The sequence below is a fragment of the Desmodus rotundus genome, chromosome 3 (genome assembly GCF_022682495.2).
Source record: "Desmodus rotundus isolate HL8 chromosome 3, HLdesRot8A.1, whole genome shotgun sequence".
NCBI classification, from domain to species: domain Eukaryota; kingdom Metazoa; phylum Chordata; class Mammalia; order Chiroptera; family Phyllostomidae; genus Desmodus; species Desmodus rotundus.
The window spans coordinates 13,415,887-13,470,747 of NC_071389.1; the positions used below are offsets into that span (position 1 = coordinate 13,415,887).

The 54,861-nt window shown below is 57.3% G+C and overlaps 1 protein-coding gene across 1 annotated transcript; it reads left to right on the top strand.

Moving 5' to 3' along the window:
- Positions 1-8,859: 8,859 nt before the first annotated feature.
- EPHA8 (EPH receptor A8) lies at positions 8,860-40,242 on the top strand. Its single transcript, XM_053920496.2, has 17 exons — positions 8,860-8,953; positions 14,030-14,094; positions 20,180-20,843; positions 27,719-27,874; positions 29,235-29,570; positions 32,794-32,918; positions 32,999-33,161; positions 34,364-34,457; positions 35,697-35,764; positions 36,604-36,768; positions 36,956-37,141; positions 37,419-37,480; positions 37,997-38,206; positions 39,070-39,219; positions 39,309-39,499; positions 39,767-39,940; positions 40,076-40,242. The coding sequence occupies exons 1-17, from the start codon at positions 8,860-8,862 to the stop codon at positions 40,188-40,190; spliced, it is 3,018 nt and encodes a 1,005-aa protein (XP_053776471.1). The 3' UTR covers positions 40,191-40,242.
- The last annotated feature ends 14,619 nt before the right edge of the window (positions 40,243-54,861 follow it).

Here is a 54,861-nt window from a genome sequence, read left to right on the forward strand (position 1 = left end):
ACCCTGGACCCCAGTCTCCCCATCCTTAGCCTAAGGGAACTGCTAGAACCATCTCCCGGGGCCCCCATCCTACCCTTCTGCGCTGCTCGCTGAGCCTGGGTGAGTGTGCACGCGTTTACAGGCTTGTGCACGGCCCGCACGCACACGTGTGATGAGCAGGAGCTGCTGACAAGCGCCCCAGGTGTATCTCGGGCCGTTAAAGCTCCGTGTTTAATGGCTGGGGCCACAGTGGTCACGGTTGTCATCGGGGATTTCACGGTCTCGTTTACATCTTTAGCTTCCTTCTTCGAAGACAACTTCATCATCTCCAGCCCCCCAGTCCCTCCACGGCCGTGGGGGGAGGAGGGAGGGCCAGAGCGCTGAGCTCCCACAGTGGGGCTCAAAGCTCTGATTGGGGAACAAGCTGACAGAAGAAGCCCAAGCCCAGACTGAGGGCTGGGACAGGCCTCAGGCAGGGTTTGTGGGCCCCAGCCACTACATGCAACCAGCAAGCTGCAGGTGAGGTGGGGCCAAGAGGCTGATCTGAAAAGTGTGGAGATGGGGATCCAGGGACAAGCAGGAGGTGAGACCCAGAAGGCAGGTGGTCAGGCCTGGGAAAGGTCAGGAGCTCCAGGAGTTGCAGACGTGGGGTGAATTCCTGGCCCCACTGGGCAGAGCAGCACCTCCCTGCCTCCACTGAGAAGCCACCCAGAGCTCTCAGGGGCCTGGAGACTGAGGGCTGCTGGGAGGGCTGGCCCCGGCTGGAGTATCACTGAGCAGGGCTGACACCCAGCCAACCCCGGAACAGCCCCCAGCAGCCGAGATATCACGGCAGGATGTGGTGGCAGTGCAGGTAGTCAGGATACTTGAATTCTTTGTTCATGCCAGCTCCTCACCTGTTGGCGCCCTGGAGCGTGCCATCCCCCTTTATAAAGCAGGTGACCATACGGCATCCCCAGTGGGGTGGGTGAGGTGGAGAAATAGGTACTCGCCACACTCTGCTCAGTGCCAGGAGGGGAGGAGGCGATACTACCCAACACTTAGCACACGCCCCACACTCCTGGAGTCTGTCCCAGAGAACTGTGAGGGTTGGGGGACAATCAAGGGGCATGTGTGAGGGCACTAGGGGGCACCCAACGCAGATGGCAGAACTTCAGTTTAAGGAAGGCTTCACGGAGGAGGTGATAACCAAGCTGAGGGCAGTGGAAGTAGAACTTAGCCCCCCCATCACCCCCCACCTCTGCACCCAGTAAGGGGGAGGGGAGGGTGCCAGCGGGAAGGAATAGCAGGTGCGAAGGCCGCACACAGAGAAGAGCATCAGGTGCAGCAGCCACAGAGAGAAACAGAAGACAGACCATGAAGGCCTTTGCTTCTCAGGCCAAGGGGCTGGGCTTCCTCCTGGGACAGCCGGGTCACTGCAGGGGGCAAGCAGGGTAGTGTTGTGCTTTAGAAAGCCCCCCTTGGCTGTGGGTGAAAGCGGGATTGGAGGTGGGGCACAGGAGGCCTGGGCAGAGGGAGGAGATAGAGTTAAAGACAGGATGGGGCGGACTCTGTGGGCCGCTCTGCTGGGGGAGACCGCAGTGAAGCTGAGCCCCTGCCCACCACTAGCTCCAGGCTGGGGCCCGGCTGTCTCCACCTCATCAGCACTCTCTCCACAGCCCCTGGCTGTCACCAGCAGCCCCAGGAAACATCCCCTCTGAGAGGCAGAGGAGAGGGCCTGATGGACCTGTCACCACAATGCCATCCCGCCCGCCAGCCCCCTCACCGGGTAATCTGCTTTCACCAGGAACACTGTCCTTCAGCTCTGAGCAGGAGGGCGGGTGCACAGGGCTGAGTGGCCAGCCGCCTTTCTTCCCCGAACAAATGACCTTGGGCCAGGCTGGAACAGCTTGGCTGGAATTCAAACAACTCGCCCCCGGCAGCCCAGGCTCTCAGTCCGTCTTCCACTCTCCTCCCAGGGAGTAAATCTGCATTTGGGGCAATTCCAAATTAAACTGGACTCTAGGGAGCTCCTTCTAGGTGACCCCGGGCCACCGATGAGTCTCGAGCTTCCAAGTTACACTCTTGTCTCTTCCCTGAAAATCCTGCCCGGCGGAGGGGGACCCGCAGAGTCTGAGTGTCAGACACCCTTGGGCTTGCGTCTCAGCTGGGCTGCTTCCTAGCTGGGTGGCCATGGGGAAATCACCGCTCTCTCTGGGCCTGTGACTCCTCTCCTCCTCCCCCCGCACGAGCAGGCCATCCCCACCCTTTGACCCTGCAGTAGCTTGGGCATCCCCGCCCCACTGCCGCGAAGTGATCTGTTCTAGGCCTGTGTGTGCCGTCAGACTATTGGTTCCTGAGGGCAGTTAATGTGCCCCGGTGCCCAGCGCCCAGCTCAGCACCCCCGCCCCCACCCTAACACTGCTGGGACAGCATGGGCTGCAGGTAAGCGTAGGGTTCTTCTTTGACCATGTGACAGAGAAGCAAAGGGGTCCACGAGTTGGGGTGGGGGTGGGGGGTGGTTGCCCCCATGGAGCACAGGGGTGGTGGCCCTCAGCTTGCAGTGCAGTGACGGAGGCGGCTCCATGAGCAAGATGGCCTAACACGGGACCGGGTTTCCTCTGTGCTGTCGTGTCCGAGAGGGACGGGCAGCAGCGTTGGTGGTAGCAGCTGGGAAGGCAGCAGCAGAGGTGCGGGTGGGAGTGGCCTCGGTGCTGGTCCTGAACCCGGCTCTGGCTCCTCCTATCAGACCGTCCTGTTGGTGGTGGAGCCCCCGCCCCTCCCGAAACACCCTCTGCTTCTGCGGTTTTAATGAAAATCAGACAGGGATCTGTACAGCTGCTCAGCATTTCAATACATTCAATATTGGATATTATCAAGTCACCCTCTGAAAACTTTTCCCTGCTCTGGAGAGGTGCCACCAGCATCCACCCACCCTCCAGTACCACCCACACACTCACACCCACAGCCAGTCATTGTCACTAGTCACTCTGTTACACACCCACCCGTACACCCTGTCTCTCTGTCCCTCCCTGCCTCCCCACTTCTCTGTCTGTCTGTCTCCTGCAAACCCAGAGCTGCTCCCATCTGTCAGAAGGCTGACGTGGGCTCCTCTCCTAACAAGGCAGAACGACGATAAGGTTATTTTTTCATATCAGGGATATTAATACTCCTCTTTCTGATAATGAGCCACAGCCTGATCCCTCCTGCTCTCTGAGGAAGGGCTTGGGGCTGCACAGGGAGAGTTGTGATGTAGGAGGGCCTACTACGTGCCAGGCACTGTTTTGATCGTCACCACCCTAAAGAACAGGAGGAGGCGGTATCCCCATCTTACAGACCAGGCCCTGAGGCTCAGAGAGGTCAGGTGATCTCCGCAAGACGCACAGCACACAGGCAGGGTTAGGTCTCAGATTTGAACCAGGTCTGCCTCTGAAGCCCAAGGTCTTTGCTGCTTTCCAACAAATCCAGAGATGTCCCCCCAGCCGCTGCCCAGAGGCCCCGTCACCCTGACACTCCAGAGGAGGCCCCACTCTATCCCACGGTCGGGCTGAGAAGTGAAGCCCAGCTCTGGCTCAGTAATGCAGCCAGGGGCCAGACAAGGCCCTGAAGATCCTGGACTTGCCAGAACCTCCCTGCCCACCCCCTGCTGCAGCCCAGTGGTGGCCCGTCCCTGGGGCCATGAGCTCCTTTACCTTTCCCCCCAGAAATCTGAGGGGCTCAAAGAAGGGCCAGCACACCCCCTGGCTAACCCACAGATCAATGGCCCACTGGGGCACCTGCTCGCTCCCTTACCTCTGGCCAGCCGGAGTCTCCGACTTTCCACTCATCCGAGCCCCCAGGGCTCTCCCCACTCCCAGCTGCCATGGGGGCTCTGGAACCACGGGCCTGAGTATGAACTCCAAGCAGGCCACTTTAGTAGCTGTGGCATCTTGGACAAATTATGTTGCCACATCTTATTCCCTCATTTATGAAGTGCAGATAAAAACAGAACTTACCTCAAAAGGCTGTGAGGAAGATTAATAAGGATAGTGGATATTCTGTCACATTACCCTAGATGTCGAGAGCCCTGGAGGCCTTCCCCCGACACTGGTCAGCGTCCCAAACAGGTAATGAGGTTTGTCTAGAATCACGCAGGCAGGCCGTGGCGAAGAGAAGCTAGCCCCGGTGCCAGGTCTGGGCCAGGACTTGGAGGGAGCCTGGGCCGAGGCAGAAGTCCTCACACGGAGGGCCGCCCGCGTGCAGGTGTCGAAGACTTGGTGCCCAGCCAGAGCAGAGGCTGTCCGTGCTCTCACAGGAAGGCAGGACCCATGTGTGGGTCGGATAATCACACGTGTGCAGGTGGGTGAGCCCAAACTGAGCCCAGGGTGCAGAGAGCGGGGAGGTGGTGACTGGCGAGGGTCCAGACCACCCGGACAGGGACTTACTTGTAGCTTGATAAGCCTTTGGATCTGTATCATGTGAGAACAGCGGAAGGCTCTGGAAATCAGGAGAGGGGAAGGCACAGACAAGAGCTGACCATGAGCCTTGGCACTGAACGGGCTTTCTGGCTGCAGTGTGCTGCGTGACCGAGGGGCCCTGAGAGTGTGCCGGAGGGCAGTGGCGGGGCCAGTGCAGGTGTCCCAGTGAGAGCTGACGGGGACTCAGACCAGCCTGGTGGCAGTGGCGAGGAGTGGATGCATGCAGGGTGTGATTTGGTGGTAAAATCCAAGGGCTTGGGATGTGCCAGACACACAGCTGAAGGAGAAGGAGGGACGGAGACCAAGTTCACATTCCTGACTTGCACGGCTGGGTGGAGGGCGGTGTCAAATGAGGACAAGGCATGGGACAGAGTCATGGAGTGTGGTCCAGGGCAGGTGGTGTGTAAGGGACCATGGAGGTGGTAATGGAAGAGGAGAGACTGAGAGAGAAAGATCCGTGAGGACAGATGATTCTTTCAGGAAGCTTGCTGGGAAGGGGAGGAGAAAGGGAGAGGGCAGCAGGCGAGGGAACGAGGGATAGAGGGGTGGCTGGTTCTATTCAGGACAGAAAAGACTGCAGCCAGACCTGTGAGGCCCGTGGCATCTCGTCACGTCTCCCGCCCGCTCTGCTGCTTGCCCGTGGTTCTGAACTGGGGAAGTGATTGATTCCGTGTAAACAGGAGGACACAATTAGTCTGTGCGTGCCTGGTCATTAATAAGCTTCTTATGTATTTATAACAACACTTCACTTACCCTCCAACCTGAGAACAAATATCCTGAGACCAGCCAGGAATAAGCAGAAGAGACCCCTGAGCAGCCACGATCATTGACACTAGACTCCCTTTCTTCACTCCTGGGGACGTTCCTCACCTAGAACCCACCCACTCTGACCTCACCTGCAACTCTAATAAACACGCAGGGTTTCCCAGTCCACCAGAGCTTAGAAGCCGCGCCTTAGGAGGCAGTGGGAGGCTGTCAGAGGCAGGAGCCCTACAGGAGAGAGGCGGCAGCTGGCAGCTTCAGAGTGGGGACAGACACAGTGACACTATGAACGCAGAGACCCCGGGGTCCTCCGGAGGACAAGGGCGGATAGGCCCACGCACCTGCATGGCCCGAAAGGCACCTCTGGCTCATACTGTCCCGTTAGCAGCGGTCTGAGCCCACTCAACACTGGGAGCGTTCCCACATCCAGATGCAATGATTCTGTGTTCCCAGAGAACCCCAAGAGCTAAATGACGTTCGGTATTTTCTGCTTAAAGAGAACTTTATATTAAAAAAAATATTTTAAATTGTAAATTTTACCTTACGTTTTTGGTGCTTACAGTTCCTGAAATATTCCCTTATGTGGAAGGGGGCCTTGTCATTGCCCATGTAATGGCCTGCCTCCCGTTAGACTGGAGTGAGTCCAGGACGGCGCCCGTGGGGTCCACCGTCTCGTCCCCGCGCCTGGTGCCACGCCACAGCGGGGCTCAATGCAGAGTTGTTGAATTAGTGAATTAACAAATTAATCTCATGTACCAGGCAACAGCCACTCGACAACTATATTATTTCATTTTAATGTCATCTATTTCTTTTTGCTTTTTAAAACGTGGCTACACGGGAAAAACTTGACTTGTCTATGTGGCACGCACTGTATTTCTAATTGGCAGGGCTGCCTCGGATGCTCCGGCCCTGCCTGGCGCTAGCAGTGAAGTGAGCGGTTTCAACGCATCCCTCTGGTCCCGGTGAATCTCTCCCATGCAACATAAGCTCCTTCCATACTCGTTTCTGGGGCTGCCTCCCCTCCAGCCTGGAAGGCTTCTAGGGCAGGGTCTATCGTATTGGCTGGGAACCCCAGCGCCGGCCCAGAGGAGTGCCAGCACCACGCTCCCTTCCTGCCGCTTAGAACTCAGGAAAACAGGAGGAGCAGGCCCACTACAGATGGGAAAATGGAGGCCCCGATCCAGGAAGCCATGGGGGCCTCGTGTTGGGAGCCCGGCTCTTGCGAAGATCTCCAATGGCGCCATCACCCAGCTGGAAAAGAAGGGGAGGTTTCCATACAAACTCAAGGGCTGCCCCACCCTCCCACTCTAGTCCCCTCGCAGAGTGAACCAAGCAGAGAGGGAGAGGGGGCTGGCGTTGGGGCTTTCTCTGTAGGCGCCTAGGCTCCGCTGAGACTAGCTTAGTAGGATAGCTTCAGACAACGCGGGGTCCAGAGCACGGTTAGGGTGGCTCAGGGATGAGTGGACTTCACCACTAGGCACTGTGCCCGCCCTGCACACTCACACACACCCATCTCTCCTGCCAGAACCACCTCTTTTACCAAAGTGGCCCCCTGCATGGTTTCCTCATCTGCAAAATGGTCAAAACCCAGGTGTGGTTGGCTCTACCTTTACCTGGGGGTACGGAACCCCAGGCCCCCACAAAGGGCTCCTCCTCCGACACATATTTCTGGGAGCCCTGGCCGGGGCAGGGGTTGCCCACGACTGCTTGTGACTGTGTGCTGACTGCATTTTTCTGCCTTGCCTTGCGCGTGCCCCCAAAGCCCCAGAAGTGAGGTGCCAGCCATGGCCTCTTCCCTCTGAGCAGACCTGGAGGACAGCCTGGAGTCCCGTGGGCCATGGCCACTCCACCCGCGGGTTTGCCCACACTGTGGTGCTGTTGCCATGTTTGCATTAGCTGCCGACTTTCAATATTAACAGACACCACATAAAAAGTCCGGATATACAACCTCTCCTGAAAATGCAGAAAACTGGGCTCACGTGCCCACGGCAATGTTGGCCGGAGCTGGGGACACTTTCCTGGCAGGTTTCGCTAGGGTCCTGCCGTCTTCTGCGGGCATTTGTGTTTGCCCCTCGGGTCTAGTCCAGTTTGCTCCCCCGCCCTTCACAGCAACCCCGAACGGCCTCTACCCTGTCTGCCTGAGCTCCTCTGCTAACGGGGCTTACTACATCTTGGAGGACCTGAGCTCTTGGGAAAGACTCCTAATCTGGGCAGTCTTCCCCCTTCTGTGACGGAGACGCACAGGGGAGAGTGAGCTTTAGAGCCCAGTGGATCTGGGTCTGAGCTCCTCTCCAGCATCTGACCAGCTGTATGATCTGGCAAATGATGGCCTTTCGTGCTTCAGTTTCTTTAGCTGCACTCCCCACAGGGCTGAGTGGTGCTTAAAGTAGAGCGAGTTTGGGAAGCTCCTAAAGCAGGGGCTGGCACAAGGCACACGCTCCCCAAATAGCCTTTATCGTGCTATGGAACTTCCTGCCACACGTCCAGCTCTGCCCCGTGAGCACAGGAGCTGGGAGTGCCGTCGGAGGGCCCTGAGCGATCCTCTGTGCCCGTCAGAAGTTAGGGGCAAGGTGAGGACCCCGTCCCAGTGGGCAGCCACACCTGAGGGCCAGCTCGGGGGGAGCTGGAGACCTCTTATCTTCTTCCGGGACAACGTGGGCCACCAGGGTCCACACCTGGAGAGATCCCCAGGTCCCTGCCCTCCCCACACAGCTTTCCCGGGATGAGATGCCTACTCCAGGGAATGGAACTGGAGGTGGGGAAAGTGAAGATGGGGAAAAAGCAGGAAGTGTTAATCACCTTCATCCATGAACAGCTGCCACCTGGCTGTGTGCCCGGCAGCAGGAGGGGCACTTTACCTGAGTCCTTGGATATAATTCTCACAACAGCCCCAGGACTTCAGTTCTATTGTCCTTGTTTTACAGACAAGGAAGCTGAGGCTCAGAGAGGTTAGGAAACTTGCCCAAGGCCACAGACAGAGTCAGGAAAATCCCGCTTGTCTGTCTGGTCCCAGAGCTTGTGCTCTTGACCATGGCTCTCTAAGATGAGGGTGGCCCCCTCGTGCCCAGTCCTGGGGTTGGGGGAGGGGAGAGAGCTTTTACCTAAAAGTTTGTCTTTAAGTGGTCTCTGAGCCTCTGTTCGTGAACTAGTGTGTGTGTGTCACCGTGCGAGGCACTTCGTGTGGGCAAATGAGTCTGAGCCATGTAAGAGTGAGTGTGCAGGTGGATGTCGCCCTTGTGTGTGCACACGGGGACTTCTCCCAGTGGGTCTGCATGTCCTGGTGTGGCCGGGGTCGTCCTGTGGCTCCGGGCACGCTGGCTCTGAGTCCACGTGCGAACATGGGGCGAAGAGAGCGCGCCACCCGCGAAGGTGAGGGCGGGTGAGTGCGAGCGTGCGCACGTGCATTGGTGGTGTCCGCCGGCCGGGTGTCAGCCTTGCGGGCTGCGTGCCCCCCACCCCTCGCCTCGGTGCTGATTGGCTCGGCGCCGTGACGGGTCGGCCCCCGCCCCGGGCGGCGGTGGCGGCGGCGGCGGGCGCGTGTGCCCGCGTGTACGCCGTGAGCCGGCGTGTGCGCCGGTGTGTGCGCCCGGCCGCTGGGTGTGCGGGAGAGCCAGGGAGCGCGCCGACGCGCGGGCGGCCGCGGCCGAGCCCGAGGGTGAGCGGCGCCCCCGCCCTCCCGGCCATGGCCCCCGCCCGGGGCCGCCTGCACCCCGCGCTCTGGGTCGTCACGGCCGTGGCGGCGGCGGCCACGAGCGTGTCCGCGGCGCGCGGCGAAGGTGAGCGGCGGCTGCGGGGCTGGGAGGGGGGGCGGGGGCGGCCGAGGGACCGGGGGGCGCGGCGCGCGCTGCCCGAGGCTCAACTTCCATTCCCTGGATCTTGAGCGCCAATGGGGCTGGATCCTTGGGCATGGGGGAACAGGGATTGCACCGGGGGAGACCCGGGGTCAAGGGACAGAGGGATGGAGAGGGGGACAAGACTGGGGGATGAGGGAGAGAGGCAGGGGGTACTGGAGGATAGGGCTGAGGGTTAGGAGCTGGGGACAGAGAACCGAAGATCGGACACTGGGGACAGGGACAGGATGGGAGACAGCAGCCGGGAGAAGAGATATAGAGCAGAGGGGACAGAGAACACAGGGGACGGGGTGGGGAGAGAGAACAGTGTGACAGAGGGCCACAGAGATGCAGGATGAGACTCAGAGGGCTGAAGGAGAAGGGGCAGGGACACGTTGAGAGATAGGGACCAATATCTGAGAAACGAGGACCAGAGAGAACAGGACAGGGTTTGGGGGAAGACAGAAATGAGGGGCAGGGCATGAGTCTTGGACGTGGCTGGGGTGCAGGGCTGGAGGACTGAGGGGGAAGGAGGGACAGAAGCTGGGGAGGGTTCGCTGGTAGGGAGGCAGCTTTGGTGGGCAGGGAGGGGCGGCTTTGGGAGGAAGGGCTAGTGAGGAGAGACCTGAGGGGTTAGTGGACGAACTGAGTCAAGCAAGGCTCAGGAGATCAGGGTCTTGTCCAGAGGCAAGATTGGGCCAGTCTGGTCACTTGGAGACACAGGGGAGGGAGGCCAGGTTGTGAACTGAACCAAAGGGTCTGGTAGATGACCTCCTGGTGATGGCAGGGGGCAAGGAAAGCTGGGGGGGGGGGACATCCATCAGGCTCCCCCAACACCTAGGCAGGGCCTCACACCTACACACACACAGGATGCTGCCCTGCGTTCTGCTTTCTGCCCCGCCCCCATCCTAGACCTCCTCTGCTGCCCAGAGGAGGCTGGACCTAGTGCGCTGCGCTGGCTCCTGGCTGATGTCCTGGGTCCAGAGCTGGTCTCACCCTGGCAGAATGAACTTCCAAATTCAGGGAGCTTCAGAGACAGTGTCTGTCATGCACACTCAGATACACCCCCCACACACACAGCTTACAGAGACACATCAGTACCCTCAAGCACGCACACAGACACACATCGGGATTCACACGCACAGACCCAGGCCTGTAGAGACTCACATGCGTGGACAGCCCCTCCGCCCACTGTCAGACGCACAGAAATGCAGGCAGCACAAGTGTGCACACACATACATGTACAGGGGCGTACACTTGAAAATACACACATTCGTGGGCGGACACCACATACAAGAAGGCCCTCAGACTTGCATTTGTGCCCACGGAAATGGGTGTGCACAGAATAAATGCAGACTGACTTAGGAAAACGCAGAGTCTCCAGTGCATGGGTCACACAGGGAGCAGGGACCACAGCACGGGAGCTGAACAGCCCGGCTGGGGTGGGTAGTGATGAGGTGCAGGTTCCTGGGACCCCAGGAGAGTCGGGAGGGGACAGCCAGCGACTCTCAGAGCTGTGGTCTCAGAAGCAGTTTTCCCAGGGGCGGGGACCGGGGAGGAGGCAGCCTCTTCACCCAGCAGGGCTCTGAAGGGACCCCTATCAAGGCTCCGGGCGTTGGGTGGTGCACTCTCAACTCCTTGATCCAACTCCTCAGGGAGGAGCCAGCACCCTCCAGAGTGCAGGCTGGCAAACGCCGGAGTTCCTCCGGGGAGGGGCCTTCGGGGAGGAGAGGCCAGTGGCCTGAGAGAAAGGAGTGTCCGCATTCTCTGTCCCGGGAGGAGCAGCGGGGTAGGAGGCGAGATCCATGCAGAGAGGGAGGCGGGGAAGTCCGAGCAGGAGATATGGGGGGACACATTGTCTGTGCCTGTGTGGTCAGTGCAGCAGGGTACCCATAGCTGGGTGGGGGAGCCGTGCATGGAGACCTCGGGAACAGGTTCCACGTGGGGCAACCAGGAGTCCCTTCCAGCTCAGCTGGTGAAGAACCAGGATCAGCCGGAAAGACATTGGGCCTTGAGGAGGGGGCTCTGTTCCCAGCTGGGGTCCCAAAGGTGACAGTGCCCCAGGCTGGTCAAGTGCCCCTGTGCCAGGTCCCTCCCTGGGCGGGGGTGGTGGGGTGGGCCCTGCACCTGCAGAGATGCCGGGCTGGCAGCCCTTTGTCACTCCGTGGTGGGGATTACCCACCACTTCGGGTGATCTCGGAAGCATCCACGTCCCAGCTGACATCCCTGGCCACCCCGAGTTCTCCAGCCTCACCATCATGCGCTGTGTCCTCAGGGAATGTAAATCAATTTAAGTATTAGTCTCAGCGAAATGGAATGGGGGAAGGTGACGGTGCTGGAGAAAAAAGAAATCTCATAATGCCTTCCACAGTCGAACAGGAAAGGCTTCAGAACTGTCTGTGCCTCTCAGAGCGGGAGATGGGTCCGTTCGATCCCCCAGAACGGCCGGGCGGGCCGGCCCAGGAGGGGGGGCGCCCGTGAACATCCCGCAGATGAGGAAACTGAGGCACAGGGGGGTTAAGTGATTTGCTTTCACTGAAGGCCTTAAGAGACCATCTGGTCCAACCCTTACATTTGCAAGTGGGGAGACGGGCCCAGAAGAGGGAGTTGACGTCACAGACGTCACACAGACCCACAGTCCGGCAGCACAAGAGGCAGGAGAGAGCCCAGCCCCAGTGGCCAGAAGGGTGTGAACGTCCTTGGGGACTCAGGTCCCGGCCAGGTGGGCTGAGGGCTGGAATTCTCTCCAGCCCGGATAAAACCTCCTGTGGGCCTAGAGCTGCCTGGGAAAGGGAAAGTCCTTCTGTGTCCCCCAGACAGGAGGGGACATGAAATAGGGAAGAGGAGGACAGAGGGAGGAGAGGGGAGGGGAGGAGTAAAGAAGGGTCTGGAAGAAATTAGAACAAGCAGCCCCGGAGTCCTGTGGCTCTTCCGGAATCTGATAGAATCGACTTTTGACTTATCTTTGGATTATCTGCGTCCCTGGGCTGGCTGATCAAGACTCTGCTGCAAATGGGGTGGGGCTTCCCAGGGGAGGGCAGGGCCTGGAAATGGGGTCTGCAGGCAGCTGTCCCTGGAGTTAGTGGTTCTGGGGGGGAGGAGTCCAAGCGGGGGACATTCATTCAGATACCCCCTGCATAGGGGCAGGTCTGGGCTGCATGGAGAAGGGCCTTCCAGCTCTGAGACCCCATCCGGGATGGGGGTGAGGGTGGGGGGAGCCCACAGGCCTCTTTCCTTACCCTCTCCCCAAACTAGGCCCTGCTGGTCTGGGGGAAGCTGCAGTGCGGCCCCCTCTCCCTCCCACCCGGCAGTAGGAGAGAGCTGGCTGACCCAGTTTCCTTCCCATTGCCTGAGAGGGAGGGAGGGAGGCGGGAAGGCTTCTGTGCCTGCGCCCCTGGCCCTGGCGTGGGGCCGGCTCCGGGAAGGGAGCTCCCTCTGAGACTTTGGCTCCATCCCCTGGTCCTAACTGGCCTCCGGGGACCCCCTGAGAAGCCCAGAGGCCCCTCCCTGGTTCTTCAAGCCCTCTCTCCAGCCAGCCTTCCCCGTACCCCCGCCCACCACGGAGTGGGGAGGGTGAAAGGAAGAAAGTCAGCGGACAAGAGCATCCTCACTCCCACATTTCCCGAGGACACTTGTCTCCATCTTTCAGGGGCAGGCATAGAGCTATGCAAATCTCAGGCAGAAAACCCCCAGGCTTCCATTGGGAAGGTTCCAGAGGGCCCTGGTTTTAACCCTCTGTGACCTGCCTGAGCCTGCCCTTTGGGTTAGTTGGAAACGCATGATTGCTGGCTGGGAGAAGGGGTGCACGGAAGAGAGAGAAATGGAAAGCCCTGGGACTGTGGAACCAAGAGCTCTCTCATACAGCTATCACCAGAGTGTGCAAAGGAAGCAGGGGCCCAGAGAGGTGCAGGGACTTACCCAAGGACACACGGCAGTGAGAGGTAGAACTGGGATTCAAGCCCTGATTTCTTAACGCTTTAGTGAGAGGCAGGAGGAGCAGGACTTAGGGACAGGGAACTGGCTTTGGGAAGGCCTTGACCCCAGGCTTTACCGTTTACCCTCACCCACCCTTCGACATTGTTATCTCCACTTCACAGGTGAGGAAATGAAGGTTCAGAGCACCTCCTGGATGTATTGAGCTGTGAGCCCAGAGGTGTCTGACTCAGCTCATGGGCTCTTTTCCCTACCCTGAGGGTCTGGCTTAAAAATAGACTTGCTTTCCGTCCAGCGCTCCTTCCCCACCGTGGGCCCAGGCTTCCAGGGCTGGCGGCGTTGACTGCGGTCGCCACAGCCGGGGCTCTGAACGTCAGCTCCGCTTGCGACACTTGGGGTGCCCCAGGCACATTCCTGTACTCCCCTGAGGCTCAGTGTGTTCATCCGTAAAATGGAGATAAGAATGACCACCTCTCAGGGAGGCAGTGTGGCTCACAGATGAGGCATCTCAAGCTCCCCTTGCAGAGCTCAGCACACAGTAGGCACTCACTGAGAGGCAGCTCTGCTCCCCTCAGTCGCCCCACATCAAATGTGCACGGAGGACCTACTAGTTGGTGGTAACTTCGGATGCCAGCACGCCCCGTGAAGGGCAAGGGCCAAGTCAGCCTCACAGCCCCTGTGAGTCAGAAAGCACCACCACCCCCACTGCACAGGAGGACGCTGAGGCTCAGGGAGGGGAAGGGACTTGCTCAGGGACACACAGCTCCTCAGTGGCAGAGCCGGGGTGGTGGCCCAGGCCTCCTAGACTCCGGACCCCGTCTCAGCCACCCTGTGCTGCACCAAGCGGGCAGCCTGGCTCTCGGGCAGCTTCTGTCCTGGGAGTTCAGGTGGTCGTGTTGTGGCCCAGGTGGTAGAGGAAGGCTCCAGGAAAGGGAAGAGAACTTGATCTGAGCCTTGAGGGACAGGGCGAGTCAGAAAGCACACAGACAGGGAGGCTGAGCGCTGACCAGTGTGGCTGGGCGGGGTTCCCCAGAGGGCCTGGGGAAGGTGGCCCCAGGGTCTGATGTGCTCTTGTCTCCTGTTTTGCAGTGAACTTGCTGGACACGTCAACCATCCATGGGGACTGGGGCTGGCTCACGTATCCGGCTCACGGGGTAAGAGGTGGCCAGATTCATCCCTTTGTGAGCAGAGACAGGCTGTGACTCACAGAGGCTTATCAAATAGATCAAGAAGGAGCAGAGGCCCAGAGAGACGAAGGGACTTACCCAAGGACACACAGCAATTAGAGACAGAGCTGCTGGTTTCTTAACAGTTTGGTGCAAGCAGAGCCCTGGGATTATAGAACCAGCTCTGGGCTGGGCAACTGCTCCTTCCTGTCCGAGTCCCTAGCTATGGGATTCTCTGTGTCCTGGGCCCACAGAGTCAGGATGTCCCAAGACTGGGCCCAGGACAGCCTAAGACACATCCGTGCCAAACAGGGCCAGGAAGGGCCCTCTCAGGCCTTCCATGGCTTCAGGATTGGCCCCCTCCCTCACTGCTGCCCTGCCCTCCCCGGGGGTTGCCAGGAAACCTGGAACCCCCACTTCTCTTTTCCATCTGAACCATCTGGGTGGCATTACCAGTCATCCCCGCCCCACCACCACCCAGTGGCCAAGCCCTCAGCCCACCTGGCCTCCATGGTAACCAGGGTTCTGGGCTCAGCCCATCAGGTCCCAGTGGGTCATACACTCATGGGAGACACCCCCTCCACCCAGGAAGTGGTCACGGTAACTCCAGGGACAAGGCTGCGTGGCCTGGTTCCTCCACTTCTCTTACCCAAATCCCAGGAGGCGGGGCAGGAAAGCCAAAGCCAGCCCATGAGCCTGGCAGGGTCCTGGCTCTGCCATCGACAAGCTGGGTGGCCCTGGGCCACCCCCTCTCCTCCCCGAGTCTCAGTTTCCCGTCTGTAGAAGAGATGCGTATGTGACAGCCTCATGGGGTTTGTTGCAGGAGTGAGGGGAGATGACACATGATCTTGGCCTTGTGCCTGGCGCCCGGGGAGCCTTCCCTCAGTGCATTATTGTCATTGTCGTTGTTATTAGTGTATATTACAGTTCTATCTCATGCAGATTTCCTCCGACAAGTGTGCTCAGGGACACACACACATCCCTGCTATAGAGACACACAATTTCTTTCATGAACACTTTGGCTTCCACGGCTCTGAGGACAGGGGATAATAATATTATTAATAGTAACAGTGACAATGACACTGAGAGTGCATATTTATGAAGGGAGCGTTTCTTTACTTTGGGACGGGGCTTTCATCCAGGCCATCTGTGGGCTGTGGCTGGTGGCTGAGGTCAGGACAGAGCCCTGCCCCTTTCGCTCTGGTGGCCCCAGGCAGCAGTAAGCCGAGTCCTCTTATGTCACCAGCTCTTGTGCACCAGGCTTCAGCAAGCTGGAGGGGTGGGCTCCGGGGGCCCGAGAGCCAACGGGGATCCCCTCCTCTGGCTGAGCAGGTCAGCCCTGCCTGGAGACCAAGGCTGGGTCCCTGGGGTATCCCTTGACCTCCCTGGACCCTAGTCTCTCCTGCGAAGCCCCATATGCTGTCTCCCCGGGGTGAGCGTGGGTGGAAAGGATTCTGGCCCTGCCAGTGGCAGGGGGCAGACCCCCGAGGAGGTGACCACCTGGCTGTTGGTTGGGTTGGCCTTGCCCCTGCCACCCCACAGCTAGGAAGGAGGGGGTCTGGCCCCAGGTCGGCTCTGGGTGTCTCTGTCCCTTCGTGCCACTCAGATCTTAGGACTTGGTTTTTAGAGTGACAGAGTGGTGTGATTTTAAGCAGGCGAGGCGCACGCCCTGACTTGTGCTTTGCACGAACATGCTGGTAATTCCTTTGTTTGCAGGGCGCTATAAAACGTGGCTCAGCGCAATTTCATTTCATTTGGGAGTTAGAACAAACAATATCTTACATTCACATAGCTCTTAGCCAATTCACAGGTGTGATCTCATTTAATCCCCGCTACCAGCCCTGCGAGCGGGTACAGCCACCCCATTTTACTGATGAGGAAGCCACGGCTCAGAGCAATGGGAGGGAACTTGCTCACCGTCTGACCGGTTCCCAGTGATGGCCTGAGCTCAGGTGCCTCTGAGCCTGGAGCCTGCGTTGAGTCCCTCCTGCCCTCTTTGGTCTCTGTTCTCATTGTGAGGGCTGGGAACCAGCGCTATCTTGTCCTCTGAGCCAGGGACCACCTCCTGTCTCTATGGGGCTTGCCCAGGCAGAGAAGGCTGGATGAGACCCTGGTTCCCAGGCTCTAGACCTTGAACTGGTGCTGGGCTCCCAGGTGAAATATGCAGATGCTGACATCCAGGGCGTCTGGGGAAGAGCCTGTGATCTTTGGTTAAATAAACTTTCCCGGTTCTCCTGCCCAGCTGGGTGGGGAGCCTTTGGAGATTGTCCTTGAGGTTCCTTCCACCCCTCGGGTCCTGGAGTCCGTTAAACAGGGTCACCCAGGGCTGTCCCCAGCACCAGCAAAGTTACCAGGTTATCAGGCAGGCTACACAGCCTGAAGGCCAAGGTGCCAGGTCTGGGTGAACCGGTGCTCTGCCGCTTCCCATCAGCATGACTGAGGCAAATCCCTGACCTCCTCCCAACCTCCTCAGTTGCAACGTGGGGACGGTAACAACCGGCGCCGTGGAGTTGTCATCTATGAGATGACACATGAAAAGGATGGTGTCCCAGTAACAAGCCAGAGGCTCGGAGAGGCTGAGTGTCTCTGCCACGGTTGGGGGAAGTCTGGCTGCGGAGCCCATGCTTTTAACCAGGCTGTGCCCCTGCCTTTGTGCCCCTCCCTGCACACACTGGGGCGGGCTTCACCTCGCAAATTAACAGCTGCCTTTGAAGAGAGGATGCGTTCCTTCCCATTGTCTCACTTGATCCTCACCACCCCCTGGAGTAGACGGAATGGGCAGGCTGAGCGACCCCGTTCTACATTCGAGAAGCCCAAGGCTCAGAGAGCGGATGTCGTGTTACTGGGGCTGCACAGCTGGTTCACCGCATTCTGTTCTGGGAAGAAGACGGTTCCAGAGTAATGTTGGGGAGTGGGGAGAGGAGTGGGGCTAGAGAGGTCCCCAGCACGGGGTTGGGGGCCCCAGGTGGAGAGCAGGGCTAATTCCACCTTTTTGCTGGCCTCCAGGAATCCATGCCCCTCTGGCGTCCGCAGCAGCCCCAGGGCTGGCAGGGCCAGGTCAGGCCGTCAGCATCCATGGGCAGCTGGAGCAGACTGGCACAGAGTGGATTAATTTATCCCAGTCCCTGGCAGGAAACAGACAAGGAGCAGCTGGTTGGCTCTTTGGTGCTCCATTAATTGTGACAATGACTTTAACCCCAGATGTGACACATCACTGCCCGGAGGCCCCAGCTGCAGTGTGGGGTACAGGGCGGGGGTCCTCTCGGGGTAGGTGGGGGTTGCAGGAAACACGAATGCTTTCAGGTGAGGCTGGCATACCCTGGACTTCTTGAGGCAGGTGGTCCCCAGAGGCAGGCACAGGTGCTCTGGGAAGATGCTGCCCGCTCAGCATCACATCAATCACATCAGCCCCATTCCTCGGGTGCCTTTCTGTGCCAGGCCCACACTAAGCACTTCGCAGGCTTTTCTGCACGCTCCGAAGGCCCTCTGAAGTGGGCCTGTCTGGGCTGCATTCTCCAGATGTGGGCGCTGAGGGTCAAGACCACACAGCTGGCCACGTGAGGTGCAGCAGAGGGGCTTTCTCAGACGGGAAAGACCCGAGATGCCCTGGGTCCTCGCCCTGGCACTCGTGGCGCAGCTTGGAACCCCACGGATTCTCAGGGCTCCACGAGGAGTGCTGCTTTGTTTTACCTCTGCCTCTCTTTCTTACTTTTTTTCTATTACAGTGACAAACAGTATGTTTTATATTAGTTTCAGGTGTACAGCACAGTGGTTAGACATTCATAGAGTTTACGAAGTGTTCCCCCGTAAGTCCAGAGCCCACCTGGCACCGTACACAGTTATTATATATTATTAATATTAATATTATTATTATTGACTATATTCCCTGTGCTGTGCCCTACCTCCCCGTGACTATTGGGACCACCGATTGTACTTCTTAATTGCTTCAGCTGTTCCCCTAGCCCCCCACTCCCGTCTGGAAACCCTCAGTCTGTTCTCGATATCTGTGAGTCTTTTCCCATTTTATTTGTTTGTTCATACTGTTCTTTAGATGCCGCATAAACTCGTAAGTGAAATCACACGGCAACCATCCTTCTCTGTCTGACTCATTTCACGAGGAGTGGTCCTCACCTCTTCCCCACCCCCACTTACATAATAGAATCTCTAGTCCAAGGACAATCGCACATAAAGGCCCAAGAGAGAAGATCAACGGCATCTCTGGTGGAGTTGGGACGGGGACCCAGAGCTTTTCTCCTCCATCTGCCCTTGGTCCCCAGACTCCCTCCAGGGTCCTCAGGAATCCACTGAACTCAGCCTACCAATAACTGCTCCTCACTGACCAGCATTCTGCAGGTGAGGAAACCGGGCCCAGAGAGGAGCAGCACCTTGCCCAAGGTCACACAGCTGGCCAACTCTGCACCGTCTGTGTGACTCCCCTGTGTCTAACCTGGGCTATTTGATGCTCGCTGATCACTGCTTACACTTCCAGCCTCGCTGAGGCTCTTCGCTCCCACCCCTGCAAGGGGTACTTGGGGGCAGGGACTGTTTCTGCTGTATTTCTTTCTTCAAGTTGTGGTAAAATACGCATAATGTAAAATTAACTATTCTTTAAAACGTTAACCACTTTTAAGTGTGTGGTTCAGTGGCATGAGCCCACCCATGGTGTCGAACCACCCCCACCGAGTCTGACTGCTCTGGGCGCCTCCTACCAGTGGGGTCATGCTGTGCTTGTCCTCTCGTGTCTCCTTTACTTTGTGCGGGGTCCTCGGGGTCACCCGTGTTGCAGCCTGTGTCAGCTTTCACTCCCTTTCGGGGCTGGATATTATCCCATGTTTCTCCATTCACCCAGCAACAGGCGCTTACGTTTTCACCTTCAGCCCGCCGTGAATGTGGGCATGCAAAATACCTGTTTGTGTCCCTGCTTGCACTTCTTTTGAGTGTGTACCCAGAAGTGGAATTGCTGGACCGGATGCTAACTCTGTGCGTAATTGTTTGAGGAACCGCCGTACTCTTTTGCCCAGGGTTACACCATTTGATATTCCCACCAGCAGCGGGAGACAAGGGGTCCCGTGGCTCCACATCCTCGCCCACGCCTGTTTTGTTCCTGTTGTTCTGATAATAGCTCGTGGGTATCGAGTGGCATTGCATTGTGCTTTTGATCCAAACTTCCCTAATGGTTAGCGATATTGAGCGTCTTTCCAGGAGCTGCTTAGCCATCTGCCTATCTTCTTTGGAGACGTATCTATTCAAGCCCTTTGCCCATTTTTAAATAGGGCTCTTTGTTTTTTTGTTTTTGAGTTGTAGGAGTTCTTTATATGTTCTGGATATTAACTCCTTATCAGATGCATGGTTTGCACCGATTTCCCCCCACTCCCTGTTGCCGTTTCACTCTGTTGAGAGTTGTCTGGTTTCTTTCTGAATCAGCGGTGCCTGGCCAGCACCTGGCACCGAGCGGTCACACTCGACTTTCCCACACCCTAGTGTTCTCTTGAGTGGAATCCAGACCAGCCCATGAGCCCCCAGCCCTATGAAGGGGGCCGAGGGACCCTCACGAGCGGCAGGGCAGAGAGGGTCCCTCGTCAGTCACTGAACTAGCGGCAATCCAGGGGGTGCTGCTGAAAGAGTTGAGATGTGGGCGTGACATGGTCAGATTCGTGCATTAGAAAGGTTCCTCTGGACATCCCCCAGCAAGTCCCCTCACTCCACACAGGAGTGAAAGGAGGAGCCACACAGAAGCAAGGTCAGAGCTTGTGGTAGCCATTCCGGTCCTGGCTCCATCATTCGCTAGTTATGCGACCTCGGGCACAGGGCTCATATGTCTGAGCCCCTATTGGTTCATCTGTAAGTAGGCAATAAATAACCCTTGCCCAAAGGATGTGGCACTCTGCAAGCCACATCTGTAGGGTACCTGGTATCTAGCCACTGTGACAGTCCACCAGAAAAGGTCAGTTCCTCTTGGTTGGAGAATGTCCCCTCTTCTTCCCCAGGACACTCCCAGCTCAATGCATGTGACACGTGGCAAGGGTGGCTGGCCGACTCTCACTGCAGCTGGCTGTGCTCTCTCTGCCCACAGTGGGACTCCATCAACGAGGTGGACGAGTCCTTCCAGCCCATCCACACGTACCAGGTGTGCAACGTCATGAGCCCCAACCAGAACAACTGGCTGCGCACCAGCTGGGTGCCGCGCGACGGCGCCCGGCGCGTCTATGCCGAGATCAAGTTCACCCTGCGGGACTGCAACAGCATGCCCGGTGTGCTGGGCACCTGCAAGGAGACCTTCAACCTCTACTACCTGGAGTCAGACCGCGACCTGGGTGCCAGCACACAAGAAAGCCAGTTCCTCAAAATCGACACCATTGCAGCCGACGAGAGCTTCACGGGCGCGGACCTGGGCGTGCGACGCCTCAAGCTCAACACAGAGGTGCGAGGCGTGGGTCCGCTCAGCAAGCGCGGCTTCTATCTGGCCTTCCAGGATATCGGGGCCTGCCTCGCCATCCTGTCCCTCCGCATCTACTACAAGAAGTGCCCCACAATGGTGCGCAACCTGGCTGCCTTCTCGGAGGCGGTGACAGGGGCCGACTCATCCTCACTGGTGGAGGTGCGGGGCCAGTGTGTGCGGCACTCAGAGGAGCGGGACACGCCCAAGATGTACTGCAGTGCCGAGGGCGAGTGGCTGGTGCCCATTGGCAAGTGCGTGTGCAGTGCCGGCTACGAGGAGCGGCAGGATGCCTGTGTGGGTGAGTGCACCACATGGGGGCTGGCTGGCCGGTGGGCTCAGTCTGGGCAGGGCTGCCGGGGTGGGGGTGTTGCCACGGTCAGCAGGCGTCTGGGTGGTGCGCACAGCGCCTGGGAGAGTGGGTGAGCCCCCAGTGTTTCTGTATCAGCAAACACACAGGCCACCTGTGTGTATTGGGGGGGTGGGCAGGGAGCAAAACACACTACAGCCACGTGGTGCCCTCTGTGGCACTGTGGGCAGGGCACCTGTCTGCTTTTCCCATGCTGACACATTTAACCCCCGTGACTACCCTGTGAAATAGAAACCACTCTCCTGATTTTATGGATGAGGAGGCTGAGGCACAGAGAGGCGAAGCAACTTACCCTAGGTCACACAGCTAGGAAGTGACAGAGCTGAGTTGAACCCAGAAGTCTGACTCTACAGTCCATGCTGAAAACCACTGAGCTACTACCCCGTGGGGCAGAGGGAAGTGGCACCAGGCCCCGGGTGAATGAGGGCAGTGGGGGCACCACGGAGGTATGCAGGCAGGGTACCTAGGGAGTACTGTCAAGGTTGGGCGTGGCACTGGGACGCCTTCCTGTGCTCAGGAGGATCTCACTGAGGCCCTATGGGAGTGGACAGCCAAGGTCCTTGTGCAGGAGGACAGCTGGGAGCACCCGGCTCATGAAGTGGCCCAGCACCTGTTCCCACAGGTGTACTGCCGGGGTCCCCGCGTCAGAGACCAGGAGCAGGCCCAGACCTCAGCAGACCAAGTGAGGGGTCAGTGCTGCTGAGCATCCTGAGAGCCCGGGACACCAGGAGGGGGCCTGTGGACAGACAGCTGTTAATCCAACTGTTACTGGTCTTGGCCTGTTGCCCTCTGCCCTTGGCCTCCCCGGGGTGGGGGGTGGGGCAGACACACGGCAACTCAGCCACTCAGAGCAGAGTGAGGCCTGCGGTGGAGACCACTGGTACTCCTGGGGAAGGAGAATGTGCCATGAAGGGATCAGAGAGCCCAGGGCCCCTCCCCAGACAGCCTCAGTGAGAACTGGGGCGGGGCCCTGTGGGCCACCAGGCACACCCTCCTAGCCCTACGGCTACCGAGGCCACAGCCAGTGGGAACTTTGGGCCCCTCAGCACCATCCCTCTGCCCGTAGCCAGCATGAGGGACCCCTTGGTGTTTGCAGGACACAGGCTGACAATTCCAGGTGACGCACAAGGTCATTTTGGGGATCAGGGTCTTCCATCCAGCTACCAGACCCTTTCGGGCCCCTCTCTGGTTTCCTTGAGAAATCTTTCTCTACACTCCCCACCGCTACGAGTCCTCAGCTCTCCTGGACCCGAAACCTCAAAGCACCTTCTATGTCATTTGCCTGTCTCTCGATTGGCTCTACCCTCTGTGGCCCAGCGTGCCGGGCTCCCCAGGCCTCCAGCCTCTCCCAGTTCCTGTCACAGGCGTCCCTGTATTTCTTCCCTCCCCGCAGGGTAATAGTAACGACAGCCATCCCTGTTGCCTTGACAGCTTGCAAGGGGGATTCCTCCTGCATCAAGTCATTTGTTTGTTGTGACAAGACAGGCACTATAATTCCATTTTCTAGCTGGGAACACGGAGGCTCAGGACGTAGTGTCGCCTGCCGAGGTCTCACAGCTAGTGAAAGGTGGAGCTGGGACCTGGGTCTGTCTTGCTCCTAGCCAGGGGTCGGCTTTTCACCCATCCTTGGCCCACCCCAGCTGCCCAACACCCCCTCATCCTGATGGGGACAATAAAGTCCTTTGGCAACAATTTTTTGAGTGTTTGCCATGTGCCAGGCACCTCAGTATGTGATTCCTACACATCCTGTCAGTTGCCTGTTCTGCGGAGCATCTCCTGTGTCCTGGGCGCTGGGGATGTAGCACAGGGAGTCCCTGCCTTGGGGGAGTTCCCGCAGTTTCTCACTCTTACAATAGTTCTCTAAACTTAGTTAGTATTTTGTCCCCACCATACAGGTGCGAGACACCGAGTCCCCTCCGCTTCAGTCATAGAGGAGGGGTCTGGTCCCAGGTTGTCTCACCCCTGAGCCCTGACTGCCTCCTCTGTGCACAGCCCCGCTTCCCTCCTCCCTGGGTAGCATGCAGACAGCAACAGGTTTGCAGGCCCAGGCATATCCGCTCAAGGTCAGCTGCTGCCCCCAGCTCTGGATTTAGCCAGCGAGCCCAAGAGAGTCCCTTGCTTGTCCCATGTGTGCTGAGATGCATTTGCCTGTCGGAGGGAGACTGGTCCTCCTGACTTCAGGGTCGTGGCCTCACCCAGAGGACTCAAGGACTGCTCCAGCCTTCTCCTGTGACACAGGCAGGAAGTGGAGCCCAGAGAGGCAATGCGTCTTGCCCGAGGTCCCACAGCATGTTAAGGGGAGGGCTCTGGGTGGAAACCCCAAGGCCTGAGCAGCGGAATCTCCCGGGGACAGGAGAGGCCAAGGCCTCTCCCATTTCCTGGCACATTAACACACAGTAATAAGGAGGTGGCAAAGCAGGGTTAGGGAACTGCAGCATAGTTTGAGTTTTACATTTAAATCACAATGCAACATAATTATGCTAGCTGCCAGATAATTACAGGTTTCATAAAAAATATTAATTCACAGTGCACTGCAGGCAGAGAAGTTTAAGGACAGATTGCCAGTTCCAGGGCGCACGAGGAGAGACTTTTCTCAGCACCGTCCGTGGGCTTCTGTGGTTGTTGTGACCTCCTTTGGAGAAGCGGCACAGGCCCCGCACCGAGGTCCACCCCCTCCTTGGTGGGTAGCCTGAGAGTGGGGAGATGAGGACCTACTAGGAGCTGGGAACAGATAGGGGTGCATTTCCTGGGGTACTTGAGGGGGGTCCTCTCAGAGCTGTGGGCCCCCTGCCCAACTGGAGTGGGACCTCCTGAGGTTGTGGGGCCTTTAGCGTTCTCTGTTGGGTGGTTCTCTCAGAGCAAACAGTGACGAGAGGAAGGGCTGGGACTTGCTAGGGAGGGGTTCTGCCTTGCCCAGCCCTGCACGCCCCCCCCCAAGGCCTGCAGCAGGGGCTAGGCTCACAGGGACAACCACCGTCCCAACCTCTGGGCTCCTGTTTTCCAGGTTTTGCCCTCAAAGGGCTCTTCAGAAGTGGCTGGGCAGTGATTGATTTCACAGGGAAAACCATACAGCCTAGGAGAAGGGACCCTTCTGGTCATAGGGCTCTTTCAAGGCCTCACTGAGACTGCCCTCAGGCTGCAGAGGACTGTCCCCCTCCCCCCAAGAATGTGGAGCTGATCTGGTTTACAGGTGAGGAAGTGGAGGCCCAGAGAGATAAAGGGGCTGGCCCAAGGGCCCACAGCTAGGAGTGGCTGATTGAATCAGCTGCCCTACCAGAAAGCTCCCAGGCCTCACGAGGTTTCTGACCCAGTGACCTCCCCCACACCTGGCCACACTCCCCTCCCACCCCCACCCAGGAGGAATATCACCCAGTAGATCAGCAGCCCAGAGTCTGAAGTCCCAGTTGCCGTCCTTCTTGTCACCTGGACACAGAATATAAATCACCCTCCACGGCCCTAATCATCTTTCTATAAATATCGGAGTCTCATTTCAGAGTGGGGGGCATGAACATCGGGCTCTTTTGCTTCCTGACTGTGTTTGAAATCTGATTTAGAATTAATTTCCTTTGGTCGTCCGCCGGCGGACACCGTATTTGTCAAATCTCAAGCTCTTGGCAGGGGAGGAGAGAGGTGGCCGGGGCCTCAGGCAGCAGCCGGCCTGGACAGGCGGCCTGGGCAAGGTGCCCTGGGCAGGGGCAGGGGCCCCTCCTGGCCCACGGCCCACACGGGCGCACGCAGACTCCGGAAGCGCCCTGGGTCACCGGGCAGGTCTGGGCCCCAGCCCAGAGCTGCTCCATCTGTCTCGGCCATTAATTCCCGGCTCTGCCTCCAGGTCTCTGGGCTCCCTGAGGCCTGGTGATTAGTATTCTTATTAAAGATTATTTTATTTCATTGCGTGGATTAATCTGGCCTTGACACGTTCGAGCCATATGGGCGTTAGTGGAGCGTGTGAGGACCGCCCACTGGTGAGCAGCAGAACGGTGGGGCGGGGCCATCGTGAAGGCTGGGGGAAGGACTCCCGAGGCTCCCGACCTGGGTTTGCATTCTGTCGGGGTGGGGGGCACCTAGGGCAAAGCGCTCAAGCTCCCTGAGCCTCTGTGTTCTCTGCCAAACAGCTGTGTCAATGCCGACCGAGTAGAAGTGTAATCACAGGTGCTCGGCACTGTCCTGGCACGAATTCACGTGTGTGCGTCCGTGTCGTCCGCACAGCGGCCCTAGGAGCCCGCATTTTACAGATGGGGAAACCGAGGCCCAGAGACACGCCCAAGGTCACTCAGCCTAGGGGAAGAGGTTAGACAGAAAAGGAACCCAGGCAGCCTGCACCCACCGGTCTGGTCTGAGCTGACGAGGCCGAGACAAACTCTGAACGGTCAGGGACTCGGTGGACGAAGGCTGACTTGTGCTTCCTTCGTGCCACACGTCACACCAAGGGGTCACCGCACATGCCCCTGCCTGCCCCTCACTTCTCTGAAAGCTCCCTGAGTTCAGGACACCGGCTCCCACTCAGCGGGGGGCCACAGACACTCAATAAATGTGGGTGAAGGAATAACTGAGGGGCAGAAGACGCAAGCAGTCCCGGAGGTGCAAGTGACACGGACCCGATAGATAATTACAGTGAGGGTTACTATGTCGTTCAGTTCACCAACAGATTCAACAAATAATTTGCTGACCAGTGCGAAACCCGCTTCCTGGGCTCGGGAGGAAGCTCTGAGGCTGGGCCCTGGACTGGGCCTCCTGGGGGCCTTCTGGGAGGAGGAGGTGAGATCAAAGAGTGCCACTTAGGAGCCCCCACAGTTCCAAGCTCCCAGCCCCAAGTCAGGCCTGAGCCCTCTCTGTGTCTCCCAGAGCGGGAGGGAAGACGTCTGCAAACTGAGGCACGTTTTCCTTGGCTCCCTAACCTAGAAGCCCCTTCTGGCTCCACAGCCCCTGAGTCTCTGAAGCAATTTAAGTATATCATCATTTCTTCTGATGTCAGGTTTCCGCTCCAGTTAGTAGAGTTTTACAAATTAACCTGATTTTAGCTATTATAATAAAGAGATAGGGTTGTTGTTTTTTTTAAGTGACACAATGTCTTTCCAAATGGAACTCCTCTCAAGCTCTGAGGTTTTAGAATGGGGTTAGTAGAGAGAGACCCCCGCGAGCTCCCTGGTGGTCCCTGCAGCAGAAGAGTCCAGTTCCACGGGTGAGCTGGGAGCTGCCTGGCTGGGTGGCGCTTGGGCCTTCCGAACCCCTGGGCTGGCGTTCTGCTTAGAGCAGGTAATGGTGGGATTAGCTCACTTTCAAAACTCCCACCTGCACTGGCAACGTCTCAGCCAAATGCAAAGAATATTGTGATGAGCACGGCGGTCCTGGGGCCTCGTTCACAAAGGCCTGCCCGCAGGTCCTCCTGGTCTGGGAGGGGAGTCGGGCACACGGGCCCTAAGTTCAGCCAGAGGGTTCCAGGCGCTGAGACTGAGCAGGGACCGTGGAAGTGGGGGTGGGGGGAGCAGTCACTTCTGTGTGTGTGTGTACACATGTGGCGGTGTGCAGAGGCCCAAAAAGGCTTCATTGCAGAGATGGTTAAAATGTGTCTTGAAAGAGTTTGGCAGGCTGACAAAGGCAAGAAAGCATCCCAGGAAGAAGGCACGGCCTGTGCAAAAGCCCTGAGGAAGGAAGCCACCTGCTGCATTGCAGCCTGACCTGTCCTTTAGTTCCACCCGAGGATGGGAGTGACAGGCGGCACTGGAGGAGGCTGCAGGGTGGGCCGTGGGAGCCTGTGAGGGTTTGAACTGGCAGTGCCAGCGTCAGGTGTCACTACAGGGAGTCCTTCAACCTGGAACGTCCCCAGTCCCCAGTACACGGCTAACTCCTTCTTGTCCTTTAGGCCACAACTCAAATATCATCTTTTTTCTCCTTCTTGGGGGAGGTTGCTCCTCCCACCATCTACCCTCTGCCAGCTCATCCTCTTTATTTTCTTCCTGGGAGTGTGACAGCCTGCATTCTGTGTGTCCCCCGCCCCAAGTGCCACTCCTTGAAGGCAGGGACTGCAGGGATCCCGCTCACAGCTGTGTCTCCGGCACCCAGGTAGTGCGCAGCTCAGGGCAGGTGCACGTGCCTCCTGGTGGAAGGAGTGGTGACTGCATTGGCAGGCAGGGCTGGAGGCCGCTGAGGTCGTCCAGACGAGAGATGAGGCAGAGGCTGCAGGGAGGGCCACATGGGAGACAAGTCCATCCTGGCCGCAGTGACAGAGGGGCCGGGGGCTGCAGTTCCTAAATGCTCAGCATTGCAGGAGGAGCTCGTTAAACACGGACGCCCAGCCTCACCCCTCTCCCCCACACTTCTGTCTCTTACCAGCCTGTGCCTCTTTTCCAGCTTCTGCCCACTCTCATTCCCTCTCCCGCTTTCCCGTCCCACCCAAGGGACATCCTGGGGGGTGGGTGTCCCTTTGATTCGTAGCCTTTTGGCCCCTGTCTCTGCGGCTGGTGTCTCACTCAAGGCCAGTGTCCTGGGAAGGACAGGATGAGGCTGGAGGCAGGCCCTGGTGGGAGGGGCGGTTACAGCAGGGGCTTGTCCCTGTGCCGACTTCGGGGCTGGCACTCAGGTGTCAGGGGCCCAGCCTCAGCTCTGCGTTCGGCTTGGTGTGCAACCTTGTGCAAGTCACAGGTGCTCTCTGTGTGTGAATCCGTCCCTCACCAGTGAAGGCAGGACCGGGTGCTGCTAAAGGTCTGCACCTCCATCCCTCAGAGGGACCCCCAGGAAGCCCTGGGTCAGAGCGGGAGCTGTCCCGAGACCTGCTGGCTTACCCACAGCCCCCTTCTCTTCCACAGCCTGTGAGCTGGGCTTCTACAAGTCAGCCCCCGGGGACCAGCTCTGTGCCCGCTGCCCTCCCCACAGCCACTCGGCGGCCCCTGCCACCCAGGCCTGCCGCTGTGACCTCAGCTACTACCGCGCAGCCCTAGACCCACCATCGGCAGCCTGCACCCGTGAGTACCACCCCTGGACCCCAGAACCCATGTGTGTAAGGGATGCTTAGGGGTGTGTGCACACGTGTGTGTATGTGTGCTCATCTGGGTACCTGCAGGGGGCTCCTAACCTCAGTCCCAGTGGAGCTTGAACGAGCACACCTTGAGCTCAGCGCATGCACTCCTGGCCCTGCAGGGGAAGTGTGCACCTGGCACGCGGTGGTTGTGCGTGTGTGTGCCTGGGTAGCTGAGGGGGCTCCGCGGGCGTCCTGCCTACAGGGCTGCGAGACTGTCTGGACTTTCTGCTGACAAGGCTCCTCCATTGCCTCCTGTCCCCTAGTGTGAAGGGGCCTCTCACCTTTCTGTCCCAACTGGAGAGGGACCACAGCCAGCTCAGCCAGCCCTGAGCTGATCCCCATCTTTCCCTCCCCCACCTCCAACACCACCCAGCCCCAGGCCCCGTGCACATGGCGAGTGAGGGCCCAAGTGCCTTCATACCACGCAGGTGCACATGCGTGCGTACACGCTCCCTCCACCGTTCTGCCCAGGCCGTGCATTTCCCCAGGTGGGGCCTGCGGGGACGGAAGGGATGGCTGAGTGACATTTACACTCCGCTGACTGGACTCTGCTTTCTCCCCAGTTTCACAGCGCAGGTTCTAGAAATCGTAAGACCGGGCTTTTAGTTTCTCCTTTCCCTCAGGTTCTAAGATTCTCTAGCATTCTGAGATTCTACAGTTACGTTTCCTTAAGATCGAAGACTGCCTTGCTGGGACTCTGAGAGTTGGAATTCTGAGGCCCAGGGGTCTTCACAGCCCCCACCCCAGGCCCTCCTGACCCAAATCCCCTTGCCCAGGGACCTGCCCCTGCCCCACCCCTCTCTCCAAGGCCCAGACAGGGGCTCTCACCTTGGGGGAGGGAAGGGCTGGGGTCACCCGCTGGGCTTCCGGGGCCTCCACTCTGCTCTAGGCAAGTGCTCAGTGGTATTGACATTAACTTCAGCACAGGGGGTGAAGGACGGGAGGGGGGCCCAAATGACCAGGCATTTCATACCCTGGGTGGCTGTGGGGCACCCCCAGAGCCGTGCTGTCTCCCTCCCGCTCTGATGAAAACTTCGGGAGCACAAGCCCCAGGAGCCCTGTGGCCCAGCAGAGGAAGGAGCCTTAGCTTTCTGTGCCCAGACTACGACGCCCTGGTCCTGGTCCAATGTCAGGGACGCTGCCTCCGCCCTTGGGGAGCTGCCGAAGGGTAGAGTAGGTGTGCCCTTACCCTTAGGGAGCCCCACATATCATGGGGGAGCCAGAGACCTTCTGTGGTCCGGTGGGGGAAACTGGGCCACCCGAGTAAATACCCTCCACCCCACTTGTCATTCTGTGCTCCCCAGGGCCACCCTCGGCACCAGTGAATCTGATCTCCAGTGTGAATGGGACATCTGTGACCCTGGAGTGGGCCCCTCCCCTGGATCCGGGCGGCCGCAGCGACATCACCTACAATGCCGTGTGCCGCCGCTGCCCCTGGGCATTGGGCCACTGCGAGAAGTGTGGGAGCGGTACCCGCTTTGTGCCCCAGCAGACGAGCCTGGTGCGGGCCAGCCTGCTGGTGGCCAACCTGCTGGCCCACATGAACTACTCCTTCTGGATCGAGGCCGTCAACGGCGTGTCGGACCTGAGCCCCGAGCCCCGGCGGGCCGCGGTGGTCAACATCACCACGAACCAGGCAGGTAGGCGGAGACGCTCCGTCCCCCAGCTTCCTGGACCCCTCGCCCTCCCAGGTGCTGCCACTGGCCTCGCCGTGGCCTTGAGCTAGTGCCCGCCTCTCTGGCCCTGCCCTCCTCACCAGGACCTGGAGCTGCAGGCTTGCTTAGCTACATGGGTCACCTCCTGTGACCCAGAAAGCACAGAGGCAGGTGACCGTGGCCATCACAGGCCTGGGCTCCAGAGCTTTCCCTCGTTGCCTCTGTTTCTCCCCTGGTGCACCGGCATGCCTAGCGCCTGCCGCCATCTTTCCTGAACGCCCTTACCAGGGCCCGTGGCTAGGAGTCCACTTTTATCCCCAAGTTTATGTCACCAACATAGGTCTGTCCCCTGAGGTCCAGCTAGCTGCCCACTCCCATCTCCACTCGGATGTGTGTTAGTCAAACAAGCCCCCAAACTTGCCCTCCATCTTAGGAAATGGCACCACCATTCATGGGGTTACTCAAGCCCCAAACCCTCGACTCTCTCTCTGTGCTGCCACGTCCACCCACCAGCTGGCCCCACTGGGTCTCCACACTCAGTCTCCCCACCAGCTCCGTCCGTCTTAGTCAGCTCGGGCTGCCGGAACTAAACACCGTAGGCTGGTGGCTTCAACCACAGGAATTGACGGCTCACAGTTCTAGAGGCCAGAAGTCCAAGATCAAGGTGCTGGCTGACGTGGTTCCTGGTGAGAACCCTCTTCCTGGTTGCAGATGGTGGTGTCCTTGCTATGTCCCCACATGGCAGAGAGAGAGAGAGCGAGGGAGCGAGCTCTCTGGTCTCTTCTTATAAAGGCACTAATCCCAACATAAGGCCCCCACCCCATGCCCTCCTCTGAACCTAATTACCTCCCTGGGGTCCCAGCTCCAGCGATCTCATTGGGGGTTAGGGCTTCAGTATGCTAATTTGTTGGGAGGGGAGACACAATTATATCCATAGCACTGTCCATGTCCCCATCACATGTTGCCTGGACAACCACAGGAGCCGCTCCCACCTTGTCTCATGATTGGTTCTCACACCACATCCTGGATGAACTTTAAAAATGTGAGAGGTTCCCTTTTCTCCACATCTTCTTCAATACGTATTTCTTGTCTTATTGATAATACCCATTCTAACAGTTTTGAGGTGGTATCTTATCGCGGTTTTAGTTTGCATTTCCCTTATAACTAGTGATGTTGAGCATCTTTTCATATATCTGTTGGCCATCTACCTTACGTCTTCTTTGGAGAATTGTCTGCTTAGGTCCTCTGTCCATTTTTTAATCAGACAGTTTGTTTTTCTGTTGTTGAGTTGTATGAGTTCTTTATGTATATTGGCTATTAACCCCTTATCGGAGGTATCAATTTGCAAATATCTTCTCCTGGTTGGTTGGATAACTAAATTTATATAATGTTATTCACCAATGTTACCCCAATAAGTTTAATTTAAAAAAGAAGAAAAAAGGTGAGACCAGGTCATACGTGAGCCCTTTGACAATTTCAGCCTGAGCTCACACTCCGTTCAGACCCTCCCACGGGGCCTGCACCCCGCCTGCCTCTCCAGCCTCGCCCCACCCACTCTGGCCTGGCTCACTCCCTTTCAGCCACACTGGCCTCCACTTCCCTTCCTTGAACACAGCAAGCCCTTCCCCTCCCTGGGCCTTGGCCTTGCTTCTCCATCACAGTGACACACTCCTCCCTGTGATGTCGCCATGGCTGGCTCCTCGGCTCATTTGGTGTCCCCACCTCAGGGAGGCCTACCCTGGCCAGCCCAGCTAAGATGGCCCCCCCACCCCATTCCCTTCTGGCCCCTGTGGGCGGTCCTTCCCATCACTGCTCCCTCTTCAGAGCTCTCATGGCACTTCACCAAATGGTCCAGGTTTGTCCTCAGAGACCCCTTGCTCCTCCCCCTGCCCTCACCTCTTCTCCGCAACCCCCCTTTTCCTGAAGCCCTCTCTGATGCCCCACCCGGTGCCCTCCCACCTTGGAGCCCATCCCCTTCTACCCACCGTGTGTCTGCCCCACTCACACCTCTTGCCTGGGAAATTTCTTCCTCTTTCAGAGGCATTAGTGTTCCTGGCTCTGTGTGTGTCCCTTCCATCCAGTGGTCTCATCAGGGCCTCACCTCTTCCTGGCAGGGGGAGCCTGCTGGGTTGCTAGCTTAGCCACCCTCTGGATGGGGAAGCTGCCTCCGTGGTGCCCCAGCTAGCAAGAGGGGGCTGGGCTGTGCATCGTACCCAAGCCCCAGGCTGTGGGGTCACCTGTGTACCACACCCTCCAACTTAACTCTGGAGTTGCTTCTTAATTTTCCATGTCAAAGTCATCCACATTTATTGGGCACCTACTGTGTGTGATGCCCACCTTCAGGGGACTCCCAGGCCTGCCAGGAGATAAGATGCCCAGATACGAGGCAGATGGGGGACACAGGAGATGCAGGGCTGAGCAGAGGAGGAAGAGGAGGCCTGCAAGGAGATGGAGGAGGGAGTGGGGGTTGCACCCCTGCAGGCACTTCCCTGTTGGCTGTGGCTGGGTCTCCATCTGACACTTTGCAGCAGACCCACTCCGGGATAACTGCACTGGACACTGGAGGGAGGGAAGAAATGGGTGGATGAGGGAATGGTCGGATCAGTCCATGAGTGACAGGTGAATGGGCATCTTAGTGTGACTGCAAGAATACTTGAGCTCAAGTGGGCTGGGCTCAGCTCCTGTCCTTTCCCTAGTTGTCCAGAGTACCCCTGGTCACTCCTCCAAACCCAGCAGCAAGGGTACGGGTTCCTTCCATTCATGCCTCCCTTCCTTCTCCTCTCCTTCCTCCTTCCTTGAGCTCCTGAGAGCTGCTCCACCGAGGGCTGGGGTGGGAGACTTGGAGGCAGAGACATCAGTGATGGGGCCCCAGGGTGGACAGGAGTGGCTGCTTGCTGGGGTGGTGGGGTCCTGTACTCCCAGTGGAGGGGGCTGGCCAGAGAGGAGGAGGAGGAGGCAGTGGAAGCTGGGGCCCTCCAGTCCTGTCTGGGTCAAGCCAAGCCCAGCATCGCAGACCAGAGGCAGGCCATGCAGAGCCTGGGTGACTGACCAGGGTGGCAGCCTACGATTTGCCAGGAGGGCTGGCAGGGGCTGGCTCTCCTGGGGCCGAGGCAGGACAGCCAGCAAGCTGAGCATGCAGGGCCTGGGACAGAGGCCAGCCCTGATGATCATCACCCATCTATCTAAGCAAGACTGCCTCCTTCCCTAGCCCCGTCCCAGGTGGTAGTGATCCGCCAGGAGTGGGCAGGCCAGACCAGCGTCTCCCTGCTGTGGCAGGAGCCTGAACAGCCCAACGGCATCATCCTGGAGTACGAGATCAAGTACTATGAGAAGGTACCAGCCCTCCGGCAGGGAGGAAGGGGGAAGGGAACCAGGCAGGGGCTCCCTTGGCTTATTGCCTCTCCTGTGGACAGGACAAGGAGATGCAGAGCTACTCCACCCTCAAAGCTGTCACCACCAAGGCCACCGTCTCAGGCCTCAAGCCGGGCACCCGCTATGTGTTCCAGGTCAGAGCCCGCACCTCGGCAGGCTGCGGCCGCTTCAGCCAGGCCATGGAGGTGGAGACCGGGAAACCCCGTGAGTGCAGGGAGCGGGGAGGGCAGGGGAGCTGGGCCAGGCCAGGCGCCCAGCCCTGCAGTCAGAGGAAGGGAACTTGCTGAGCAGGTGCCTGTGCTGGGTTGGCATTTTTACAGCTAAAAATAACTGAGGCTCCAAGAAGGAAAGTGACTTGCCCAAGGCGACTGAGCTGGCCACAGCCCATGTACCCGAGCTTTTGCTGAACATCAACATGATTTGCAGGCATCGTGATGCCCCCTGCTAGCACGATAACCTACCCTCATCCCAGAGGTCCTCCAGTGAGAGGTGGCGTTACCCGCATCCCGTTTTACAGACAAGCAAAATGAGGGTCAGAGCAAGGAAGTGAACTGCCCAAGGTCACCCAGCAGCACAGGATTTGAACCCGGCCAGTTTGGGGGCAAGTTCTGCGCCCCTTCCCTAGTAGCCTGCTGCTCCAGAGCAGTAGTTCTCAGAGGGTATTCTGGAACCCGCACCATCAGCAGCACCTGCGAGCTGTCAGAGATGCTGATTCTCAGAATCAGTAGGTATTATCAAGCGCATAGGGTGCTCCTAAGGCACGTTCAAGCTCGAGCCCTCCCCCGCCCCATCTCCAGCCAGTTGGGGTCTTTTCCTATACTCGGCACCCTCCAGGGGGCGGTGCCATGATGGAAAGGCTCAAGGCTGAGTAATGACCCTGCTCACCTGCACTCCCGTGGTGCTCGTGCGTCTGAAGTGCCCCGGGGTCTGTTACCACACTGAGACTCTCCAGAGAGGGGCCCTGCCCCGCCGCGTCCCATTCACTGTGCGGCTTTGAGTAACGGCCTCAGTTTTCTCTTCTGAAAATGGAAGATAGAGTCTCCCAGGAACGGTTACGGGATGGTTGGCTGGGAATGGAATGTGCAGCCCTCAATGGGCATTTTTTGACTCATGTTACAGGTGAGAAAGCTGAGGCTCAAAGAAATCTAGTGAATCCTACCAGGTCACACACCCCAGGAAGTGGTAGCACCAGGTTGGGAAGCCAGGAAGCCCCAGGCAGTGGGGTCTTGAAGGAGAAGCTTAGGAGAGGCAAGGTGGGGCCAGAGGAAGCAGGTGGCCTGTGTCCTCCCTTTGGGCTGACTCACAGCTGAGGGGGCTTACCCACCAGGCCCAGGGAGGGCCGCCAGAGCCCCAGGCCTGATGCCAAGGCTGAGAGGCAGCCCCACCTCCCCCTGGTTCCCCTGCAGGGCCCCGCTACGACACCAGGACCATCGTTTGGATCTGCCTGACACTCATCACCGGCCTGGTTGTGCTTCTGCTCCTGCTCATCTGCAAGAAGCGGTGGGTGGCCCTGGGCCGCAGGCCCCCCGAGCCCCTCCCTGGAGCGCTGTGTCTCCTGCCTGTGCTGGGGGCTGGCAGATGCACCTGTTCTTCTTTCCTCCTTGGAAGGGATGCTTTCCTCTTGCCTCCCATGCCCTGGCCCACCCCCCATTTTTTGTCCGTATCTCTGGCCTCCATCTCTGCCAGCCCCTTTTCTCCAAACAATTTCTAAAGGCTGGAGGACCCCGGCCTCATCCCAGGCCCCTTTCTCCTTCCCTTTGTCCATCTTTTCAAAAGGTCCATCTTTTCTGAGTGACGTTATCAGGGCCCATGGCTTTGAACTCCACTCTCATGCTGGCATCCCCAAACTGGCATCACCAGCGCAGACCTCTCCCCTGAGGTCAGGTGGCCCACTCCTCTCGTGTGTGTTTTAGGCAAACAACCCCCCAAACCTGCACCTCCATGGTCCTCCCCATCTTAGGCACCACCATTCATGGGGTTACTCAAGCCCCAACCCCAGTTGTCATCCTTGACTTTCACATCCACCCACGGCCAGTCCCACTGGGTGTCGCTTCCACACCCACCTCCATCTCATTTAACCCCAGTGCTGGTCCAGTGATGTAGAGGCTCTGGCCTTGTTTTGCAGGTCAGTGAATCAGAGATCAGAGAGGTTAGGCCACCTGCCAAACAGATGCCAGAACTGGGACTTGAACCCAGTCTGTCAAGGCAAACCACTGTGCTTAGTCACTGTCCTATCTCCCCCTCCATTCCAGTGGGGGTGGAGAGGGGACAGTGCACTTGTGATCCTGAGGCAGCGAGATGGGATCCCAGGCAGCGAGAATCCAAAGGCTCATCCAACAGGTGGAGAAACTGAGGCCCAGGGAAGGGAAGGAGCTTGCCAAGATTACACAGCAGAGCTGGCCTTAGAAGCCTCGTCTCTCAACCCTTCTGCCAGGGACAGTTTCATATAAAATCTGGCCAATACCCACAGAATTTGCCGGGAGAGCCAAGTGGACTCAACTTTGCAAATTATGAAGGGTTTATAAACGTCAAGGATGTCACCATCTAGCTGAGTTGAGAGCCTGAGGATGGGGTCTCCCTACCATCCTCAGCAGGGACAGAGGCTGGGGTGTCAGGTGCTGCCCTGAAAGGGGAAGGGGACAAGGGGGGATGAGTCCTGGCTTTTCCCTGAATGGGGTCAGGGCTGGGCCCAGGGAGGTGTGACCTCGGGCAGAGTGTGCCCATCCTCCATCCTCACAGGCACTGCGGCTACAGCAAGGCCTTCCAGGACTCAGACGAGGAGAAGATGCACTATCAGAACGGGCAGGGTGAGTGCAGGGGCCCTGGGGCCGGAGGGCAGAGAGGAGGTCACGGGGGCGGGGGGGACCAGTGCTGGTCTGGGAGTGGGAAGGAGAAGGTGCCCTCAGAAAAGACCAGAGCCCCAGAGGTGCACAGCAGGGTGTCACAGAGGCCTGAGACCCCGAAGGTGCAGCCCGCTTCCCCTTTTGCGGGTCCACAGACCCTGCTGAGGATGCCAGGGACCCTCTTCCCAGGGAAATGCACAAATGCGTGCACTCACCCCCAATTTTGCATCCGAGTTTAGGGAGGTTCACATGTTCTTGGACAAGGACCCCTGATAGAGTTTTTTCAGGACTCTGCAGAGACCCCAGAAAACAAGGCAAATATGGGGGTGCCTACCTCCATATCCCACTTTTGGGCCCATCTACACATTTGTGCCAGTCACGGCACTGATTCCCATTGAGCCAGAACACCGCAGCCTCAGAATCCTTCTTAACACCGTTGTCTAGAAAACCGCTTTCAACCAGTCTAAGTTGGCACTTGCAGTGAAATCCTTTTGCTGTGTTCCTTCCTACCCCAGAACAATTTAGAATGATCTTAGGACTCTAGAAGTGACCCTATAAAGTGACAGACATGCTCCAAACTCACTGGAGACCCCAAAGGCCCCGAGAGAGTCAAGAGCTACTCCACAGAGACCCTACTTTCACATGGCAAGCACTTATTGGACACCCAGTGTTTGTCGCCATATCCTGAGATTCCCAGAGATGGTCTTCACCCTACCTACCCCCAGACCTGTCCAGACCCACGGGATGCTGGGAGGAAAAGTCCCCCGGACCCCACTGAGGGTCCTTCTGCCCTGGCCCCTCAGCACCTCCACCTGTCTTCCTGCCCCTGCACCACCCCCCGGGGAAGATCCTTGAGCCCCAGTTCTATGCAGAACCCCACACCTACGAGGAGCCAGGCCAGGTGGGCCGTGGTTTCACCAGAGAGATTGAGGCCTCCAGGATCCACATTGAGAAAATCATCGGCTCTGGTGAGCCTGGGGGTTGTGAGGGTGGGGACAACACGGAGGGGCACCCGGGGCAGAGGGAGAGGGGGACCGAGGAGCCTGGTGTGGCCGGGGACACTGTGGTGTGTGGCGCTGGGGGGGCGCGGGGGTCCTGGGCTGAAGGAGGAGGGTCCCGCTGCCCACCCCGTGCCTGCCCCACTCGGGTCCACAGGAGAGTCGGGGGAAGTCTGCTACGGGCGGCTGCAGGTGCCGGGGCAGCGGGACATGCCCGTGGCCATCAAGGCCCTCAAAGCCGGCTACACAGAGAGACAGCGGCAGGACTTTCTCAGTGAGGCGTCCATCATGGGTCAGTTTGACCACCCCAATATCATCCGCCTTGAAGGTGTCGTCACTCGTGGTAGGTGCCAGGGGGAGGCAGCCTCACCCCACAGGGCCCCTCAGGGTGTCCTGTTGCCTAGGATAGGGCTCTGGGTCCATCCCCATACCGCCCTGCTCTACCTGTCCCCCAGCTCAGTCCCCGGGTGAATTGGTCGGGAAGGGTGCCCAGACCAATTCAGGTTCCCTGGGTCCTCAGCACTGGCCCAGCCCCTGGTGGGGGACATGCTCCTGGGGTATCTGATCAGCAGCCCCAATAGCACCACCAAGAGCCACTGCCTCCCCACCCGCTTCCCCAGGCCGCCTGGCGATGATCGTGACTGAGTACATGGAGAACGGCTCTCTGGACACCTTCCTGAGGGTGCGTGCGTCCCTTCACCGTCCACACGGGCTGGGAGAGGGAAGTGCAGCCTGGGTGTGGGGAGGTGATGTGAGGTCTGCGAACACCCCCAGGAGCCTGGACCCCAGAGCCCTGGGAAAGGGGGAGCCAGGTACAGAGTCATAGCGGTCTCCAGTCAGACAGCCTTCAGCCCCATCAGGTCCCGGTGTGGCATGGAGCTCTGCTGCGCTGCCACAGGCGCAGAGGGCCCCGCCCAGGTGGGAGGCATGGTGGGTGTCCTGGAAACCGCTAGATTCCCAGCCCTCCCTGCCGTTTATTTGCTGGGTACTCTGAGGTCCAGGTCTTAACCTCTCTGGGCCTTCATTTCCCCTGCAAAATGGATGCGCTGTCCTTGCTGCCCCACCTCCCTCTCGGGGTTGGCGAGAGAGGGAATGAGATGGGGGGAGCAAACCTGAACCTGTCACAGGCTTCCCAAGCAGCGAAGCACTTTGCAGCCTGCGAAGAGCCTCCCTGCAGCCCGAGCCATGTCCCCCGCAGACTCACGACGGGCAGTTCACCATCGCGCAGCTGGTGGGCATGCTCAGGGGCGTGGGCGCCGGCATGTGCTACCTCTCAGACCTGGGCTACGTCCACCGCGACCTGGCCGCCCGCAACGTCCTGGTTGATGGCAACCTGGTCTGCAAGGTGTCTGACTTCGGGCTCTCGCGGGTACTGGAGGACGACCCCAATGCCGCCTACACCACCACGGTACGTGGCCCACTCTCCTGTCCGATAGGCCCAGGGAGGGCAAGGTGGCACAGAGGTGACCTTCCCCCCACCTGTCGCTCAGCAAAGTTGCCAATTTCTGGGTTGCCTTCTGCCTGAGGCAAGTCCTGCCTCTTCTCCGCACTCCCGTTTCCCCCTCTGGGAAAGGTAAGCAACCTTGCCTCCCTTCCCTCTATCCCTGAGTGGCTCTGGACCCCAGGGTTGGTCCCCACGACCACTAGCTGGGAGATTTGGGGAAAGTTAGCATCTCTCTGAAACACCTCCTCGACACATCTGCCTCTAAAGTTTGGCTACATACGAGCATTTTCAAAATGCACCTCGTGGGGATTTGGGCATCCCCGGAGGTGCCTTCGGGGCTGCCCTGAAGGGAGAGGCTGAGTGGCGGGGCTCGGCCCCCAGCCCTGCCTCAGTCAGAGCCTTCCCTTTGCCTCTCACCCACAGAGCCTCTGAATAAGGTTCCACTTATTGAAAGGATTTGTGACCCAGTCCCCCCAAAAAAGAGAGAGGAGGCGGAGGGGGAGGAAGAGGAGGAGGCGGAGGGAGAGGGAGAGGAGTGCCCAGCCACGGTCTCAGCTTCGTGCCTCGCTCAGGCACTGACCCCTTGACTGGTATTTACTGAGAATCTCCAAGGCGCCAGGCACTCGCACACTTCCCTACATTCAGTTTGCACAGCAGCTGTCTGTGCTGGGCTCCCTGGTCAGCCGCCCTCCCCAGGCCCCTGGCCCCACTGGATGGCTTAACAGGACCCTGTCAGGAAGGGACCTCCGCCTGGGAAACAGGACTCCGTGTTCAGCTCCCTGGCTCGGGCTGAGGGGACGCTCTCAACAGTCCTGTGTCCTTCGCAGGGAGGGAAGATCCCCATCCGCTGGACAGCCCCTGAGGCCATCGCCTTCCGGACCTTCTCCTCCGCCAGTGACGTGTGGAGTTTCGGTGTGGTCATGTGGGAGGTGCTGGCCTATGGGGAGCGACCCTACTGGAATATGACCAACCGTGATGTGAGTGTGGGGCCCTGGCTGGGCAGAGGTGGCTTGGGGCCTTGGAGGGCGGGCCAGCCTCGAGCCCCACTCTGTGCTCCCTCCCCCAGGTCATCAGCTCCGTGGAGGAGGGGTACCGCCTGCCGGCACCCATGGGCTGCCCCCGCACCCTGCACCAGCTTATGCTCGACTGTTGGCACAAGGACCGGGCTCAGCGGCCTCGCTTTTCCCAGATTGTCAGCATCCTTGATGCACTGACCCGCAGCCCTGAGAGTCTCGGGGCCACAGCCACTGTCAGCAGGTGCCCAGCCCCCACCCCAGCTCTGCCCCAGCCCTCCCAGCTGCCCTCCCAGCATCGCCCTGACTCAGCCCAACCCTAGGACAGCCTTGCCCTGACCCCTGTTCTGCCTGGGCCTTCCTCGGCCCTCTCCTTCCAAGCCTGGGGTTCAGCCCCCCAAACCCTTTGCCCACTGCTGAGCCTGGATGGAGGCCGAGGGCGGCTAGTGCCAGGGTCCTCAAAGAAGGCAGAGGTCCTGGCAGGCCACTCACCAAGGCCCCTGTGCTTCAGGTGTCCAGCCCCTGCCTTTGTCCAGAGCTGCTTTGACCTCCACGGGAGTGGGGGTGGCAGTGGCGGCCTCACTGTGGGGGACTGGCTGGACTCCATCCGCATGGGCCGCTACCGGGACCACTTTGCTGCAGGTGGTTACTCGTCTCTGGGCATGGTGCTTCGAATGAATGCCCAGTAAGTGGTGGTCCCGTGGGGGCTGGGCAGGGGAGGGGGCGGGGGCCAGCGGCAGCTCCAGGGGTTGAGTACGTCCCTGTGCCCATGGCTCTCAGCCCCCGGGCCAGTCAGGCCAGCACCACCCTCTTTTTACAGGGACGTGCGTGCCCTGGGCATCACCCTCATGGGCCATCAGAAGAAGATCCTGGGCAGCATCCAGACCATGAGGGCCCAGCTCACCATCACCCAGGGGCCCCACCGGCACCTCTGACCAATCCATGCCAGCCCTGGGTCCTGCCAGCTGTCAGAGGACTTGCAGGGGTGGCTGGTGGTTCGGGCAGCGCCAGGCCTCAGCCCCTGCTCCTTGGCTGCCTTCCTGTCAGGTGCCCATGAGGCCGAGGACTGCCCCCCAGGGCCTGGAGCTGTCAGGGTCAGACCACCTGCAGAGGGACCATTGGTGCCCAGCATGGCTGGGACCTCTGGCCCCAGGGAAGGGGTCCTTCTCTTTCCCAGACTCAGGGGCCTCAACGCCACTGAGCCCAACGGAGACATCAATCACCTGCTTCTGTATGTGTGAGCGTGTACACACACGTGTGCTCCTATGTTTTCCCACAAGGTCACGGGACCACGTGTGTGTGTGTGTGTGTGTGTGTGTGTGTCCACTCGCCAGGTCCCAGTGTGGATGTGTGCCAGTTAGGGCCCGAGTGTTCATCCACTAAGACGGCACATGTTCAAGTGACTGCAGGTGACGTCATGGGTGAGGGTGGCATCACAAGCCTGTGAGCAGGGAACTCGTATGACACTGCCCACGGAACGTGGGTCCAGGCCCCAGCACCCACAGGGACTGAAGGGAGGCTCACACCCACCTCTCCCCTGGCCTGGAGGCCGGAGCCAAAGGCCACCTCTAAACCTACACCAGCACCAGGCCCACCCTTGTCTTCCCCCGGGGTGAGCCCGCTCCCGGCTCTATCTCAGGTCGGAGCCCTCCCTCTAGCTGGTGGGGGGCCACCTGCAGCCTCCACCTGGCTTCCACCACTGCTTCAGCGGAAAACAGGGTTCCCAGCCAGCACCCCTGGCTGCCTCTGTATGGGCATCACCACAGGGTACATGAGATGCCCTCAGCTGGACTTGGCTGCCTAGCGAGGGGCCCGCAGCCACCAAATTCCCTCTAGTCTCTGATGCCCCTCCTCAGCCCAGGGCTCCTCGCTTGGGAGTCCGTCTGCCTCCCAGCCCCACGCCTGGAGTCAGGGACCACATGATCCTAGCTTTGGAGCCCCAAGCCCACAGCTTCTGCACCACTGGGGCATACCAAGGGAGTGAGTCTTGTCCAAGGTCACAGAGCAGCCAAGTTTCTGAGCTACGCCTCCTTCCAGGGCTTTTTCCCCTACACCGTCCCATGCTGACAGCTGCGGGTGGGAGGGGCTTCGGAACCCCCCCACACACACCTGTCAGAGACTGACCCTCTCCCCCTTACGGCCCACCAGGGTATGTAAATATCTTTTTTCTACCATGTCAGAATATTTTTTCCTCATTCCTGACAATGCAAAAATGGTCTTCAAAGCACATAAAAAGCACCCAGGGTGAGAAAGCTCCATCCCAGGGGAAGCTGGCAGGGCCCAAAGAACCCCAGTGGGCAGGACACTGGGAACCCCTGCTGGCCTCCAGGGAGAGGCAGGCCCAGCCCCCAGCCCCTGCCCAGCCCTCCCTGTAGCCGGCAGAGCTGTTCCGCAGAGACACCAGCACTGAGTCCCTGTCCCTCCTGCAATAATTCGGGGAGTCAGCCCCACCCAGGTGCCGCGGCCAGCTCTCTACATCTCTATATGTTACTATGTAGCTGAGCTGTTCTTCCTTCCTATGGAAGTCAGAAACACGGTCCGGACGTGGTCTGGGGAGGACCCTGTCTTCCTCCCACCCGCACCCCCACTCTCACCCAGCTCCTGGGCTCTGGAGCCTCACATTCAGTGGGGACACCGGGGGCAGGCGCTTGCAAAAGCGTGCCCCCGCCCTCGGCGTGAGGTGCCCCCCAGGGTCCCGGGGATCTGTTTCTCTGTGGTCTCCATCGTGAGTCTTGAACTTGCCCACAACGAGAATAAATTCTGCCTCATCTTTGCCTGTGTCCCCCATTTTTTTCATTCATACAACCCTGACATCGGGTAAGGAAGGGGCAGCCTGTTGCTGTGCACCTACCTACTTTACACACCCCATGCATTTCTCCCTTTCTGGTTTTCCCGTCTCTCCCAGGAAGTAGGGTTCATGCACACGGTTTATATGTGGAGAGGCTGCATCCCATGGAGGTCAACTTGCCCAACATCAAGTTCTGAGTCAGAACCCAGGTTTGTCCAGCTTGAGCCCATGTCCCACCAGTAAGCACCCCCATCAGCCCTGTATCCGCTCCTCAGAGATGTGCAGACGGTGCTTAACCTGGAGCATGACCCCTTGCAACTGGACATCGTCCTGCCCTGGCTCTCCTGGGGAAGAAAGGTGCCCCTCGGAGCAGGAACAGGCATTTCATGGGAACAACTTCCTTGGGACCCAGGGGTCCATTGAGAGACATGGGTGCTATGGGGCAGGGCAGGAAGATGGGATGGGAGCGTGTTCCATAGTCAAGGACTCGCCTCTGCTCCAGGAGACGGGGGACCACACAGGAGCCAGGGTGGTGGCATCAGAGCCTGGGTAGGAGGCGGGGACAGAGTCCAACTGTGTCCATTTGCATCAATGACTCAGACATTTGGGGACGATGCCTCCGGGGTCTTATCGATGAACAAATAAATGACTCCAGCAGCCTTTCCAGCGGACGGAAGGGTCTTCACTTCCGCACCTCTCTCAAACTGGGAAAGTGGGACAGGGAGAAAACAACTTTAGTGTGTTCCTGCAATCTCAGTAATAATCACAGCAGCCCTGAGAGGTTGGTAGCATCGTCTCCACCTTACAGATGGGCACGAGCATGCTCGGAGAGGCCACCGTCCCGTGAAGCACACCACCACCCAACGCTGGATCTGATTCCAAGTCAAGTGTGTTTCCCCCCGAAACTCCAAACTCCATTCTAGGACCCTCCCCACGGAGGAAGAACCTGTTACTACACACTTCTCTTTCCTAAGAACCAGTCATCAGAGCCTATTGCACACCTACTATGTGCTGGGTGCCGCCGGGGATACAAAGATAGAGGTGATGCAGCCCCTTCTCTTCAGAGGCTGAGGCCAGGTGGACACACAGTGTGCAAACATGGCTCCCTCAGTCGGATCCATGTGCAGGAAATGGGCACCCAGAAGGGTTAGAGGACAGTCAGAACCTGCAAGGCCGGGGCTGTCTCCAAGGACTTCCCGGAGGAAGCGTCAGCTGGGCATTGAAGGATGAGAAGGAGTTCAGGTTCACTTCCTAGGCAGCCCCCCAGCAGAGGCTAGAATGCAGAGCAGAGGAAGACTGCTACTGGAGGAAAAACAAACGCTGTCCGCAGATCGGAAGTCTCGCTGTCATGCAGCTGGCTAGCCCCTCCCTCATCTACAGATTTCATTTCAAATAAAACTTGCAATGGAGTTTCCTCTGCAATTGGACAAGATCATCCCACAATGTATATGGAATAACAGAACCTAGAATAGCCAGGATCAGTTTGAAGAAGAAGGGAGAAGAAGGGAGTGGAAGGGAACCTCACCCTGCCAGATGTTGGTAATTACCATAAAGCTCTAATAATTAAAAGAGTTTGACTGGGTCCCAGGAGTAGAGAAACAGATAAAAAAGAACGGAGCGAATGCCTAGGAACCGACCCAAATATACACGGGAGTTTGAGGCATGACACGGGGTAATGGGTGATGTCAGGACAATTAAATATCCCCCCGGAAAAAGATAAAATTAGATCCCTACTCACACCACTTACAAAATAAGTTCCCAGTGATCAAGGTCCTCAATGTGAAAAGCAAACTGTAAAACTTTAAAAAAAAAAACAGGAAAATAACTTTATCAGAAAATAAACAGCCCTGGCTGGTGTGGCTCAGTGGATTGAGCATCAGCCTGAGAACCAAAAGGTCACTGGCTTGATTCCCAGTCAGGGCACATGCCTGGGTTGTAGGCCAGGTCCCCAGTAGGGGGTTAGTGAGAGGCAAATAATGGATGTTTCTCTCCATCTCTTTCTCCCTCCCTTCCCTTCTCTCTAAACATAAATAAATAAAGTCTTTTTAAAAAGGAAAATAAACACAAATGATAAGAAAAAATCATAATAAACCTTCATTAAAATAAAAACTTCTACATAACAAAAAAAATAATTTGTTACACTCACAATGGAGAGAAGATACATGTATTTGCAACCTTATTACCAATCAAGAGAGAATTAGTTTCCAAAATAAAATTACAACTCCAGAGAATCAATTTACCAAAAGATTGCAAAGCAATAGGAAATTGGGCAAAAGATATGAAGAGACAAGTAACAGAGGAAGAAATATGAACAGCCAATCAAGATATTAAAAGATTCTCAACATCACTAGTGAACATGGAAATGCAAGTTAAAACGATAATGAGATAGCACGTTACACCAATCCGATTGGCAACGTTAGTCTGTAACACTAGTAGTGGTGAAGGTGTAGGGGGAATCGCAATGCTTACAAACTGCTGGTGGGAGTGCAGATTGGTACGACTACTCTGGAGAGCAACTGGGAAACACTCAGTAAATTTTAGGATGAACAAATCTAAGACCCAGCAGCTCCACCTTAGTGCCTGTCTTAGGTGAGGCTCCCACACAGTGCCTGGGATTCCTGTGCAGGTGATTTATTGAGGGAGCGCTCCCAGGTGAAGAGCCAGGGGAAGGCAGACAGGGTGGGAGGAGAAGCTAAGCAATTATGTGTCCTCTGTGGGAGATTAGCTTCACTCTGATGCCGCAGGGAGGTCTGGAGCATTAATAACACCACAGAGTCGATCCATCTTGAGGCGAGGGGCCAGTCTTTGGTACCCCCCCTGTTCATCAGTCACTGCCTATGTGCTGCCCCATGGTGCGGGGGAGGTGGTATAACCTCCTTGGAGAGGAGGTTCCCAAGACTGGAGCAGTTATGAGCCCTTAGCAGCCAGTAGCAGCTGAGGAATGAGTATACCTGCAGGTCAAAGGAACCTGGTTAAGGCACCTGCGGTGTTCTGTATGCATCCTATTTTATACTCCCAGGCAAAAGGATGCATGTCTAAGGATATTCATTGCACCTTAGTACATAACAGAAACATGAGGAGCCGCCTAACTCCCTCTCAGCAGGCGGACAGGAAAATAAGCCGCTTTATAAGTCCAACAAAATTGTCTATTACAGTTAAGATGAACGAATCTGATCAACATGTACCAGTATGGATACGTCTCCAGAACATAATATGGAGTGAAAAAATAAACAACAAAGAAATATGTGCAGTATCATATAATTTATTTAAACATTTAAAATATATTGAACAACAGAATTACAGGTTTTGAATGCAGAACTAGAAAACGGTGGTATATGCCTAGGACAGATAAACACCTGTTTCAGCTCGATTTCCTCTGCGGAACAAAGGTAAGGAAGCAAGGGGTGTTGAGCTGTATCTACAGTGTTTCATTTACTTTCTTTGTTAGAAAGAGAGGGCTCTGATGGTACAATGTTAACATCCGTTTAATCTCAATGGGCACATGTGTCTGTTACATTGTTTTCTGTATGTTGAAATGTTTTATAATTCAAAAGAAAAAACGTCCTAAAAACTGCAGTGGAGGGGTTCTGAAGGCTGCCTTCAGGGATCTCATTGTCCCCTGAGAAACAGGACCTGGCCCTTCGGGGACTGTGCAGGATGTGCTGCCCAGAGGTGGGGGCTGGTTGTGTTGCAACGAACTGGCAGCTCTCCCCAAACTACAGCCTAAATCTAAGCATTTATCTCCACCTGCCCCCATCCCAGCCCCCGCCACCACCTCTCCCCCGCACGCCTTCAGGAGCCTCCTCTCTGGTCTCCCTTCTTCCTCTCTCACCCCACCACCCCCGGAATGCATTCTCCATAAGCAGTCAGAGGAATATTTTTAACATATCAACTGGATCATGCCACTTTTCTAGTTTCAATCCTCCAAAAGCTTCCGATCAAGTTTATAATGGCATCTGAGATCCTCACCTGGCCTACAGCGTCCCACGTGATCTGCTCCTGCAGGCCTCTCCGGCCTGGCCCCCCACCCCTCACTCATGCCCTTCCTTCTAGCTCTTTACCGTGCCTGACCGTGCCAGGCCTGGACATTAGCTCCTCCCTCTGCCCAGATGCTCTTCCTTGTCTGCAAAATCTCCGAGCCTGAGTGTGACCGCCTCCCACCTGTTATGTAGTGTTATTGTATCCTTAACTCTTAGCGCCAGTCGAAGGGATTTCATTTATTGTTTCTCTCTTTCCTTTTTAAAGATTTTATTTATTTATTTTTAGAGGGGAAGGGAGGGGGGAAAGAGAGGGAAACATCAATGTGTGGTTGCCTCTCACTAACCCCCTACTGGGGACCTGGTCCGCAACCCAGGCATGTGCCCTGACTGGGCATCAAACCAGTGACCCCTTGGTTCACAGGCTGACACTCAATCCACTGAGCCACACCAGCCAGGGCTCATGTATTGTTTCTTTATGTATTTTACGCCCCCATCACTCAGCGTGCTCCAAAAACTCAGATACCGCATCCCAGTGACTCAGTGCTTTAGCCCTAGCACACAGCACGCCAACGGCCCTCATTTGTGTGTAACAGACGCTTGTCGAGTGAGTGAATGAATGAATGAATGAATGTTCACTGAGCACCTCTTCTATGACAGGCCCTGTTCTCAGCTCTGTGAATTCTGGAATGAATGAGATAATTCTTGCCCTTAAGGTACTCACCATATAGAGATAGCAGAGAAACCAAATCACAGGATCAGAGAGTGTGGGAATAAGTACCTTTGCTCTAATTAAAGAATTAGAGGACTTTAAGGGAAAGGGGTTTTTCACTCTCCACGCCTTTGTTTCTTAAATAAAGAAAACCAGCCTTACGCAGGAAGGGAATGGGACTCGCCCAAGTTTACACAGCAACAGAGGCATAGCCTGGATCTGAACCCAGGTCACCTCACTTCTCATAGTTTGTATTTAAATAACCCCCCCAAAAGCAGTTTTGGACCCTCTTCCGCCTCCTGGCTCTTGAGTGCCACTCGAGGCAACACCTGCAGAAGGGAAGCAAACTCTCCAGAGGACCAAAAGGAAATCACAGGCAGAGGGGAGCCTTACTCTTTAACCGGACACATGGCTGAATTTCCACCAATAGGACCTCCTCTCTTTGGAGTGAGCCTTGCACTCCTTGGACTCCCTGAGAAAAAACAGAAGCCCCTGGAAGAACAGAAGAGTGACTCTCTGAGTCCCCAGTGTGAGCAAAGCCGGTCAAACCCTCACCATTGTGAGCAAACCCTTCCACCCCCATAAGGAGGTGTATGCGGAGAGGAGAACAGAGAATATAACATGGGCTGCCACCTCTCACACTGGGTCCCTGATGCCCAGGCACCCAATTAGGACACCTCCATTTCCCTCACCATAGGCGCTGGGGAAGGGTCATCTGCTGGCCCGAAATTCGCAGGCCTTGGAGGGTTTGCATTTCCGTGTCTCCTGTGTTGCGGCTGATAGTAGGTGATGAATAAAAGATGGGAAGGGGGGGGGATCCTGTGGCTTTAAGAGGAATGTGATGAGCATTTAGAATGGGGAGATTAGCACAAGAGCTTCTCTCTGAATACCAAAACTGAGGGGTCCAGCATCAAATGTAAAATAAGCCAAAATGAACCAGAAAGCTATCTTCCTGCCTTGATGTGGCAAGACCCCCAGGGAAGAAAAGGGCCTGGGGGCCTTGGCTGGAGAGGGGGCAGGGGCAGAGGTGATGCAGACTCAGGTGAAGGAAGCCAGGGACTCTCAGGAGAGAAGTTCAGGAGGCATGGCCAAGGTGACCCAGGGCTGGTGCCAGGACAGGAAGGGAAGGGAAGTCTGGGCGCAGCACCCCCTTCCCAACGCTGACACACTCTTTGGACGCTAACAGCAATTACTTGCCCCTTACACTCACACTCATATGTGAAAGGGGTGCGAGTGAAGGCTGTCAGTGTGGCCTCCGATGGGAACCAATGGGGCGGCTTACTGTCATTACTAACCTGAGTCACCATTCACTGCACTTGCACCATGTGACACCACAGTGACAAGGGTTTTCCGTGCACTGCGCCTTCCAGTTCTCACAGCAGCCTTGTGAGTGTTGCTGTTACTATCGGCTCTCACCAGTCGGGAAACTGAGGCAACAGGAGGTTACAGAACTCGCTCCGAGGCACACAGCTGGTGACGGACGAAACAGTTTCCGCACCCAGGTCAGCCGACTCCCTGCGGACGGCCAAGGGCGGGGTATGCTAGAGGAGCTGGTTAAGGATGTGGGCCCTGTCCCTAAGCTCAGAAATCACCCACGGAGCCGGTAGGTCACAGCTGAATCTACATTCCAGACAGTTTCTCCTGTGGAAAAGTATCTCAGGCCCATTGGCCAAGGAGGGTGAGTAATGGGTCCCCTCGGTGGGGGGGGGGGAAGCATTGCTGCAGATTTGTGCTTTGGTGTAAGTGGGGGGCTATGAAGGGTTGTGTGGAAGTTTTTGTGCATGCGGTGGCATGGGACCGTGCAAAAGTGTGTGTGGCATTATCTCCACGTGTGTGAATAACTGTTGGGGCATGATTATATGGGGTGTGCGTCTATGTGAGTATGACTGTGGTGGATAAGTACAGGCCACGGAGGTGAGGGTGGCTGCGGTTAATAAATGTGTCTTGCTGTGGAGAACCCATCACCTTCCCCAGACTCCCTGAGGCTCAAACCCTGCAGGACGCCCTCTCGCCCAGCAGTGCTGGGAGCTGTCCGTGGTGCTGACGCCACATCTGCAGGCGCTTGCCTCCAGGGCCCGGCCGGGCTGTCCCTGGAGCCTGGAGGAGCAGATGCTAGATCCGTGGAAGCAGAGTCACAGTCACAAGAGATGACTTTCCTGCCACACTCCATGCTGGCCTGGCACATCTAGAGCCTTGCCTCTCTTTTCCCTTGGACACTCCTTATGGAGCTTCTCGGCGACTGGAGGGGCTGGTGATCAGTAATATTGGCTGGACTGAGCTGAAGGACAAAAACAGGCCCTTAGGTGTGTCCAGAGAAGGATACCAGGATGGTGGGGGGGGGGGTGTCTGGCAACCAGAGCAAGGGGAGATTGTGGTAGGACCCCGGTGAAGACACGGGGCATCACCAGTCAAAGTCTTCAGATCCTGGAGGGGTGTCCTGGGAAAGGGACTCAGGCTGTTCCTTCCCAGGACCAGACAACGGGGGCTTCAGGAGGACAGATTTCAGCTCTGCTTAAGCAACCTTTCTTCAGTCCGAGTTCCCCCAGCTGGTGATCATTCAGCTTCAGGAAGAGATGAGCTTCCTGGAGAGAAAGCATGCCATTTTTTCCGAGGGTCCTCATGAGAGCAGACCAGCCCTTGGCAGAATGGGTGCTATTTATTGAACACCTACTACGTGCTGGCCACAACTCGTGGGCATATATATCATCAGCCCTGTGTGACAGTTGAGGACACTGAGGCTCAGAGAGGGGCGGTGACTCCAAACCTACACTGTTAAGCCCTGCTACAAAGGCTCCCGAACCAACCCAAATGGTACGGAGTTTCTGCCTCCTCCCCACGGCCTTCTCTCAGCTCCCTCCCCTTTTCCTCCCCATAGATTGAGCATTAAGGAAGAAATAAATTTAAAATGAATGAGCCCCCCAGCCCAGGGTGTGAGGCCTGATCCGATTAACACTGATGTTTCTTTCATGAGGGATGGGACAATGTTTCTCACCTGCAGCTGCCCAGGGCAGTGGAGGAGGCTGCCTGTAAGTCACCAAGGCCACCTGCCTCCCAGCTCTGCAGGTTGTCTGACCTGCCCTGCCCCACCATCTGCCACCAGCAGCCCTCCTCCTGTGCTCCCCACGGCCCAGCTGTGGCTCTCAGAAGCCCCATCAAGCTCCAGCTGCACCTCTAAGATGGCCTGGGGCAGCAGAATGAGCCCAGGCTTTGAATCCAACCAGAGTCTAGATCCTGGCTCTGCCACTTAATATGAGATTTTGGAGAAGCTGCATAAGTTTTGTCTTCCCTTCCAGTAAAGTGGGGAAGGTGCCTGCCTCACAGAGTCTCTGTGAGCTGTGAGTTAATGTATGTATCTAGGGCTTGGAACAGAGTTTGTCTTCTCTCGGTTATCACTCGGTTAATGGGCATCACTGCTGCTGCTGCTGCTGCTGCTATTGCTACTCTAGTAGCAGTGCTCGTGCTACTCTAATTACTATCATTATATTAATGAGTGGAAGCACTTCTTGTCCTAAGTGCTTGGTGACCAAAAAGAGAAATTGATACAAATCAAGGTGGTGGGGCCTAAGGCCCCATTCATGAAGGAACAGGGCACTTCTTAGGAAAACCTCCACGTCCACAAGGTGGGGGGTGGGGGCAGGGGACAACAGCAGGGAATCAGACCGGGGCCTCAGTTGTTGGGGTTTGCCCCCTGACTTTGCACAAGTGAGAGACAGATGGGAGACCTTCAGAGGGAGAGCACAGGCGTCTTGACCACAGGGAAAGCTGATCCTGAATGACGTGGCCTGTATCTGTGGGTAGCAGGTTTCCTGTGGTGGATTCCAGGGTCCGACAGACTCACTGCCCAGCCACGAGGGCACTGGACCTGGCAGCCCACCACCCGCAGGGGAGCAGAGTACATGAGGGCCTCCTGTGGGCAGCTGGGCTCCCAGAAGAAAAGACCCCCTTACCCTCATGCTGAGAGTCCTCAGCCTGAACACTTCCCCTTTCTGAACCCCAGCTTGCTACCCTGTAAATAGGGGTAATAACAGGCCCAATCACAGAACTGCGGCCAGGGTCAGAGGGTACAAATGAGGTGGGGGTGGTGGGCAGCAGGCCAGAAAGCTCCCTCCAGGGTTTCCCAACCCTCCACGTCCCCAGGGCTGGGACCTTTCACTGGGTGTGAACCCCCAAAGACACCGGGGTACAGGTGACCCACAGAGAGGTCCAGGCACCGCCCCCACTCCCCACCACAGAGCAGACCTTAGTGATGCCTCTGAGCCTCCTTGTCCTGCGTGCCACACGATGCGCACCATGTGAGGAAGGGAAGGAGGGGAAGAGGCGGGAAGCTCGGGCCCAGGGGAGCACCCCGCACGCACTCCAGTCTCCTGCACGCAGGGGGCTAGACACGCGATGTCCTCTCCCTCCCGCCCCTCTTCCTAACTCCCTCGCTCACGTCTATGGAGGATTGGCAGCCCCAGCCTCCAGCGCCCGCCGCCCAACCAGTCTGTCTGTCTGTCTGTCCTTTCAGTGGGCAGACTGGCTGCCTACCTCTCCCTTGACCTGCTTCCTGAACTGTCACTGTGCCCGTCTGTCTGCCTGTTGTTGTCAGGCTTTTTGTAGGTCAGACTGTCTGTCTGCTGTGGGTCTCTCCATCCATCTGCCCTTCCAATGCTCAGACGGGCTTCCCATCACTCAGGCCACCGCAACCTGTCTTTACATCCTCTGTCAGTCGGTCTGTTTATTCTCTTCTCACTCAGGCTGGCTGCTCATCTGTTTTTCAGTTTGTCTGTGTGCCTTCCTCTGCCTACCTGGCCATCAGTCCATCATGCCTACCTATCTATCCGCCCGTCCATCCCACCTTGTTATTCCCCACCCCCACTTCTCTGCACGTGTGGAGCTGGGTTCACTCATCACCAAAGCCCACGTCTCTCTGCCATCAGCAGGCTGGCTGCCCCCAGGGTGGCGGAGAGGCCAGGCCAGCAAGCCCAGGAGCCGCCGCCAGCCCTCCAGCCCCTGTTTACACCCCCAGCCTCCATGACACAGCCTCTCCCTTCTCCCAGCCCCCACCCTCCTCTCTCTAGTCCTGGAGTGTTATAGAAAATTTTAGCAAATGATATTTAAGGAAAACTAGGTTCAAATTAATGTTGAAAATAAAGTTTTATGATTCCATTTCAGTTTTATTCCTCGACTGATTTTCTCCATTACCACTAAGCATCAGTTGAGAGTGGCTGTTCTCTGCAGTATTTATGGTAATTCAGGTTAATGTCTGAGTTCGAGGAGCTCAATTAGCAAATTCATGGACAAGGAGGTCTGTTCCCGCTTCTCTTGTGAAGCCCGATGATTCATTAGCCACAGGGAGACGCCGGGTTTCAGGTCTGCATGCAAAACGACAGCCCCTGCTCTCGCAGGCGTGCAGTGCCAGGCTCAGCGTTGGTGCTCAGGAAGCAAGGCTGTCTTTGTTCCCTGTAGCCATCATAGTACTTGGCACAGAGTAGGGCTTCAATATTTACTTGGCACTCAGCACAGGGCACATGGCAGGTACCTCTAAACATTGAATAAACCAGTTAGTCACTTTGTCCCCAGTGTCAAGCACAGAGCCTGGAACAGAGAAGATGCTTAATATTTGCTAAAGAAGCTGACACACCCTGATCTTCTGTGCCTGACGTGGGGTGGCCACGTGGTAACTGGTGGACGAGCGTTTGTTGACTGACCAAGTGATTGATAACAAATGAATGAATGAATGAATATCACTTGTCTTCTCCAGGCATAAGACTGCCTACATCCCCAGAACCCTACCCCAGGGTAACTAGAAGAAACAGAATTTCAAAGAGAGGGTCCTAGTCTGGAGGTCCTAGGGTAGGAGGAGACAGACAGAGCTCCCAGGCCCACCTGAGAGCCAGACCTCAAAATGTGGAGCAGCAGCTTCGAGGCATGCTGGGCTGGGGCATCCAAGCTAAGCAGGCGTGCTGCAGGGGCAACCACCTGCCCTCTGCCAGCTGCCCAGCCCTGACCTCCGGGTAGAGAAGCTGCACAGGGAAAGGAACCCTGTTCTCCCAGTGCCTTCCCAAGGCTGCCCTCCCTGGAGGCTGGACTCTTAGTGATGCACGGCTGGGTGACTAGTCCCATTTTGCAAATGTGGAAACTAAAGCCCAGAGAGGGGAAGTGCTTGTCAAAGTTCACACAGCAAGTTAGGGGCCGAGCTAGGATTTGAACACGGGTCTTCAGTGCTCCTTCCTTTGCTTCCTGCTGCTTTCCAGCCCCATCCTTTTTTCTCTCTGAGCCTCTGAACCCCCACACCCTCTCCCACTAAAATGTCTTTTCTTTGTTCACTGATGTCTCCCCGGTACCTGGAACCAGACTGGCAAATCACAGTAGGTGTGCAATAAAGGCTTATGTCATTTTATAAAGTTTTCACTTGGAGAACCTAAGTTCAGAGAAGCAACTTGACTTGCCCCAGGTTGCACAGCTAATGAGTGGGGAAGTCAGGGCCAGGATTCCGACCCAGTTTACTCTGTATCTGAGCCCTGAGCCCCTACCTACTGGACACCTGCCTCTGCACCTTTTGTTTAAAGCTGAGCCCACCCAGTAGGCCCACCCACCAGCTCCATTTAAGGCCAGCCCCTCGACTAATGGCTCCCCTGCCCCAGGAAGCCCTCTGGGTCACCTCCTGGGGCTGGAGACAGAGTTGTGACAGAGACCCAGAAAGGCCAGGCCCAGAGGGAACGAGGCTGGGCCCCGGCTGCCCCCTGGCAGCTCCACCAGCCAGGGGTCTCGTCAGTGTCAGCAGAGGCCTCTCAGCAAGATGAGGCTGACATTTCCCACACAGCCTGCCATGAGCTGCCTGTCTCCCAGGAAGGGGCTCTGGTGGGAGGGGCTGTGGCATGAAAGGCAGATGTGACAGCCAGGCCTGAGAGACAGGCCCCGTGTGCCCTCCTTCTCCAAGAGCTTGTTGAAGAAGACAGCGCGGCTCCAGCCAGCACTCCAGGAGGGCTCCACGCTGAGAGCTGCATGCTCATCCTATCCACTGCCCTCACTGCTATGCAGGGAGGAGGTACGAGGAACGGCCCCATTTTACAGTTGGGGAAACTGAGTCTCAGAGACGTGCCATTGATTGCCTAAGGTCGTACAAACAGCACAACAGATGCAGGCCCAAGTTCTGCTTGACCTTAGGGTGCTGACCCTTAAACTTCACTTTCAAGAGCCTAAGTTGAAAATATGTCACATAAATGTGGTCCCTACTCTCTGAGAACATCCTCCTATCGCTTAATGAGGCAGGAGAAAAAGCCGCTGGCTGGGGAGCTGAAGACACAGATTTAATCCTGCTTCTACCACAGGCTCCTTCGCTGTGTGACCTTGGGCAAGTCACTTGACCCCACTGATCCCTTGTCCGAGAGGAACCACCCTGCTCTTCTGTAGTCTGGGGGCAGCCCTTGCCTCTCTCTCTCTGATTCCCTGGGTCGAGGAGGGTTTTCATATTCAGGATGAGGAGGTGGCCTGTGGCAATGAGTCTCAGAAGAAACAAACAGCTCAAGACGGTCCCCAAACGTGGAGTGGAGCAGACGCGGTCGGACCCTCATTAGGGATCTGAGCACCAGAGAGAAGTGACTTGCACAAGGTCACACGGCACATTAGCATCCATGAAAGGATGCCCAGCCTGGCACCTTCCCGCACGCAGCTGCCACAGCACTAAAAATGTTCAAAGACTTTAAAAGCTTTACCTTTGGCCCTTATTTTTTATTTTAATCTTTATTCCTGTTTCTTTGAAGAAAATAGCCCACTGGGGGTCTTGGAAACTCTTTTTTTTCTTTTAAACAAAAAATAAGCAAACTAAGTCTAGAAGACCCTGAAGACAGAAATGGCATCTCGGCTTCCGCTTGCTACCCTCCGGAGGCTCGGTGGCTGTTTGCCTCGGTCCCTGGCGGCTGGCACCGTCATGGAAAGGACCAGCGGGGGGACTTGCCGGACGAGCTGCTGCATAAACAGTAGGTGACTTCAGACAGACTGGAAAATCAGGCACCACTTCAAAGGTGCGATGACAGGCGGTAACGGTGGTGGGAGCACGGAGGTGGCCTCCCCTGACGACCAGCCCTGAGCGGGAGGCTGGACCCGCTGCTGTGCTTTCATGGAGAAACAGCCGCCGCAAGGACAGG

Excerpts from the sequence above, each read along its gene's own strand:
- EPHA8 (XM_053920496.2), top strand. The coding sequence starts at position 8,860 with ATGGCCCCCGCCCGGGGCCGCCTGCACCCCGCGCTCTGGGTCGTCACG. Across the intron at positions 34,458-35,696 it reads CTGCTCATCTGCAAGAAGCG|GCACTGCGGCTACAGCAAGG; the intron begins GTGGGTGGCCCT and ends CCATCCTCACAG. Across the intron at positions 39,941-40,075 it reads GTGCTTCGAATGAATGCCCA|GGACGTGCGTGCCCTGGGCA; the intron begins GTAAGTGGTGGT and ends CTCTTTTTACAG.